Below are 72,089 nucleotides of genomic sequence, written 5' to 3' on the forward strand. Positions count from 1 at the left end.
TGTTTTCAGCCTCTTTGTCGAGGATCAAGTGGCCATAGGTGTGTGGGTTCATTTCTGGATCTTCAATCCTGTTCCATTGATCCTCCTGCCTGTCACTGTATCAATACCATGCAGTTTTTAACAGTATTGCTCTATAGTATTGCTTGAGGTCAGGGATACTGATTCCTCCAGATTTTCTTTTGTTGCTGAGAATAGTTTTAGCTATCCTGGGTTTTTTGTTGTTCCAGATGAATTTGATAATTGCTCTTTCTAACTCTGTGAAGAATTGAGTTGGGATTTTGATGGGTATTGCATTGAATCTGTATATTGCTTTTGTCAAAATGGCCATTTTAACTATATTGATTGTATTGATCCATGAGCATGGGAGGTTTTCCCATTTTTTGAGGTCTTCTTCCATTTCCTTCTTCAGAGTCTTGAAGTTCTTGTGATACAGATCTTTCACATGTTTGGTAAGAGTCACCCCAAGATACTTTATACTGTTTATGGCTATTGTGAAAGGGGTCATTTCCCTAATTTTTTTCTCAGCCTGCTTATCCTTTGAGTATAGGAAGGCCACTGATTTGCTTGTGTTGATTTTATAACCTGCCACTTTGCTGCAGTTGTTTATCAGCTGTAGGAGCTCTCTAGTGGAGTTTTTTGGGTCACTTAGGTAGACTATCATGTCGTCTTCAAATAATGATAGTTTGACTTCTTCCTTTCCAATTTGTATTCCTTTGACCTCCTTATGTTGTCGGATTGCTCGAGCTAGTACCTCAAGTACAATATTGAAAAGATAAGGAGAAAGGAGGCAGCCTTGTCTGGTCCCTGATTTCAGTGGGATTGCTTCAAGTTTCTCTCCATTTAGTTTGATGCTGGCTACCGGTTTGCTGTATATTGCTTTTACTATGTTTAGGTATGGGCCTTGAATTCCTGTTCTTTCCAAGACTTTAAGCATGAAAGGATGCTGAATTTTGTCAAATGCTTTTTCAGCATCCAATGAAATGACCATGTGGTTTTCTTCTTTGAGTTTGTTTATGTAGTGGATTGCATTGATGGATTTCCGTATATTGAACCAAGCCTGCATTCCCGGGATAAAGCCTACTTGATCATGGTGGATGATCGTTTTGATGTGTTCTTGGATTGTGTTGGCAAGAATTTTATTGAGTATTTTTGCATCGATGTTCATAAGGGAAATTGGTCTGAAGTTCTCTTTCTTTGTTGGATCTTTGTGTGGCTTTGGTATCAGCGTAATTGTGGCTTCGTAGAAGGAATTGGGTAGTGTTCCTTCTGTTTCTATTTTGTGGAATAGTTTGAAGAGTATTGGTGTTAACTCTTCTTTGAAGGTCTGATAGAATTCTCCACTGAAACCATCTGGTCCTGTGCTTTTTTTGGTTGGAAGACTTTCTATGACTCCTTCTATTTCTTTAGGCATTATGGGACTGTTTAGATGGTCTAGTTGGTCCTGATTTAATTTTGGTATTTGGTATCTGTCAAGGAAATTGTCCATTTCCTCCAGATTCTCCAGTTATGTTGAGTACAGTCTCTTGTAGTAGGATCTGATGATTTTTTGGAGTTCCTCAGTTTCCGTTGTTATATCTCCCTTTTCATTTCTAAGTTTGTTAATTTGGATACTTTCTCTGTGCCCTTAGATCAGTCTGGCTAAGGGTTCATCTATCTTGTTGATTTTCTCAAAGAACCAGCTCCTGGTTTTGTTGATTTTTTTGTATGGTTCTCTTTGTTTCTACTTGATTGATTTCGGCCCTGAGTTTGATGATTTCCTGCCTTCTACTCCTCCTGGGTGAAATAGCTTCTTTTTGTTCCAGGGCTTTCAGGTGTGTCATTAGGCTGCTAATGTATGCTCTCTCCATTTTCTTTTGAGAGGCATTCAGGGCTATGAGTTTTCCTCTTAGCACTGCTTTCATTGTGTCCCATAGATTTGGGTATGTTGTGTTTTCATTTTCATTGTGTTCTAAAAAGTCTTCAATTTCTTTCTTTATTTCTTCCTTGACCAAGGTATCATTTAGTAGAATATTGTTCAATTTCCACATGTATGTGGGTTTTCTGTCGTTTTTGTTGCTATTGAAGACCACTTTTACTCCATAGTGATCTGATAGGAGGCATGGGATTAGTTCAATCTTCTTATATTTGTTGAGGTCTGTCTTGTGACCAATTATATGGTCGATTTTGGAGAAGGTGCCATGAGGTGCTGAGAAAAAGGTATATTCTTTTGTTTTAGGATAGAATGTTCTATATATATATCAGTTAAATCTAATTGGTCCAAAGCTTCAATTAGTTTCGTTGTGTCCCTGTTTAGTTTCTGTTTTCCTGATCGGTCCATTGAGGAAAGTGCAGTGTTGAAGTCACCCACAATTATTGTGTTAGGTGCAATGTGTGCTTTGAATTTTAATAGTGTCTTTTACGAAAGAGGGTGCCCTTGCATTTGGAGCATAGATGTTCAGGATTGAGAGTTTTTCCTGTTGTATTTTTCCATTGACCAGCAAGAAGAGTCCCTCAGAGTCTCTTTTGATGACTTTGGGTTGAAAGTCAATTTTATCTGATATTAAAATGGCTACTCCAGCTTGTTTCCTGAGACCATTTGCTTGTAAAATTGTCTTCCAGCCTTTTACTCTAAGGTAGTGTTTGTCTTTCACCCTGAGGTGTGTTTCCTGTAAGCAGCAAAATGTAGGGTCTTGTTTACGTATCCAGTCACTTAGTCTGTGTCTTTTTATTGGGGCATTAAGTCCATTGATGTTAAGAGATATTAAGGAATAGTGATTGTTACTTCCTATCATTTTTGATGTTATTTTTTAAATTTGATTGCTTAACTTCTTTTGGGTTTGATGAAAAGTTACTATCTTGCTTTTTCCAGGGTGAAGTTTCCCTCCTTGTATTGGTGTTTTCCTCCTATTATCCTTTGTAGGGCTGGGTTTGTGGATAGATATTGGGTAAACTTGGTTTTGTCATGAAATATCTTAGTTTCTCCATCTATGGTGATTGAGAGTTTTGCTGGATATAGTAGTTTTGGTTGGCATTTGTGTTCTCTTAGAGTCTGCATGAGATCTGCCCAGGACCTTCTAGCCTTCATAGTCTCAGGTGAAAAGTCTGCTGTGATTCTGATAGGTCTTCCTTTATATGTTACTTGGCCTTTTTCTCTTACTGCCTTTAATATTCTTTCTTTGTTTAGAACATTTGGTGTTTTGATTATTATGTGACGGGAAGTATTTCTGTTCTGGTCCAGTCTGTTTGGAGTTCTGTAGGCTTCTTGTATATTCATGGGCATCTCTCTCTTTAGGTTAGGGAAGTTTTCGTCCATAATTTTATTGAAGATATTTGCTGGCCCTTTAAGTAGTAAATCTTCACTCTCATCTATGCCTATAATCCTTAGGTTTGGTCTTCTCATTGTGTCCTGGATTTCCTGGATATTTTGGGTTACAAGCTTTTTGCATTTTGCATTTTCTTTAACTGTTGAATCCATGGTTTCTATGGAATCTTCAGCATCTGAGATTCTTTCTTCTATCTCTTGTATTCTGTTGTTGATATTTGCATCTCTGTCCCCTGATTTCTTCCCAAGGCTTTCTATCTCCAAAGTTGTCTCCCTTTGAGTTTTCTTAGCTGTTTCTACTTCTGATTTTAGATCCTGCATGGTTTTGCTTAGCTCCTTCACTTGCTTGTTTGTGCTTTCCTGTAATTAAGAGATTTTTGTGCTTCCTCTTTCATGACCTCAGCCTGTTGACCAAAGTTCTCCTGTATTTCTTTAAGTGTTTCTTGTGTTTCCTCATTGTTGGTTTTTGTATTCTCCTGGATTTCTTTCAATGATTTTTGTGTTTCCCTTGCAAGGGCTTCTAACTTTTGATCCATTTTCTCCTGAATTTCTTTAAGTATGTCCTTCATGTGTTCCTGTACCAGCATCATGACCAGTGATTTTAGATCCAAATCTTGTTTTACTGGTGTCATGGGGTATCTAGGACATGTTGGTAGAGGAGAGTTGGGTTCAGATGTTGCCATATTGCCTTGATTTCTGTTAGTGACGTTCCTGCGTTCGCCTTTTGCCATCTAGTTCTCACTTGTGTTAGTTTGTCTTGTCAATGCTGGACTCACCAGTGCAAGCTGTCCCTTCCCAGTTGGCCTCTGGTGCACAGCTTACCTCCTGCACTGCTTGTAGACAGGGTGCTGCTGCCCAGGCTGTTCAGATCCTGAAGCAGGCACCCGAAGGCTCCCGCTGGGGTCTGCTGGATTCACCGTAGCACACCGACTTCTCCCAGCTGGCAGTCTGGAAGCCCCTCTAGCCTCTTGCAGGACCTGGAGATGTGGTGCCGCCGCCCAGGCTGATCTGGATCTGGAAGCGGAGAGTGTTGAGCTGAGGTCTCCCGCCTGAGGTCTTGCCCCAGATTGTGTCTGTGGACCAGATGGAGCCCGTGTGCACCCCCAGGGAGCGCCGACGGTGTATGCTGCTGGGACCTCCCCTGTGTTCTGATCACTCTGCTGTTCAGCCGATCCCCCAACCGGGCTGGCGCACACAAGGTTAGCGTGGCCGCCCAGGCCCTGACTCCAGGCAAAAGCCTGGGAGGCCAAGGTCTGAGCAAAGTTCCCCTAGGGCTATGACTGTTAATTGGGTCTGCCAGGTGACCAGGATGGCGGGCGTGCGTGCTCGCGCTCCCCGAAAGCGCCGGGAGAGTCTGCTGTGCTAACAACCTCCTGGGTGGGTTGACACACAGATGGCCCACCAAGCCGCCCAGTTCTTGGGGTCAGTCCTGGGCCTTTTGGGGCCTAGACACCCGCTTTGTTAGCCTCAGGCTATGCCTGTTATGGCTCTGCCCGCCAGAGCTCTCTGTTGTCCTGCAGGCAAAATTGCGGCGCGCGCGCAGTCCAGGACAAAAAACCTCCTGGCTGGGTTGGCACCCCAATGGCCCCCCGTACAGCCCAGGGCCTGGGTGCAGGCCAACGCTCGTCAGGCTCGGACCCCCGCGGTGTTGGCCCCGGATTATGTTTGTGTACCTCAGTCTGTCTGATCTCTCTGGAGCCGAAACCAAGATGGAGGTGAGCCTCTCCTGACTGGCGGGAGGCCGAGTTCTGAAGTGGCTTCCGTGCAGCGAAAAGTGAAGCAAAACCGCAGGTGCTTGTAGCCTGGCTGGTTAGCGAAGGTCAGTGGTCGTGGGCGCAGGGCCTACCTGGACCCTGTGTCGCCTTGGTTCCACTGCTGATGGCCCTTCAGCTGGACCAGCCACTGCTGCACTGCCGCCGCCGCCGCCGCCTGGAATACACCAATCTTTGTTATAAGGGGAAAAATCAGGAAAATGGAGATTGTTACAAGATCTGAGAGCAGTTAATGCAACAATGATAGATATGGGTGCTCTGCAGCCAGAACTTCCCTCTCCTGTGGCATTGCCTAAAGGTTGAAATATAATTGTAATAGATTTACAAGATTGCTTTTTTACCATAAAATTACATCCGGAGGACTGTAAAAGGTTTGCATTTAGTGTACCATCAGTTAATTTAAAAAGGCCATATAGAAGATATCATTGGAAAGTTCTCCCTCAGGGTATGAAAAATAGTCCTACATTGTGTCAAAAGTTTATAGATCAAGCTTTAGTTAAAGTTAGAGAACAATATTCAGATGTGTGCTTAATTCATTACATGGATGATATATTGATAGCTCATCCTTCCAAGGGAATGACTGATCAGATTCTAGAATATACAATTGAAAAATTGGCAATATTTGGCCTGGTTATTGCTCCAGATAAAGTTCAAAAGAATAGACCTTTAAATCACTTAGGACAATTAATATATAATGAATTTTTCAGTCCACAACAATGGGTGTCTATAAGAGTGGATAAATTACAAACATTAAATGATTTTCAAAAATTATTGGGGAATATTAATTGGATAAGACCTTATTTAAAAATCACAACTGGAGAATTAAGTCCTCTGTTTCAGCTATTACAAGGGGAAGCTGATACAAAATCTCTTTGTGTTATGACACCAGAAGGTATTAAAGCTTTAGCTCTGGTGGAAGAGCAATTAAATAAAGCAAGAATGAAACAAATTTCATATAATAAAGAGTGGGATTTAATTATATTTAGAACACCCTATACTCCCACTGGATGTCTATGGCAAGCAGGGATTTTGGAATGGATTCATTTACCTCATATGCAACAAAAAATGCTGGCCTCCTACCCTTTTATGTGCTCACTCTTGATCTCTAAATGGAAGGAAGAGGTCTAGAGAATTATTTGGGAAGGAAATGCATAATATTATTATTCCCTATAATAAAAAACAGTTTGAAATGTTGCTTATGGAGGATGAGAAGTGGGGAATATCTTTGAAAGGGTACAGTGGTCAAATTAAATATCATTATCCCAGACATCCTTTGATAGAACTTTTTAAAGAAACTGAGGTAATATTTCCTATTAAATGTTCTCTACAGCCTTTGGAGTCTGCTTTATGCATTTTTATGGCTCCTCTAATGGAAAGTCTGTGGTTTCCATACCTGGACATTCACCTCTGATAGAGGAAGGAATCCAGAGTTCTGCACAGCAAGCAGAAATTAGAGAGGTTATACTAGCTTTTGAAAATGTTACAGATAAATTTAATCTTTATACAGACTCTAAATATGTAGTAAACTTATTTCCAGCTCTGGAGACTGCTCTTCTGTCAGGGCACTCCCATATCCTGGGCTTGCTCCAACAATTGCAGGGCCTGATTAGGGATCGAACAAAAAAAAAGTTTTATGTGGGACATATTAGAGGACATTCTAACTTACCGGGTCCTCTTAGTAAAGGAAATTATATGGCCGATGCCCTTGCAAGAGGTATGGTTATGAATATAGTAGAAGCAAAAAAGAGCCATAAACTACATCATCAAAATGCTCTCGCATTAAGGAGGATGGTTCACATCACAAGAGAACAGGCTAGACAAATAGTGAAGAACTGTGGCAATTGTCTTCAAATTTACCATCCCCCAAAGATGGGAGTGAATCCTCGATGCCTTAAAGTCTTAACAATATGGCAGATGGGTGTTCCGGAGTTTGGAAAACTAGCTTATGTTCATATAACTGTAGATACTTACTCTCATATGATCTTTGCCTCAGCAAGAAGTGGTGAGGTGGTAAAAGATGTGATTCAACCCTTGATTCGGAGTTTCGTAACAATGGAGAAACCAATGAAAATTAAAACTGATACTGCTCCGGCTTATACGTCAAACACCTTTGCTTTATTCTTACAGGCGTGGAAAATCATGCATGTCACTGGAATTCCCTATAACCCTCAGGGGCAGGCTATTGAAAAATCACATCAAACTTTAAAAAATCAAATAACACGCCTTAGGGCTGCTAATAGTTATTTCTCCCCACATCGTTTATTGGGTCACTCTCTCTTTGTCTTAAATCACTTGAACACTGATGAACAGGGGAATTCCCCTGCTATGAAGCACTGGAGAGATTTATATATAGAACAACTCCCCCGAGTCATGTGGAAGGACCCAATGACCTGCACCTGGAAAGGGCCAGACACTTTACTTTCCTCTGGAAGGGGGTATGCACGTGTGTTTCCACAGGATGCTGACTCCCCAGTCTGGATCCCAGATCGGCTTGTGAGACCAGCAGCTGTCGAGGTAGCAACAAAGGAAACGAAAGCAGGAGAGACAGAGGATGGAAGCTAAACTACAAAAGCTTTCTCTGGCTCCCAGGAAACTGCCGACATGGATGCAGCTAAGGAATTTGACAAGAGAAGCTGTAACATTGGTGACTGCTCAACAGCAGCCACAGACTCTTGAATTTATTTTTCTGGCAATGCTTTCTCTTCTGGCTGCTTGACCTACAGTTGTGAGTAGAGAAAGTTATCGGGCTTATGTACCAAAGCCTCGTCTTATACATCCTGTAGATTGGATGAGTCTGGATTCCATAAAAGTTCTGATTAATGATACAGATCTGTTAGGTGGTTTCCAGGACTACGAACAAGGGTTGAATAGCTCTACTTCCATAACTTTTGAGGGAAGATCGGATTCTCTTCCGATCTGCCTAGCGTTTAAAGGCTCTCCTCCTTTTGGGTGCCTATCATTCAACTATAGAACGCTTCTTACTGACGCTCCTTATCCTACCACTAAAGATAAAAATGAAAAAAGGTTAATATGGGAAATACAGATTTCTACATTGGGGTCTGCTTCTTATAATGATACTTTTCAAAATGCTCCTTTCATGCTTTTGCCTGTCTGTACTGAAAAATTTAGAGATAAGAATCAATTTTGGGAAAATACCCTTACTGATTATCCAAAATGGTTAGAATGTGGATTTCCTCACTCAGTGGTAAAACATCATCCTTTGGGAACTCCTCTAGAAATTTGGCATTTCTCTGTGTCTCCTGGAACTTTTGATTATATTCAATACTTAAAGAATAATTCTAATAGATTTAATGGATATACTCCATCTAAGCTAGGAGAAAGAGTTCATCGATGGTTCAGTCCTGGATATGTAGAATCTATCTGGGTGGCTAGAGACCCAGATGATAACAGAATTACTACACATCATGATATATTCAGATTGGATGCTAGTGCTAACGTGATATTGCAAAAGAAACCTAAAGAGATTAGGTCCACTCCTTATGCTATAAGGGCTTGTCTGGCCTATCCTTTTGCATTATTATTAGGACATGCTTCACAAATTAATATTACAAAAAGAGGTCAATCCTATATGATTAATTGTTATGCATGCAGACTTACTAATTGTGTGGATTCTGGCATAAATAGACAGACGACAGTTATGATTCTGGTGAAGTGTCCTGCATATGTCATGTTGCCAGTAGATTTAAAGGATGAATTATGGTATGAAAATACAGCTATACAGACTTTAAAGAAATTGCAAGAATTAATAAGACCGAAGAGATTTGTGGCTGCCCTTATCCTAGGGATCTCAGCATTAATAGCCATACTCACTACATTTGCCACATCTACTGCTGCCTTGGTTCAGGAAATGCATACTGCACAATTTGTCAATGATATGAATAAGAATATCTCATTAGCATTGTCAGAACAAGCAGTGATAGACAGAAGGTTGGAGTCAAAGATAAGTGCTTTAGAAGAGGTGGTCTTAGCTTTAGGACAAGATATAGTAAATATTAAGACCAAGATGGAGACTCGATGCCATGCTGCCTTTCTGTATATTTGTGTTACACCTTTACCTTATAATGCTACTGAGCAATGGGAAAAGGTAAAGAATCATTTACAAGGAGTTTGGGCAGATTCTGAGATTATTCATGACATGGAGATATTGCAAAGGGATATTGCAACAATTAGCAAAGCACATCTAGATAATACCCAGCTTGACTCATTGGCTAAAGAACTGGAAGCAGGAATTAAGTCTTTGAATCCTCTAGATTGGGTACAATATTTTGTCTTAATTGGAATATTGATGTTCATGATTATTATGGTCCTGATGTTATTTCCTTGCCTTTTCAGACTTGTGTTGAAGTCCATTTACTCAGTGAAGTGAGATCTAACAGAGTTGCATCTTAAAAATAAAAAACCGGGAACTGCCACACCAACTCCATTGTCGTCTGGGTGACATGACAGTACATCATTAAGGCAGATGGAAGAAAAATGCCCCTCGGGGCTAGGCTCCCTAGAGGTCCCTGGCAGTGTGCGCACCTCTGGCCTTAAGAAAGGGCTTTGATGTTCTCTAAGGATATTGCACTTCCTGGGTTATGGGTTCTGCACTGTGTCTTTCTTCATCCCATTCTTACACACATACAGCACGATCCCAGCCTACAAGCTGGTTAATTGATAAAGGAGAACTTGGTATTTCAGTGGAAATAAAAAGAGGATGTGGTGATTATGCCTACTGCTTCCAGTCCTAAACCCAGTGAACTCATGTTGAACCTTAGTGAAAGAAAGTCTTGGAATGCTTTTCAACAGGGTCCATCTTTATCACTAGCCTTAGCAAAGGTAATGATGAATAGTTTATAGCAGGAAGAATACAATATGAAAAAGTATAGGACTCCTGATGAGCTATTGCTTTATACAGGTACTTATGATAAGAAGGTAATAGATGCATAAAAAACATTGAAGGTTAGAAGGTCCTATGATTTTCTTGAGATTATGGGCATAGATTAGCTTGAGCCAGGCCACCGTGGTGTTTCCTGTCCAAGACAGTAGACAAGGCTCTTGTAATGTATATGTGTTCATTTTTAAAGCATTTTGACTTTTGATGACAGAAGAAGGCTTTAAGCATACAAATTGGTCTGAAGGCCCAAGCTCTCCTGTTGATTATTAACACAACTTTAATAAGTAACCACAAGTTAGAATCGATCACTATATGTCTGAGGTTCATGATCATAGTTTGCTTTTGATCATGTTTCACAGAGTAAGAGTTCCTGTGGGCATCATCTTATGTCTACTTGCTGTTCTAATTAAGATGGAAATGTACCTTGTTTAACAATTATTTGAGTGTTTCTGGGGGTGTGCCAACCTCGATCTGTTCCTCAATGTATTACAAATATGCCTGACTAAAAAGTAAAGTTGCAGCAGATTCAAACTGCTCTCTGGTGTGTCTGTCTGTCATCTCACTGCACCTGTGCCTTCCTGAATATCAAAGCCCTGATGTTCCCTCGGTCATGACTCCCCCGGCTGGGTCAGTCTGTGGCATTGTATCTTGGATATTCCGAGCTTTTGAGCTAATAACCATTTATCAGCTAGTGCATAGCATGTGTGTTGTTTTGTGATTGGGTTACCACAATCAGGATGATAGTTTCTAGCTCCATCCATTTGCCTAAGAATTTCATGAATTCATGATTTTTAATAGCTAGGTAGTACTCCATTGTGCAAATGTACCACATTTTCTGTATCCATTCCAATGCTGAGGGACATCTGGGTTCTTTCCAGATTCTGGCTAGTATAAAGAGGCCTGCTATAAACATAGAGGAACATGTGTCCTTATTACATGTTGGAACATCTTCTGGGTATATGCTCAGGAGTAGTATAGCTGGGTCCTCAGGTAGTACTATGTCAATTTTCTGAGGAAATGACAAAATGATTTCCAGAGTGGGTTTACCAGTTTCCAATCCCAGCAGCAATGGAGTATTCCTCTTTCTCTGTGTCCTCTCCAGCATTTGCTGCCCCCTGGGTTTTTGATCTTGGTGAATCTGACTATTATGAGGTGGAATCTCAGCATTATTTTGATTTGCATTTCCCAGGTGATTAAGGATGGTGAACATTTCTTTGGGTGTTTCTCAGCCATCCAGTATTCCTCAGTTGAGAATTCTATTTTTGGCTCTGTACCACACTTTTTTTTTTGAAAGACAGAACATTTAAAGATTTATTGAGAGAGTCACAACAGGTCATTATAAGAAATCAAAAGCAAATGACCAAAATAATTTTGGCAATCATATATCAAATTAATGGGGGGTGGGTGCTGCCTGCACCAAAGAACTGAGCACATAGCACAAGGTCTAATGCTCAAGTAGAAACTTCAAAGACAACAAGACAGGAGAGAGTATCCAGAGAGAGAAAAGAGAGGAAATGATATAAATTTAGGGAGAGAGATTATCCAAAACAAAATGCCTTGTCTTAAAAGCACAAGAAAAATATGGTATCTTTTATGCATTTTCTGAGTATTAAAAGATTTTAATGAATGTCTTTATCATCAGAAACTTCAATTACAAGTTGATGTGGAGATTACTTTTTTAAAAAGGAAAAACATTTTATGATAAACTTGAAATTTTACCTGGAAAATATTTGTTAAAATAGAAGAGAACTATATTTAAAAAACACATGGATATTCCATGCCTGCAGGGACAGAAAAGGGTCACTAGGTACTGTATCACCCTGAGCTTTAGATCTCTGGTGGTGCAATCTTCCAGGGGTCTGCCTGCGCCAAAAACTGAGCACATAGGCAGTTTGTCTGCCAGACCGCCGGGTGTGGGGCCTGTGTCCTGCCCAGAGAGCAGCAGAAGGAGAGAAGGCCCACAGCCATAGTCCGCTCCCTGCTGGGACAGAAAAGGGTCACAAGGTACTGTATCACCCCGAGCTTTAGATCTCTGGTGGTGCAAACCGCCAGGGGTCTGCCTGCACCAAAGAACTGAGCACATAGGCAGTTTGTTTGCCAGACCACCAGGTGTGGGGCCTGTGTTCTGCCCAGAGAGCAGCAGAAAGAGAAAAGCACCATGGCCATAATTGCTCCCTGCCAGGACAGAAAAGGGTCACGAGGTACTGTATCACCCTGAGCTTTAGACTGCTGGTGGTGCAAACCACCAGGGGTCTGCCTGCACCAAAAAACTGAGCACATAGGTGGTTTGTCCACCAGCCAGCCAGGCATGGGACCTGTGTCCTGCCCAGAGAGCAGCAGAAGGAGAGAAGCCCCGCAGCCATAGTCGCTCCCTGCTGGGACAGAAAAGGATCACGAGGTACTGTATCACCCTGAGCTTTAGATCTCTGGTTGTGCAAACCACCAGGGGTCTGCCTGCGCCAAAGAATTGAGCACATAGGTGGTTTGTCCACCAGCCCACTGGACGTGGGACCTGTGTCCTGCCCAGAAAGCAGCAGAGCAAGAGATTCCCCGCAGCCATAGTCACACCCTGCCAGGACAGAAAAGTGTCACTAGGTACAGATCACCCTGAGCTTTAGATCTCTGGGGGTGCAAATCTCCAGGGGTCTGCCTGTACTTAGGAACTGAGCACATAGGTGGTTCATCTGCAAGCCGGTCGGTCACAAGACCTGTGTCCTATGTGAGAATCAACAGAGGGAGTGACCCCCACCACACCATCTTTGCTCCATAACAGAGCAGTCAGAGAACACCTGGTTTGTCGGGAGCCGCCCGAACGCTCCTATGACCTCCATTACAAGATGGCGCCTACATCCTGTTCTTGCTGAGCCGTAAACAGGCCGAGTGCGCATGCCCGAGCGGAATTTCCCGCCACTGAGTCTCTGCCTACCTTGTGGCGTCATATGGGATGATGAGCCGCAGCCTACCAGGGTACGCCACGTCCAAGGCGAGAGGACTTGCCTATATAAGACTTGGGTTCGCACTCCCTCGGGGTCTCCGCCCTGTAAGCTTATGCTCTCCCTCTCAAGATGTGTTAAAGCTTTCTGCAGAAGGATCCTGAGTGTGCCTCGTCTTCTTGCTGGCGAGACGGAAGCACGGGACACTGGTTGACCTTGACAACCTAAGTATAACATTGCTTGAAGCAAGACTGAGCAGGGCTCGAAAGGCACAAAAGAGGAAGGCAGCATAGCAGTAATCTGTACCAGAGGAAACCCAGTCATCCAGTGTTGCAGAAATAACCTTAAAGAGCCACAGTAGGTTGAAACACAAGCCAGTGACAATAAGACCATCTAACACCAGGGAGAACTAGATGGATAAAGGCAAACATAGGAACATTACTAACAGAAACCGAGGTATTATGGCAGCATCTGAACCCAACTCTCCAACAATAGCAAGTCCTGGATACCCCCACACACCAGAAAAACAAGAGTTGGATTTAAAAGCACTGGTAAGGATGCTGATAGAGGAACACATGAAGGACATAAATATATCTTTTAAAGAAATTCAGGAGAAAAATGATCAAAAGCTAAAAGCCCTTACAAGGGAAACACAAAAATCACTTAAAGAAATTCTGGACTATATGTGTCAGAAGTTAGTAGCCAATAAGGAGGAAACACAAAACTCACTTAAAAATACAGGAGAAGTTTGATCAACAGGCAGAAGTCATGAAAGAGGAAACACAAAAGTCTCTTAAAGAATTAGAGGAAAACACAAACAAGCAAATGACAGAAGAGAAAAAAATCCAGGATCTAAAAACAGAAGTAGAAACAACTAAGAAAGCATAAAGGGAGACAACTTTGGAGATAGGAAACCTTGGGAAGAAATTAGGTACCATAGACGCAAATATCAACAACAGAATACAAGAGATAGAAGAAAGAATCTCAGATACCGAAGATACCATAGAAACCATGGACTCAACAGTTAAAGAAAATGCAAAATGCAAAAAGCTTATAACCCAAAACATCCAGGAAATCCAGGACACAATGAGAAAGCTAAATCTAAGGATTATAAGCATTGATGAGAATGAAGATTTACAACTTAAAGGGCCAGCAAATATCTTCAACAAAATTATGGAAGAAAATTTCCCTAACCCAAAGAGAGAGAGATGCCCATGAATATACAAGAAGCCTACAGAACTCCAAATAGACTGGACGAGAACAGAAAGAGCTCCCATCACATAATAATCAAAACCCCAGATGTACGAAACAAAGAAAGAATACTTAGGGCAGTAAGAGAATAAGGGCAAGTAACATATAAAGGAAGATCTATCAGAATTATACCAGACTTCTCACCAGAGACCATGAAAGTTAGAAGATCATGGGCGGAGCTCATGCAGACTCTAAGAGAACACAAATGCCAGCCGAGACTACTATACCCAGCAGATCTCTCAATTACTATAAATGGAAAAACCAAGATATCCCATGACAAAACCAAATTTATACAATATCTTTCCACAAACCCAGCCCTACAAAGGATAATAGGGGGAAAACACCATTACAACAAGGGAAACTATACCCTGTAAAAAGCAGGATATTAAGCTTCTTTCATCAAACCCAAAAGAAGTTAACCACACATGTGTAAATTAAAATCAAAAATGATAGGAAGCAATAACCACTAATCCTTAATATCTCTTAACACCAATGGATTCAATTCCCCAATAAAAAGACATAGACTAACAGACTGGTTACATAAACAGGACCCTACATTTTGCAGCATACAGGAAACATACCTCAGTGTCAAAAACAAAAACTACCTCAGATTAAAAGGCTGGAAGACAATTCTACAAGCAAATGGTCCCAGGAAACAAGCCAGAGTTGCCATTCTAATAATAGATAAAATTGAATTTCAACCTAATGTCATCAAAAGAGACATGGAAGGTCACTTCTTCCTGGTCAAAGGAAAAATACAACAAGAAGAACTCTCAATCCTGAACATCTATGCTCTAAATTCAAGGGCACACCCATTCATAAAAGAAACTTTCCTAAAGCTCAAAGCACACATTGCACCTAACACAGTAATTGTGGGTCACTTCAACACTCCACTCTCCCCAATGAACTGACCAGGAAAACAGAAACTAAACAGTCAGACAGTGAAATTAATTGAAGCTTAGGACCAATTGGATTTATCAGATATATATAGAACTTTTCATCCCAAAGCAAAAGAATATACCTTTTTCTCAGCACCTCTTGGTACCTTCTCCAAAATAGATCACAAGACACACCTCAACAAATAAAAGAAGATTGAAATAATCCCATGCCTCCTATCAGATCACTATGGAGTAAAAGTGGTCTTTAATAACAACAAAATCATCAGAAAGTCCACATAGACATGGAAACTGAACAATACTCAATGATAGCTTGGTCAAGGAAGAAATAAAGAAAGAAATCAAAGATTTCTTAGAATTTAAAGAAAATGAAGGCACAACATACACAAATCTATGGGACACAATGAAAGCAGTGCTAAGAGGAAAACTCATAGCTTTGAGTGCCTCCAAAAAGAAATTTGAGAGAGCATACTCTAGAAGATTAACGGAACAACTGAAAGCCCTGGAACAAAAAGAAGCTAATTCACCCAGGAGGAGAAGAAGACCAGAAATCATCAAAATCAGGACAGAAATCAATCAAGAAGAAACCAAGAGAATCATACAAAGAATCAACAAAACCAAAAGCTGGTTCTTTGAAAAAAATCAACAAGATAGATAAACCCTTAGCCAGACTAACCAAAGGGCACAGAGAAAGTATCCAAATTATCAAAATTAGAAATGAAAACAGAGATATTACAACAAAAACTGGGGAAATTCAAAAAATCATCAGATCCTACTACAAAAACCTGTACTCAACACAAGTGGAGAATCTGGAGGAAATGAATAATTTCTTAGACAGATACCAAATACCAAAAATAAACCAGGATCAAATAGACCATCTAAACAGACTCATAACCCCTAAAGAAATAGAAGGGGTCATAGATAGCCTTCTGACCAAAAAAGCAAAGGACCAGATGGTTGCAGTGCAGAATTCTATCACACCTTCAAAGAAGACTTAACACCAATACTCTTCAAACTATTCCACCAAATGGAAACAGAAGGGACATTACCCAACTCCTTCTATGAAGCCACTATTACGCTGATACCAGAACCACACAAAAACCCAACTAAGAGAATTTCAGGCCAATTTCCCTTATGAATATCAATGCAAAAATATTCAATAAAATTCTTTCCCACCTAATCCAAGAATACATCAAAACGATCATCCACCATGATCAAGTAGGCTTCATCCCAGGGATTCAGGGATGGTTCAATATAAGGAAATCCATAAATGCTATCCACTACATAAACAAACTCAAAGAAAAAACTACATGATCATTTCATTAGATGCAGAAAAAGCATTTGACAAAATTCAGCACCCTTTCATGCTAAAAGTCGTGGAAAGGACAGGAATCCAAGGCCCATATCTAAACATAGTAAAAGCAATATACAGCAAAGCGGTAGCCAACATCAAACTAAATTGAGAGAAATTTGAAGCAATCCCACTAAAATCAGGGACTAGATAGGGCTGCCCCCCTCTCTCCATATCTTTTCAATATAGTTCTTGAAGTCCTAGCTAGAGCAATTAGACAACATAAGGAGGTCAAAGGGATACAAATTGGAAAGGAAGAAATCAAAATATCACTATTTGCAGATGATATGATAGTATACTTAAGTGACCTCAAAAACTCTACTAGAGAACACCTACAGCTGATAAACAACTTCAGCAAAGTGGCTGGCTACAAAATCATTGCAAGCAAATCAGTAGCCTTTATATACTCAAAGGATAAGCAGACTGAGAAATAAATTAGTGAAATGACACCCTTCACAATAGCCACAAACAACATAAAGTATCTTGGGGTAACTCTAACCAAACAAGTGAAAGACCTATATGACAAGAACTTCAGATCTCTGAAGAAGGAAATCAAAGAAAACCTAAGAAAATGGAAATAACTTCCATGCTCATAGATTGGCAGGATTAATATAGTTAAAATGGCCATCTTGCCAAAGGCATTCTACAGATTCAATGCTATCCCCATAAAATTCCCAACCCAGTTCTTCATAGATCTAGAAAGAGCAATTCTAAAATTCATCTGGAATAACAAAAAGCCCAGGATAGCTAAAACTATTCTCAACAGTAAAAGAACTTCAGAGGGATTCAGTATCCCAGACTTCAAACTTTACTACAGAGCAATAGTGATAAAAACTTCATGGTATTGGTACAATGTCAGGCAAGTGGATCAATGGAATAGGATTGAAGACCCAGAAATGAACCAAAACACCTATGGTCACTTGATCTTCGAAGAAGGAGCTGAAAGCATCCAGTGGAAAAAAGATAGTCTTTTCAACAAATGGTGCGTGTTCAATTGGAGGTCAGCATGCAGAAGAATGCGAATCAATCCATTCTTATCTCCTTTTACTAAGCTCAACTCCAAATGGATCAAGGACCTCAGCATAAAACCTGACACACTGAAACTAATAGAAAAGAAACTGGGGAAAACCCTTGAGGACATGGGCACAGGGGACAAGTTCCTGAATAGAACACCAATAGCTTACACTCTAAGACCAAGAACTGACAAATGGGACCTCATAAAACTACAAAGCTTCTGTAAGGCAAAGGACACTGTCAAAAGAACAAAACGTCAACCAACAGATTGGGAAAGTATCTTCACCAATGCTAAATCCGACAGAGGGCTAATATCCAATATACACAAAGAACTCAAGAAGGTAGAACCCAGAGAAACAAATAACCCCATTAAAAAGTGGGGTACGGAGCTAAACAAAGAATTTTCATATGAAGAACTTCGGAGGGCTGAGAAACACCTTAAGAAATGTTCAATATCATTAATCATTAGGGAAATGCAAATCAAAACAACCCCGAGATTTCACCTCACACCAGTCAGAATGGCTAAGGTCAAAAACTCAGGAGACAGCAGGTGTTGGCGAGGATGTGGAGAAAGAGGAACACTCCTCCACTGCCGGTGGGATTGCAAGATGGTGCAACCACTTTGGAAATCAGTCTGGCGGTTCCTCAGAAAACTAGGCATGACACTTCCTGAGGACCCTGCTATACCACTCCTGGGCATATACCCAGAGGATTCTTCAGTATGCAATAAGAACACATGCTCCACTATGATCATTGCAGCCCTATTTGTAGTAGCCAGTAGCTGGAAAGAACCCAGGTGTCCTTCAACAGAGGAATGGATACAAAAAATGTGGTATATATACACAATGGAGTACTATTCAGCCATTAGAAACAATGAATTCATGAAATTCTTAGACAAATGGATGGAACTGGAGAACATCACACTAAGTGAGGTAACACAGTCTCAAAAGATCAATCAAGGTATGCACGCACTGATAAGTGGATATTAGCCTAGAAACTTTGAATACCCAAGATACAATCCACATATTAAATGATGTCCAAAAAGAATGGAGGAGTGGCCCCCAGTTCTGGAAAGACTCAGTGCAACACTATAGGGGAATTCCAGAACAGGGAAGTGGGAAGGGGTTGATGGAGGAACGGGGGAGGGAAGAGGGCTTATGGGACTTGTGAATGGGGACCCGGAAAAGGGGAAATCATTTGAAATGTAAATAAAAATATATCAATAAAGAAAAAATGTTTTAAAAAACTGAAAAAAAATAAATAAAAAATTAAAAAATAATAAAATTTAGAATGTAGTAAATGATTATGCTGGTCTAACAAAGTGATAGTAATAGACTCTTTTCAAAAGATTCTCTCCCCAGGTAGCTGCCTAGATATCTAGTACTAGACATGATTTCCCTCCTGTTAACTGAGCTTTAAATCCAATTAGAGAGATGTTGTTTGCCACTGACATGTCACTCTGTTTATATCTTTATGGATATCTTGTCATTCAGGTAATTGTTATGGTTCATGGGTATTGAAGCTTGGTAAGATGGTTTTACTGTTCCTCCCCTTGTCAGCTTGCATAGTGTTTTCTGGAACCATAAAAGTCAGACTGCAAAAAAGAGGTCATACCAAGCCTGAATCATCTATGTCTTTTATCCTTAATGTAAATTGTCTTCAACAATGGCATCCACCTTCAACAAAGGATTACATCTATTACATATATTGCTTTGGTAATCACAAGGAATGCTCTGACTAATCATTCAAAGGGAGATTTCTCATGGCTTGAACAGGTTCTTTTGAAGATTATTGTCAATCCAAGTGACTTAACTTCCTTTCAGACATATGTATATGAACATATGTGTGTTTGGATGTGTAATATATGTTATTCGATTTCCCACTTCATATTATGTATATCCTGCTATTCCTTTCCAGACCCACAACATGTGGTTCCTTTATATTTCTCTGGTTTATTACATGTTGCTTTTGTATATCTGAGCATTTAGAACTGGGAAATACAGATAAGAGAGAGACCATGTAGCATTTGTCTTTCTGGACAGGACTCCATCTACAAAGAAATTGAGGCAAACAATTGGTAAGAGGGTCTTAATAAAAGCAAATACTTCTTCACAGCTAAGAAATAACCAGCCAATAAAAGAAGAAACAAACAGAATGGGAGATAATCTTTGCCAGTTATACATCTGAGAGAGGATTAGTACTCAGAATACATAAAGAATTCCAAAAACAGAGAGGCCAAGAAGCAAAATGTCATTTGAAAAATGGGCCTGGGAAACAAACAGGGAATTATCAGGAGAATAAATAAAAAATGCGAATACAATCTTGACAAGTCTTTTATCATCCTTAGCAATTGGAAAAATGTAAACTAAAGCAACTTTGACATTTCATGTCATCCTGGACAGCATGCATGAAATCAACAAAACAACTGTCAATGAATTCTGTCAAGGTTGTAACTAAAGCAGATCCCTATTTCATTCTTGGTAGGTGGCCACTCTGGAGAACAGGATGGAGAATCTTCAGAGGACTAAAACTGTATCTGTGATATGACTCAGCTATACTACTCAGTGGCATATAACCAAAGAACTGTGCCAGGAGCCATTCTTACTTAGATCTCAAAAACCCCTCCTTTCAACCATTTCTAACCTGCTTTCTCTAGCCTGCTTTTAGAAGGAAATGTACTATCTTAAACATTAGCCAAGTAAGCTAGATGGTCAGTACATGCAGAGCTCACCTGAGTGGGCTAGAACAAACAAAGCTCACCTGTGGTTAGGTTACCATAGCAACTCCTTTCCACTTCACCTCCTCATGATCAAATTATCATGCCAAGTTCCTACAGCAATCGCCAGCTTTTCTCTGAGATTCTCAGAGACAATTCTGAGAAACTGTTCCTGAGAAACGATTCTAGCCCCCTAAGATTGTTCCCTGAATACAATGACTTTCCCCCTTTACCCCTCCCTACACCTTGCTTCCCTTTAAATTACCTTGTGTAAAAAAAAATTGACACCTTGATCAGAATACTGTCTTGCTGTCTGTCTCTTGTGTCTCTTGTCTCTTGCCTTCTCATAGGTGGTCCAGGGACCCTGTTGACTCTCCTGTGCGTCAGGACAGAATGGAACATTCTATTCCACAGATACTTGTTCACCAGTGTTCACTGCCACCTTTTTTCACAATAGCAGGAGAGTGGGAACAATTCAAATGTCTTCAACTGCTGACTGGAAAATGAACATGTGGTACATATACAATCAAATACCATTCATCTGTAAAGAAAAATGAAATCAGGAGATTTGGAGATAAGCCTAGAAAATATCTTGAGTGAGGTAATGCTTCCTATAAAATAATATTTGAAACTTAAATACTGCTGTATTTGAGAATTTAGATTATAATTAAGAAAATTATATTTTTTAAACAACTTTTTAAAATTTATTGATATATTTATTTACATTTCAAATGATTTCCCCCTTTCTGGACCCCCACTTCCCGAAAGTCTCATCAGTCCCCTTCCCTCCCCCTGTTTTCCCACCCAACCCTTCCCACTTCCCTGTTCTGATTTTGCTCTATACTGCTTCACTGAGTCTAAGAAAATGATATTTACAGCTTAAACAAATTCGTAGTTCAGGAAATTTGAGGCATACAATTGGTAAGAGTGTCTTCATAAAACCAAAACACTTCTTCACAGCTAAGAAATAATCAATCAAGTAAAAAAGAAACAAACAGAATGGGAGAATTGACTCCCATTACTCCTGAATGTAATGTACTATTACTACATAGAGATCTTGTGTAGTAAATTATTTTTATCTCATCTTACATATACTTCACATTTTTAACATTTTCCCATTTTCTCTTAACATAAAGATTTAGTAACCACCAACGTATCATGTAGTCTCTCTGCACATATTGACACTTTAAAATATATTTCATATGTAATGAAATTTCATGTAGTCTGTCTATGCATAATGATGTTTTCAAATACATTCCAGGCTTAAATGAGGTTATGTAATATTTTCTCCCTACATTGTTCTTCTTTCAAGTTGAGTTAAATGGTAAATCCCTTTAAATTATATATATATATATATATATATATATATATATATATATATATATATGCATATGGAAGTAATATAACATAATGTAATATGATGCAATACAATATAATAGGAAGCAGTAGATTTTAATATACCTTTTCCAAAGGCCTATATCCTATTATCTTTGTCCTTCCCAAAATTCCATCCTCCACCTTGCCCACTCATTGAACTTGGACTTTGAGACAACACTGAAAATGTATTTTCAGACTTTTGAAGAAGGACTAAAGTGTTTTGCATTATGAAATGTGCAAAAGCATTTTAGGATAAAGGGCAAAATGTTAAGGTTTAAATATCAAATTATTCCTAGGCTCATGTTTTAAATGCTTATTGTCTAGCTAGTTATTCTATTTTGATATATTATACAAATATGAGGACCTAAGTCCACCCATATTGCAATCAAAGACAAAAACTCCTCTTTTTACAGTTGGGGGAATAACATGCTGTGTGATTATCACAATTTCAAAATCGATTTCTCCATTGTGGCATGCCTAAGTCTTCTATGTACATAATGCTGCAACTAATGCTCCAATAAATATAAAATACTGTATTTTTATTTCAGGTAAAGGTTTTTTTATTTTATTTTAGCCTGTCTATTTTTCTTTTGTTTGTTTTTCTTTCTTTTCTTTTATTTTCTTTTTTTCTTTTTGTATATATTTTTTTATTTTCTATATTCTTTGTTTACATTCCAAATGCAAACTCTTTCCCAGTTGCCCCCTCCCCATATGTCCCACAAATCCTCTTCTCTCCATCCATTCTCCTATCATTTCCCCTCCCTTTTATCTGTCCTGGTGCTCTCCTACAATGCTGGATCAAGCCTTTCCAGGATTAGGGCCCTCTTCTTCCTTCTTCATGGGAATCATTTAGTATGCTAATTGTGTCTTCAGTATTCAGAACTTCTGTGCTAATTAATATACACTTATCAATGGTTGAATTCCATGTATATACTTTTGTGATTGGGTTACCTACCAGAGGATGATATTTTCCAGTTCTAACCATTTGCCTAAAAAATTCATGAATTCATTGTTTTTAATTGCTGAGTAGTATTTCATTGTGTAAATATACCACATGTTCTGTATCCATTCCTCCACTGAGGGACATCTGGGTTCTTTCTAGCTTCTGGCTATTATAAATAAGGCTGCTATGAACATAGTGGAGCATATGTCCTTATTGCATGCTGGGGAATCCTCTAGGTATATGCCCAGGAGAGGTATAGCAGGGTCCTCCAGAAGTGTCATGTCCAGTTTTCTGAGGAACTGCCAGACTGATTCCCATAGTGGTTGAACCATCTTACAATCCCACCAGCAGTGGAGGAGTAATATTATTTTATATAGGGTATTTTATTTCTTTATATTTTAAATGTTATACCCCTCCCCATTTTCCACTCCACAATCCCCCATCCACTCCTGATTACTTCTATGAGGGTGCTGCCCCACCCATCCAACCACTCCCATGTCTGCACCCTAAAATGTCCCTGCTTGGATCATCCAGCCTCCACAGGACCAAGGGCCCCAATCCCAATGATGCCAGATAAGGCCATCTTCTGCTACACATACAGCTGGAGCTTTGGGTCCCTCCATGTGTACTCGTTGGTTGGTGGTTTAGTCCCTGGGAACTTTGGGGAATCTGGTTGATATTGTGTTCTTCCTATGGGGTTCCAAACCATTCAGCTCCTTCAGTCCTTCCCCTAATGCCTCCATGGGAGTCTCCATGCTCAGTCCAATGGTTGGCTATGTGTATCCACATCTGTATTGATCAGGCTCTGGAGTTTTATTTTAATCTAATATGTTTATAATGGGCACATGGAATCGATATAAATTTTGAGTTTGGTTTGGGTTTTAGATTTGGTTTTGATTTTTGAGTTTAGGGTTTTGAGTTTTTGTTATTGTTGTTGGTTTCTCTTTTTTTCAGAAATGCTTTACAAGAAACTATATTTTAATTATCATATTAAGAAAAGAATGATTATTGTGGTTTATGGATCAAGGGCACTCTCTATGATTGAAGGGCTCTCTCTATGCCTCTATAAGGAAATTAATGAGATATGAGTGTATGGAAGGAGAGGAACACTAGCATTGTGAAAAACAAAGCAAAATGTGACAAAAAAAGGCAAGGCATATCCATCAAAAACACTTTTGATCTGTGCCCAAGAGCAGATATAGTGCTCCAGCATCACTAACCACACCAACACCCAGAGATAGATTGATCCCCAGGAGTTCTGACATACCCAAGCTCACAGATTAGTCCCCTAACATGGCACCAATAGCTGGACTAACTGGGACTTCACAGGCCCAAAGGGCAGAGAATTTCCTGCCCTGCAAGAGATACACATTCATCCATTCAATTCTGAGCCAGGGAGCAAATACTATGCTCCAGAACACCCCAAGGAGGGATGACACAGCTAGACTTAGAGATCGGGCACAGGGAACACACTCCCATACCCAAAGAAAGTCTGACCCAAGGAAGCCCAACAAAACCATGCTCACAGAAGGGACAGACTTCAGTCAGAGACAGCAAGGCCACTTAACAGCAAAGATAGCCACATGATGAAAGGCAAGCAAAAGAACATAAGCAACAGAAACCAAGACTACTTGGCATCATCAGAACCCAGTTTTCCCACCACAGTAAGCTCTGGATACCCCAATACACCAGAAAAGTAAAACTGATTTAAAATCACACCTCATGATGATGATACAGAACATTAAGAAGGACAAAATTAAATCCCTTAAGGAAATTCAGGAGAACACAGGTAAACAGGTAGAAGCCATTAAAGAGAAAACATATAAATTGAAAACTAAAATAGAAACATTTTAGGGTAGAATTGAAGATTTTCATGGAAAATATTTCTAATAAAATTATAGGAAAAATTTAGAAAAACATGTTAAAATTGAAGATTATCATGGAAAATTTTATATAGATATAATAATGATAGGCATAAAAGTATTCCTAAATTGATTGAAAGTGGAATTATAAACATTTTCTGATAAACTTTAAGATTTCTGTGGAAAATATTTCTGATAAAATTGAAGAAATATATAGAAAAACATGGTAAAATTAAAGATTTTCATGGAGATTATACAGATAATATGATAGGCATAAAAATGATACTAAGTTGATTGAAAGAGGAATTATAGCTTGCACAGGTGAGACCTGCCTATCAGATTGAAAATCCTGTCCAGTGGCCTCTCGCAGAAGCCTTCTGGTTGCTGCCTCCAGATCAAAAACATCTCCTGCCACAGGGCACCATCTCTAAGTGGCTCAAAATTCCAGCTATACAACCAGTGGCATGGAGAAGACAGCTAACACAGCCTGCATCCAGAGTTGATCAATGCCACAGAGCTACATAACCAAATACAACTATAAGAGAGTGGGTCTCGGCTTCCATCTTTGCTCCTGTGCCTGTGTAACACATTGGTAGGCAGGGATCACCAGAGTAGAGGACTCCTTGGGTCACAAATCACCAGGACTCCACCTGCATCCAGGAACTCTGTAGCACTACAGCAATTTGTGCCAGGTGAAAGCAGGTCACCCAGGGTGGCTGAGATAGGCCTACAGGCACATAGGAGGGGCAAGCACTAGCCAGTGACAGCAGGACCAACTACCATCAAAGATAACCAGATGGCAAAAGGCATACATAGGAACATTGCTAACAGAAATCAAGAAAATATGGCATAATCTGAATCCAATTCTCCCACAATAGCAAGTCCTGGATACCCCAACACACCAGGAAAGCAAGAATTGGATTTAAAATCACAGGTCATGATGCTGATGGAGGGAATCATGGAGGGCTTCAAGAAGAAGATAAATAACTCCCTTAAAGACATGCAGGAGAACACAAATAAACAGGGAGAAGAGCTTGAAGAACTAAGAAAAAACACACACAAACACACACACACACACACACACACACACACACACGCAAAAAAAAAAAAAAAAAAAAAAAAAAAAACAGGTGAAGGAGTTCAACAAAGCCATCCAGGATCTATATAATGAGGTACAAACAATACTAAATACACAAATACACAAAGGGAAACAACTCAAGACATAGAAAACCTAGAAAAGAAGTCAGGAGTCATAGATCCATGCATCAACAACAGAATACAAGAGATAGAAGAGAGAATCTCAGATGCAGAAGATACATTGATACAACAGTCAAAGGGAAAAAATTCAAAAAGCTCCTGACCCCAAATATCCAGAAAATCCAGGACAAAATGAGAAGACAAAACCTAAGGATTATAGGTATAGAAGAGAGTTAAGATTTCCAACTTAAAGGGTCAGTAGATGTCTTCAAAAAAATTTGAAAAAAAGTTCTCTAACCTAAAGGAAGAGATAACCATGAACATGCAAGAAGTCTCCAGAACACCAAATAGATTTGACCAGAAAATAAATTCCTCCATCACATAATAATTAAAACACCAAAGGTACTAAACAAAGAAAGAATATTAAAAGCAGTAAGGGAAAAAGTTCAAGTAACATAAAAGGATAGACCTATCAGAATTACACCAGACTTCTCACCAGAATCTATGAAATCCAAAAGAGCCTAGGTAGATGTCATATAGACCCTAAGGGAAAACAAATACTAACCCAGTGTGCTATACCCAGCAAATTTCTCAATTACCATAGATGGAGAAATCAAGGTATTCCATGACTAAAACAAATTTATACAGTATCTTTCCACAAATCCAGCACTTCAAAGAATAATGAATGGAAAACACCAACAAAAGGATGGAAACTGCACACTACAAAAAGCAGGAAATTAATCTTCTTTCAAGAAATCCAAAAACAAACCACACAAACATAAACATTACATCAAAAATAGCAAGAAGAAACAATCATTATTCAGTTATGTCTCTTAACATCAATGGCCTCAATTCCCCAATAAAAAGACATAGACTAACAGACTGGATTCTTAAAAAAGTCCCAGCATTTTGCTGCATACAGGAAATGCATCTCAGTGTCAAAGACAAACACTCCCTTACAGTAAAAGGCTGGAAAACAGTTTTCCAAGCAAATTGTCCCAGGAAACAAGTTGGAGTAGCCATTATAATATCCAATAAAATAGACTTTCAACCAAAAGTCAACAAAAAAGACAGAGGACACTTTATACTCATCAAAGGAAAAATCTACTGGAATAACTCTCAATTCTGAACATCTATGTTCCAAATAAAAGGGCACCCTCATTCGTAAAGGAAGCTATACTAAAGCTTAAAGCACACATAGCAACCCACACAATAAATGTTGGTGACTTCAATACCTCACTCTCCTAAATGGGCAGATCAAGGAAACACAAACTAAACAGAGACACAATGAAACTAACAGAAGTTTTGGACCAAATGGATTTAATAGATATCTATATAGCCATTATATATATATATATATATATATACCTTCTTCTCAGCACCTCATGGTACCTTCTCCAAAAGTGACCATATAATTGGCCACAAAACAGACCTCAAAAGATATAAGACCGAACTAATTCCATGCCTCCTATCAGATCACTATGTAATAAGAGTGATCTTCAATAGCAACAAAAACCCACTTACACATGGATGCTGAACAATGCTCTACTCAATGATACCTGGGTTAACGAAGAAATAAGGAAAGAAATTAAAGACCATTTAGAATGTAATGAAAATGAAGGCACAACATACCCAAATTCATGGGACACAATGAAAGCAGTGCTAAGAGGAAAATTCATAGCTTTGAGTGCCTCCAAAAATAAGGTGGAGAAAGCATGCACTAGCAGCTTAACAGAATACAAGAAAGCTTTAGAACAGAAAGAAACTAATACACCCAAGAGGAGTAGAAGGCAGGAAATCATCAAACTCAGGGCTGAAATCAACCAAGTTGAAACAAAAAGAACTATACAGAGAATCAACAAAACTAGGAGCTGGTTATTTGAGAAAATCAACAAGATAGATAAACCTTTAGTCAAACTAACCAGAGAGCACAGAGACAATATCCAAATTAACAAAATCAGAAATAAAAAGGGGAAACTAACAACAGAAACTGAAGAACAAATTACCATATCCTACTACAAAAGCCTATACTCAACAAAAGTGGAAAATCCTGATGAAATGAAAAATTTCCTAGACAGATACCAACTACCAAAATTTAATCATGATCAAATAAACCATCTAAATGGCCCCTTAGCCCCTAAAGAAATAGAAGTGGTCATTGACAGTCTCCCAAGCGAACAAAAGCACAGGACCAGATGGTTTTAGTGCAGATTCTATCAAACCCTCAAAGGAGACCTAACACCAATATTCTTCAAACTATTCCACAAAAGAGAAATAGAAGGAACATTAACCAACTCATTCTATGAAGCCACAATTTCGCTATGACCCACACAAAGATCCAACAAAAAATAAGAGAACCTTTGAACAATTTCCCTTATGAATATCAATGCAAAAATACTAAATAAAATTCTTGCCAACCGAATCCAAGAACACATCAAAATGATCATCCACCATGATCAAGTAGGCTTCAACCCCAGGGATGAGGGATGGTTCAATATATGGAAATACATCAATATAATCCACTACATAAACAAACTAAAAAAAAAAACCCACATGGTCATGTCAATAGATGCTGAAAAAGCATTTGATAAAATTCAGCATCCTTTCATGTTAAAGGACTTGGAAAGAAAATGAATTCAGGTCCCATAATTAAACATAATAAAATTAATATATAGCAAACTGGCACCCAACATCAAATTAAATGGGGAGAAACTTGAAGCAATCCAACTAAAATCAGGGACTAGACAATGCTCCCCCCCCTCTCTCTCCATATTTATACAGTATAGTACTTGAAGTTCTAGCTAGAGCAATTAGACAACATATAGAGGTCAAAGGGATACAAATTAGAAAGGAAAAAGTCAAATTATCACTATTTGCATATGATATGATAGTATACTTAAGCAACCCAAAAACGCTCCACTAGAGAACTACTCTAGCTGAAAAACAATTTCAGCAAATTGGCTGGATATAAAATTAACTCAAGCAAATCAATAGCCTTCCTATACTCAAAGGATAAACAGGTTGAGAAAGAAATTAGACAAAGGACACCCTTCACATTTAGCCACAAACAATATAAAGTATCTTGGTGTGACTCTAACCAAACAGGTGAAAGATCTGTATGACAGGAACTTCAAGTCTCTGAAGAAAGAAATTTAAGACCTCAGAAGTTGGAAAAATCTTCCATACTCTTAGATGGGCAGGATTAATATAGCAAAAATGGCCATCTTGCCAAAAGCAATATACAGATTCAATGCAATCCCCATCAAAATCTCAACTCAATTCTTCACAGAATTGGAAAGCAATTCTCAAATTCATCTGGAATAACAACAACAACAAAAAAAAACAGGATAGCTTCAACTATCATCGACATTAGAACTTCTGGGGGAATCAGTATCTCCAACCTCAAGCAGTACTACAGAGCAATAGTTTTTAAAACTGCATGTTATTGGTACAGTGACATGCAGGTATATCAATAGAATAGAATTGAAGACCCAGAAATGAACCCACTCACCTATCGTCACTTGATCTTTTACAAAGGACCTACAACCATCCATTAGAAAAAAAGATAGCCTTTTCAAGAAATTGTGCTGAGGCAACTGGTGGTCAGCATGCAGAAGAATAAAAATTGATTCATTCTTATAAGCTCAAGTAAAGCGGTTCAAGGACATCCACGTAAAACCAGATACACTGAAACTAATAGAAAATGAACTGAGGAAGACCTTTGAGGACTTGGGCACAGGGGAAATTTTCCTGAACAGAACACCAATAGCTTATGCTCTAAGATCAAGAATTGACAAATGGGATCTCATAAAATTATTGAGTTTCTATAAGACAAAGGACATTGTCAAAAGGACAATGGCAACCAAGAAATTAGAAAAAGATCTTTACCAACCTACATCTGACAGAGGTTTTATATCCAAGATATACAAAGAACTCAAAAAGGTAGACTCCAGAGAGCCAAATAATCCCATTAAAAAATGGGGTACAGATCTATACAAAGACTTTTCACCTGAGGAATATTTAATGGTTGAGAAGCACCTAAAGAAATGTGCAACATCCTTAGTCATCAGGGAAATGCAAATCAAAACAACACTGAGATTTCACCTCACACCAGTTAGAATAGATAAGATCAAAACCTCAGGAGAAAACAGGTGCTGGAAAGTATGTGGAGAAAGAGGAACACTCCTTCACTGCTGGTGGGGTTGCAAGCTGGTACAACTACTCTGGAAATCAGTTTGGCAGTTCCTCAGAAAACTGGGCATGATACTACCAGAGGACCCTGCAATACCACTCCTGGGCATATACCCAGAGGATTACCCAGCATGTAATAAGGATACATGCTCCACCATGTTCATAGCAGCCCTATCTATAATAGCCAGAAGCTGGAAAGAAGCCAGATGTCCCTCAACCAAGGAATGGATACAGAAAATGTGGTATATATTTATTAAACAATTTTCTGTTGTCCCTCTTCAGAGAGCTTTTGTCTCTTTGTGATGTTACTTTTACCATGTTAGACTATCCTATCTCTTTTCCAAGTTTCCTCACAGATTATCATCCTGGGTGCCATTCAATCTTGTGACATCATTTGCTACATCTTTTGAAATGATCTGTGTTTCCTTGATATTTGTGTTCTTTATTACATTTATTTATTCCTTTTTTCCATGATAATCTATCCTTGCATCTTGGAATAACATTGACTAGAACACTGTGAGTACAACTCATCTGTGTTATGGTCAGTTTTTTTCAGCTCCATGCATGTACACAATTCATTGTGATCATATTCACCCAATGTTACCCTCTCTCAAGCCCTGGCTAAATCTTGTTGACCATCTTCCTCCTCCCAACCAGTCTATTTTCTACTTTCATGTCATCTTTTCATTATCCACTGATTGTTCCATCTTCTTATCATGGTAGTTTTCATACTTATTGATTTGTCTGTCCCTTCTAATATTATCCTATTGTGAACTGATATTATACAAAACATTTCTCTTATGCTTTTGAACATAAAATTGTTCAGTTGCTAAGCATTTAAGGTAATGTTACAAAGAGACAGAACTCTGAAACCAACGTTGTTTCTGTTCTAGGGCAGAGATTTCATTTCAGGTGTAGGAAAACGAAAGCTGTTGACACAATCCATATCTTCCCTCAGTCACTGAAAAGGGTATATCAAATGGGCAAAATGGAATGTCATCATTATGACATAAAGAAATATGCAGAAATTTTTCTGTAGGTTGCAGAAAAGGATATATGTTCTACAGTTCTTGTATGAACTATTATGTACTAGAATGATAAAACCTGTGAAGGATCCTATGAAAGAAATGTCTCTATACTATACAGGATACTGTTCAGGCTAAGTTACTGCAAGTACAGGAACTGCCCTCATTCTACCCAGATGGTCAGTGTAGAAATGAAAGGGAAATACCAGGGTAGTTCATATTTTCTCCAAATGTCTCTATGGCTTTATGGATGAGAAAGAGAAGCCTATCAAGGATGTTTGTATGGGGAAGTGGAGTGGAGAGAAAGTGCTAAACGATGCTACCTGCCCAGCTACACTGCTTTCTTTTCCAGACTGTTTGCATCCATTTAGAGATCTCACAGCTCTTCTCAGGGATTGGGATACTATTCCCAAGTGGTGGTACTCTGATTTTCTCTGCAGTACAGCCTACAATTCTCTTGCCAGAGACATGTGCATTTGCATGTAGGTACAAGTCACAACCAGAACATTTACTCCAGTTTTTAGCAACCCTTGAATTTCTGGTTACATAATAACAACAGAAAAGTGCTTAATGCCTCTCAAGGCTTCTTGGCTTTCTAGTTTTCAAAATTTGAAATGAGGACCAAACCTTTCTAGCATAAGAAACAGGGCTGATCACCTATAAGTCTTCATAACAAGTATGATTCCTTTCATGACTCTCATTCACAATTCCATTTTGTCCATTTGATATATCCTTTTCAGTGACTGAGGGAAGATATGGCTTGTGCCAACAGTTTTCATTTTACTACACCTGAAATAAAATCTCAGCCCTAGAACAGAAACAACATTGGTTTCAGAGGTCTGTCTCTTTGTAACATTAACTTAAATTCTTAGCAACTGGACTGGGATGACCAACTGCCCCATATAATACCACTCTGAAGAATAAAGAAGTTTCTAGAACTTTTGGAAGGTTGGTAAATTATTTAATCGTTGTCATCCTATTTTCCTTCCTTATGGACCTGAGCCAGACATTCCTACATAGTCACAAGGTCCTGACAGAGACTATCATGGATTCATATCTCTATTTCTTTGTAGGAACATCAGTGTAAAATTCCTAAGCATTGATTCATCCGCCCCAACCTGGAACATTAACAACCCAGTAGATAATGAAAATTACAACACTGAAAGCTTACCCTGTGTCATCAAGCTCAGTACCCTGGATATTCTTACTATCATCATTTCTGTGGTTGGGCTGGCAGGAAATGCCATAGTGCTATGGCCTTCTGTATGAATAGGAATGCTTTCTCTGTCTATGTTCTCAACCTGGCTGGTGCTGATTTCTTGCAACTTTGAACTCAGATTGTGTATTTCCTGGAGTATGTCCTTCAGTTAAGTATCAGAAACTTTTACTTTCTTCTCACTGTATTAATGTTTGCTTACCTGGCAGGTTTGTGTATAATTTCAGTTATTAATATTGAGTGCTGCCTATCTGTTGTGTGGCCCATCTGGTATCACTGCCAAGAAACACATCAGTCATCATGTGTGCTATGCTCTGGACTTTCTCTCTACTGTTAAGCCTCCTGGTAGGGCAGGGCTGTGGCCTTCTGTTCAGTAATTATGATTATTATTTCTGTATTACTTGTTGCATTTATAATAATATTATCTGTGGTTCTTTCTTTGTCCAGCCTGGCCCTGTTAGTCAAGATCATCCATGGATCACACAGGATTCCTGTGACCAGGTTCTATGTGACCATTGTTCTCACACTAGTGGTCTCCTAATTCTTTGGTCTGCCTTTTGGGATCTATTGGTTCCTCTTGTTATGAATTATAGATTTTCGAAACATTTTCTCTAACAATGTTCATGAAATTGTAGCACTCCTTCCCTGTCTTAACAGCTTTGCCAATCCCATCATTTACTTCCTTGTTGTCTCCATTAGGCACTGAAGATTCAATGACAGACTCTGAAATTACTTCTACAGAGAGCCTTGCATGACACTCCCGAAGAGGAGAGTGGAGAGAGGGGTTATTCACAAATCCTGGAAACTGGAAATAGTCTGGTGCAGGAGTTGAGAGAGTCCTTGATCAGACATAGTTTCTCTGAGAGTCAATTTTGCCTTTATCTATATAGGCAAGTTTCACAATCTTTATTAATTGGTACAGAAAATAAGCATTTTATAGAAATTGGGATAAATGGGGCTTATTACATATAAACTGACTGGAGTATCCTATAGTTACCATATATGGGCCTCACTGTATCCCTCTAACTTTAAGAAAGATAACATTCTGTGGTCATGTTTTCCCTCTTCTTCCCTTGTCTTTGTCCTGATTCTCTATCTATGACTGTCTAATCCCTCATGAAAAAAATTCAGTGAGTATCATTGAACTTATTTTCTCTTGGAATTGAACTTCCCTCAAATAAATGTACATTACTCCAAGGAGTGTGTAGCATCCATACCTTGAATTATGCATGTTTATATATTTTCTTTTCAAAACATTTTGTTTGAAATAAAATGACAGCACTGCCTCCTTTCCCTTTCCTCCCTCTAGCCCTTCCAGCTACCATCCCTTAAGCCCTTTCTTTGTCTCCCCTCCTAAATAAATATCTTCTTCATTTTTCATTAATAGTGTTATACATACACATACTATATAGCATATACATATGCAAATATACATGCTGAGTGTGTTTTTGTTGTTTTTTGTATATTTCAAGGTTCACCATTCTGCATTTGAAAATCAATAAGGGAACTCAACCCTGGGAGAAGTTAAATCTCCTTTTCACAGTAGTCATTGGTTGCCTGTATTTCTTTTCTAGGGCTGGGACTCTGTAAAAATTTCCTCTTTTCACGGTGACATGTCTATTGCTATTGCCATTGTCCCCATCTTGTTTACACAGCCATTCCTAGGAGAGACAGCTGCACGGTCAACTTCCTGATATTTTGACTCTTACAATCTTTCTGTAACCTCTTCCATGATGTTCCTTGAGTCCTAGATGCAGAAGCTGTGATGGAAATATGTTCATTGGGCTGGGATAACTACAATCTGTTGATCTCTGTATTGTATCCAGCTGTGTTTTTGCATGATGGTCTCCATTAAGTATAAAGAGTAGCTTTTTTAATTAGCAGTGGTAGCTACATTTAGCTATGGTATAAGAAGAAGATTTAGAGTGTAGTAAGGAAGTCTGATGGTCTAACAAAGTGACAGTAGTAGATTATTTTTGAAAGTCCATAGCATCACTATCCCCAGGAAGCTAGTACTAGACATGATTTTCCTCTTGTTGACTGAGCTTTGAATCCAATTAGAGAGATGTTGGTTGCCCCTGAAATGTGACACTGTTTATATCTTCATAGATATATTGCCATTATAGTAGTTGTCATAATTCAAGGGCATTGAAGCTTGGTAGGATGATTTTCTTACTTCCTTCCCTTGACAGGTCGCATAGTATTTTCTAGAACTATAGAAGCCAGACTGAAGGAAAGAGATCAGATCAAGCTTGAATAATCTAAGTCCTTTGTCCTAAATGTGAAGTGTCTTCATCAGTGGGATCGACCTTCAGCTGAGGGTTACATCTACAATCTATATTGCTTTGATAATCACAGGAAGTGCCCTGGCTAATCATTCAAAGAGAGACTTCTCATACCTGGAACTCATTCTTGGGAGGATTTTTGTCAACCCAAGTGGCTTAACTTCATTTAAGATAAGTGTATATGAAGATATGTGTGTGCGTATACATGTATAATATATATTATTCTATTTCCCACTTCATATTATCTATATCCTGCTATTCCTTCCCAAGTCCACAGCATATGGTTCCTTTATATTTTTCTGGTTTGTTACATGTTGCATATGTACATCTGATGATTTAAAACTGGTAACTACAGATAAAAGAGATTATGTGGCATTTGTCTTTCTGGACACGACTCCATAAAACCAAAATACTTCTTCATGGATAAGAAACAATCGGCCAAGTAAAGAAGAATCAAACAGAATGGGAAATGAACTCTGGTACTTATATATCTGACAAAGAATAAAACTCAGAATATATAAAGAATTCCAAAAGCAAAGAATTCAAGAACCAAATTACCATTTCAAAAATGGGCCTTGGATATAAACAGGAAGTTAGTTCTCAGGAGAATAAATTAAAAATACTACTACAATCTTGAAAAGTCTTTTATCAGACTTACCAATTGAAAAAATGCAAATTAAAAAAACTTTGATATTTCACGTTATCCTAGACAGCATGCCTGAAATCAAGAAAACAACTGACAACAAACTCCATCAAGGTTGTTGAGAAAGCAGATACCCATTACTCTTATTAGGTAGCCACTCTGGAAAACAGGATGGAGAATCTTCAAAGGACTAAAACCTTATCTGTCACATGACTCAATTATACTACTCACTAGCATATGACTAGAGAACTGAACATTCTATTCCACAGATATTTGTTCAACAGTGCTCATTGTCACATTTTTCACAATAGCAGGGAAGTGAAAACAATGCAAGGGTCTTCAACAGATGACTGGAAAATGAACATGTGGTACATATACAATCAAATGCCATTCATCTATAAAGAAAAATGAAATCAGGAGATTTGCAGTAAAGCTTAGATAATACACTGAGTAAGGTGATGCTATCTATAAGGTAATGTCAATTTTAAATGTTGCTGTATTTAATAATTTAAAGTATAATTAAGAAAAATGATATGTACAGATTAAACAAACTCATAGTTCAGCAAATATGCTTGAATAAATATAAGTAGTTGACTCCAAAACAATTAAGATGTAAAATACTTCCTTGCTTCTGTGAATGCTCACTGTTCCTGTAGTCATAACTGCCTTGAAGTCAGTACTCTTCATATTTGTGCTTCAATGTAAAATTGATGGTGAAAATTAAAAGAGTATGTCATCTACCATTTTTTCTACACTTAGCAAAAGCTACTACTTTAGGAAAATTACAGAATATAATATACTATTACCAAATAAAGAGCTTGTGTTGTAATTTATTATCTCATCTTGCCTATACTTCTCATTTTTGATATTTTCCCATTTTCATTTACCACAAATATTTAGTAACCAATAATATGTAATGTAGGCTTTCTACATGTATTGACACTTTTACATATATTCCATATGAAAATGAGATTTCATACAGTCTGTCTACACATAATGCTGCATTAAAATACATTCCAATGGAAGAAGACCTCAAAAACTGTAAAAAACCTCCCATGCTCGTGGATTGGCAGGATTAATATAGTTAAAATGGCCATTTTGCCAAAAGCAATATGCAAATCAACGCAATACCCATCAAAATCCCAACGCAATTCTTCATAGAGTTAGAAAGAGCAATTCTCAAATTCATCTGGAATAACAAAACATCCAGGATAGCTAAAACCATTCTCAACAACAAAAGAAATTCTGGGGAAATCAGTATCCCTGACCTCAAGCAATACTACCTACCGATCAATAGTGTTAAAAACTGCATGGTATTGGTACAGTGACAGGCAGGAGGATCAATGGAACAGGATTGAAGATCCAGAAATGAACCCACACACCTATGGCCACTTGATCCTCAACAAAGGGGCTGAAAACATCCAATGGAAAAAAGATAACCTTTTCAAAAAATGGTGCTGGTTCAACTGGAGGTCAGCATGCAGAAGAATGCAAATTAATCCATCCTTGTCTCCTTGTACTAAGCTCAAATCCAAATGGATCAAGGACCTCCACATAAAGCCAGACACTCTGAAGCTAATAGAAAAGAAACTGGGGAAGGCCCTTGAGGACATCGGTACAGGGGAAAAGTTCCTAAACAGAACACCAATAGCTTATGCTCTAAGATCAAGAATTGACAAATGAGACCTCATAAAATTACAAAGTTTCTGTAAAGCAAAGGACACCATCAAAAGGACAAATCGGCAACCAGCAAATTGGGAGAAGATCTTCACCAAACCTACATCAGATAGAGGGCTAACATCCAATATATACAAAGAACTCAAGAAGTTAGACCCCAGAAAACCAGATAACCCTATTAAAAAATGAGGTAGAGTTAAACAAAGAATTCTCACCTGAAGAACTTCGGATGGCAGAGAAGCATCTTAAAAAATGCTCAACTTCTTTAGTCATCAGGGAAATGCAAATCAAAACAACCCTAAGATTTCACCTTACACCAGTCAGAATGGCTAAGATTAAAAATTCAGGAGACAGCAGGTGTTGGAAAGGATGTGGAGAAAGAGGAACACTTCTCCACTGCTGGTGGGGTTGCAAATTGTTAAAGCCACTCTGGAAATCAGTCTGGCGGTTCCTCCGAAAACTGGGCACCTCACTTCCAGAAGATCCTGCTATACCACTCCTGGGCATATACCCAGAGAATTCCCCACCATGTAATAAGGATACATGCTCTACTATGTTCATAGCAGCCCTATTTATAATTGCCAGATGCTGGAAAGAACCCAGGTATCCCTCAACAGAAGAGTGGTTGCAAAAAATGTGGTATATCTACACAATGGAGTACTATTCAGCCATTAGAAACAATGAATTCATGAAAATCTTAGGCAAATGGATGGACCTAGAGAACATCATACTAAGTGAGGTAACCCAGACTCAAAAGATGAATCATGGTATGCACTCACTAATAAGTGGTTATTAACCTAGAAACCTGGATTACCCAAAACATAATCTACACATCAAATGAGGTACAAGAAGAAAGGAAGAGTGGCCCCTTGTTCTGGAAAGTCTCAATGAAGCAGTATTCAGCAAAACCAGAACGGGGAAGGGGGAAGGGGTGGGTGGGAGGACAGGGGGAGAGAAGGGGGCTTATGGGACTTTTTGGGAGTGGGGGGACTAGGAAAGGGGAAATCATTTGAAATGTAAATAAAAAAATATATCGAATAAAAAAAAATAAAAAATAAAATAGAATAAAAAGAAAGAAATACAAGAGAACATGAGTCAACAGGTAGAAGTCCTTAAAGAGGAAACACACACACACACACACACACACACACACACAAAATCCTTAAAGAATTACAGGAAAACACAAGCAAACAAGTGAAGGAACTGAACAAAACCATCCAGGATCTAAAAATGAAAGTAGAAACAATAAAGAAATCACAAAGGGAGACAACTCTGGAGATAGAAAACCTTGGAAAGAAATTGGAGTTATCAACAACAAATTACAAGAGAAAGAAGAGAGAATCTCAGGTACTGAAGATACAATAGAAAACATTGATTCAACAGTGAAAGAAAATGCAAAATGCAAAAGATTTGTAACCCAAAACATCCAGAAAATCCAGGACACAATGAGAAGACCAAACCTAAGGATTATGGGTATTAAAGAAAGCGAGGATTTACAACTTAAAAGATCAATAAATATCTTCAAAAAATTATAGAAGGAAATTTCCCTAAGCTAAAGAGATGTCCATGAATATACAAGAAGCCTGCAGAACTCCAAACAGAAAGAACAAGAAGAGAAACCCCTCCCATCACATAACAATCAAAACACCAAATGCACTAAACAAAGAAAGAATATTAAAAGTAGTAAAGGGGAAAGGTCAAGTAACATATAAAGGCAGACCTATCAGAATTACACCAGACTTCTCACCAGAAACTAAGAAAGCTAGAAGATCCTGAGCAGATGTCATACAGACCCTAAAAGAGCATAAATGTCAGCCCAGGCTACTATACCCAGCAAATCTCTCAGTTACCATTGACAGACAAAACAAGATATTCCATGACAAAACCAAATGTATACAATATCTTACTATAAATCCAGCCCTAAAAAGGATAATAGAAGGAAAACTCCAACTCAAGAATGGAAACTACACCCTAGAGAAAACAAGAAATAATCTCCTTTCAACAAACCCAAAAGAATATAGCCACACAAAGAGAATTCCTACTCTAACAACAAAAATAATAGGAAGTAACAATCACTTTTCTTTAATATCTCTTAATATCAATGGACTCAATTCCCCAGTAAAAAAGACAAAGACTAACAGACTGGAGACATAAACAGGACCCAATATTTTGCTGCATACAAAACACCCACCTCAGTGACAAAGACAGTCACTACCTCAGAGTCAAAGGTTGGAAAACAATTTTCCAAGAAAATGGTCCCAAGAAAAAAAGCAGGAGTGGCCATTATTATATCGAATAAAATGGACTTTCAACCAAAAGTTGTTAAAATATAAGGAGAGACACTTCATACTGGTCAAAGGAAAAATCTACCAAGATGAACTGTCAATTCTGAACATCTAAGCTCCAAATGGAAGGGTACCCACATTCATAAAAGAAACTTTTCTAAAGCTCAAATCACACATTGCACCCCACACAATAATAGTGGGAGACTTCAACACCCCATTCTCAGCAATGGAAAAATCATGGAAACAGAAACTAAAATGAGACACATTGAAACTAACAGAAGTTATGGACCAAAAGGATCTAACAGACAATTATAGAACATTGCATCCTAAATCAAAAGGATATACCTACTTTTCAGCACCTTATGGTACCCTCTGCAAAATTGACCATATAACTGGTCACCAAACAGCCCTCCACAGGCACAGGAATATTGAAATAATTCCATGCTCCTTACCAGATCACCCCAGTCTGAGGCTGGTCTTAAGTTCAAACAAAAACAACAGAAAAAACACATATACATGGACCTTTAACAATGTTCTACTTAATGATAACTTGGTCAAGGAAGAAATAAAGAAAGAAATTAAAGACGTTTTATAATTTAATGAAAATGAAGACACATCATACCAAAACGTATGGGACACAATGAAAGCAATGCTAAGAGGAGAACTCATAAAGGCTGGGTGGTGGTGGTGCACACCTGTAATCCCAGCTCTCTGGGAGGCAGAGGCAGGTGGATTTCTGAGTTCAAGGCCAGCCTCCTTTACAGAGTGAGTTCCAGGACAGCCAGGGCTATTCAGAGAAACCCTGTCTCTAAAAAACTAAATCCCAAAAAAAAAAAAAAAAAAAAAAAAAAAAAAAAAACGAGGAAAATTCATAGCGTTAAATGCCTCCAAAAAGAAAATGGAGAGAGCTTACACAAGTAGCTTGACAACACACCAGAAAGCCCTAGTACAAAAAAAAGCAAATACAGCCAAGAGGAGTTGATTGCGGGAAATAATCAAACTTAGGGCCAAAATCAGCTAAATAGAAACAAAAAGAACTATACAAAGAAACAACAAAATCAGGAGCTGGTTCTTTGAGAAAATCAGCAAGATAAATAAACCCTAAGCCAAACTAACCAGAGGGTACAGAGGTACTATCCAAATTAATAAAATCATAAATGAAAGGGGAGATATGACATAAGAAAATGAATATTCAAAAAAAATCATCAGATCCTACTACAAAAGCTCAACAAAATTGGAAAATCTGGACAAAAAGGACAATTTTCTAGATAGATACCAGGTGCCCATATTAATACAAGATCAGAAAAACCATCTAAATAGTCCCATAAGTCCTGAAGAAACAGAAGCAGTCAATAACAATCTCAAAACCAAACAAAACCCAGGACCAGATGGGTTTAGTGTGGAATTCTATCAGATCTTCAAAGAAGACCTAAAACTAATACTTTTCAAACTTTTTCACAAAATAGAAACACAAGGAATATTACCCAGTTCCTTCTAGGAAGCCACAATAACGCTTATACCTAAACCAAACAAGGAAAGAGAATGTCAGAACAATTTCCCTTATGCATGTTGATGCCAAAATACTCAATAAAATTCTTGCCAACTGAATCCAAAATATATCAAAACAGTCATTCACCATGATCAAGTAGGCTTCATCCCATGGATGCAGAGATGGTTCAATATATAGAAATCCATCAATGTAATCTAGTACATAAACAAATTCAAAGAAAAAAACCCAACATGATCATTTCATTAGATGCTAAAAAAAGCATTTTGTAAAATTCATCATCCCTTGAGAGAGATCAGGAAGTCGAGGCCCATACCTAAACATAGTGAAAGCAATATACAGTAAACAAGTAGCCAATATCAAACTGAATGGGAAAAAAACTTGAAGCAATCCCACTAAAATTGGGGACCAGCAAGGCTGCCCATTCTCTCCCTATCTATTCAATATAGTACTTGAAGTTCTAGCTAGAGGAGTTAGACAACAAAAGGAGGTCAAAGGTATACAAATTGGAAAGGAAGAAGTCAAAATTTCACTATTTGCAGATGATATGGTAGTATACTGAAGTGACAACAAAAATTCGACCAGAGAACTCCTAAAACTGATAAACAACTTCAGCATAGTGGCTGGATATAAAATTAACGCCAACAAATTAGTAGCTTTCCTCTACTCAAAGAATAAACAAGCTGAGAAAGAAATTAGGGGAACAACACTCTTCACAATGGTCACAAATAATATTACATACCTTGGTGTGACTCTAACCAAGCAAGTGAAAGATCTGTATTACAAGAGCTTCAAGCCTCTGAAGAAAGAAATCAAAGATCTCAGAAGATAGAAAGACCCCATGCTCATGGATTGGCAGGATCAATATAATAAAAATGGTCATCTTGCCAAAAGTAATCTACAAATTCAATGCAATCCCCATCAAAATTCCAAATCAATTATTCACACAGTTAGAAAGAGCAATCTGCAAATTCATTTGGAATAACCAAGAAACCCAGGAAAACTAAGACTATTTTCCACAACAAAAGAACTTCTGGGGCAATCACCATCCCTGACATCAAGCTCTACTACAGAGCAATAGTGATAAAACTGCATGGTATTGGTACAGAGATTGGCAGAATAATCATTGGAAAAGAATTGAAGACTCAGAAATAAACCCACACACCTAAGGTCACTTAATATTTGACTAAGGACCTAAAATCATCCAGTGGAAAAAAGTCAGCATTTTTAACAAATGGTGCTGGACCAACTGGAGGACAATGTGTAGAAAAATGCAAATCTACCCATTCTTATATCCTTGTAAAACCTCAAGTTCAAGTGGATCAAGGACCTTCACATAAAACCACTGAAGCTTATAGAGGAGAAAGTGGACAAGAACCTTGAACATATGAGCACAGAGGAAAATTTTCCTGAACACAATAACAATGGCTTATGCCCTAAGAACAAGAATCAGCAAATGGGAATCAACTGCAAAGCTTCTATAAGGGAAAGGATACTGTCGATAGGACAAAACGGCAACCAACAGATTGGGAATAGATCTTTACCAAGCCTACACTCTATAGATGGCTAATATCAAGCATATAGAAAGAACTTAAATAGTTAAACTCCAGAGAGTCAAATAACCCTATTAAAAATGGGGTACAAGCTAAACAAAGAATTCTCCACTGAGGAAACTCAAAATGGCTCTGAAGCACCTAAAGAAATGTTCATCATGCTTAGTTATCAAGGAAATGCAAATCAAGCAACCCTGAGATTCCACCTCATACCAGTATGAATCGCTAAGATGAAAAACTCAGGTGACAGCAGATGCTGGGGAGAATGTGGAGAAAGAGGAACACTTCTCCATTACTGGTAGGATTGCAGGCTGGTACAACCACTATGGGAATAAGTTTGGTGGTTCCTCAGAAAATTAGAAAAAAATATTACTACCTGAAGACCCTGCTATACCACTCCTAGGCATATACCCAGAAAATGCTCCACCATCTAATAAGGACATATGCAACATTATGATAATAGCAACCTTATTTATAATTGCCAGCAGCTGGAAAAAATCCAAACTTCCTTCAACAGAGGAATGGATAAAGAAAATGTGGTATAATTACAGAATGAACTCTAGTCACCTATTAAAAACAATGAATTCATGAAATTCTTAGGCAAATGGATGGAACTAGAAAGTGTCATCCAGAGTGAGGTAACCCAATCACAAAAGGACAATGTATACACTCACTGATAAGTAGATAGTAGTCCAAAAGCTCAGAATAAACAAGATACAACACACAGCACAGGAAACTCAAGAAGAAGGAAGACCAAAGTGTGGGTGCTTCAGTTTTTCTGAGAAAGGGAACAAAATACTCACAGGAGCAATTGTGGAGACAAAGTGTAGGGCAGAGACTGAAGTAAAAGCCACCCAAGGACTGTCCTACCTGGGAATTCATCCTATAAACAGTCACCAAACCCTGACACTACTATGGATGAGAAGAAGTGCTTGCAGAAAGGAGCCTGTTATGGCTGTCTCCTGAGGGGCCCTGCCAGAGCCTTAAAGATACAGATGCAGATGCTAGCAGCCAACCACTGGACAGAGCACGAGGTCTCCAATAAAGGAGTTGGAGGGAGGACTGGAGGACCTGAAGGGGTTTTCAGACCCATGGGAAGAACTATGATTTCATACAACAAGACCACCCAGGGCTCCCAGGGATTAAGTCATCAACTAATGGATACACATGGCTCCAGCTGCAATTGTGGAGAAGGAATGCCTTGCTGGGCATTGGTGAGAGGAGAGGTCCTTGGTCCTATGAAGGCTGGATAGATGCCCCAGCATGGGAAAATGGAGGGGGTGGTAAGAGTGGTTTTGGCAGAGGGGCATCTTCTCAGAGGCAGGGGATGAGGATGGGTTGGGGGTTTTCTGGAAGGGGTTGAACCAGGAAAGGTTTTAGCATTTGAAATGTAAATGAAGAATATAATCAATGAAAAAATATTTTTAAAAAGAACATAAAGATTAGATTTCATAAGAGAAATAAATAACCCTACACCTATTCCTATCCCTATCCATACCTATACCCCAAACCCTACCTTTATACTTTTTACGCTTATCCTAACCTTATTCCTACCCCTACCCCAACTCCAAACCCTACCCATGTCCTAAACATAAACTTAACCATTACCCTTGCCCTAACCCTAATCCTTACCCTTATACTTATCCTTATACTTACCCTTACTTATAATTTCACCCTTAACATTAGCTTAAGCTTACCACTTACACTTACACCTACCTCTACCCCATGTGGTCTGTCTGTGGAATTTTGCCTTTCCTCAGCAAAGTCTGAAGATCAATTTCATGAAGACACATTAAAAACAAAGGTTAGTTTGTATTTAGAGATACTAAAGATAAAAATAGAGAGTGAGATTAGGATGTGGTGACATGTACAGAATATTTTTAATGCTTAAATGAAGGGTCATTTATTTATTGCAGTTATGATTTCAGTCTTGTCAGAGTAACAAAAAATTGAATGGAAAATATTTTTCAACACAGATGTAAGAAAATAGCCCAATCTCAAAATCTTCTCTGGTACTAGAAATAGCTACTGTGATAATTGTAGTGATCAGTTTTCTAGCTATTTGGTTTGAAGATAATTAAGAAATCTGAAAATATTCATATCTAGCTTCAGAAACTATCAGATAAACACAAAAAAGTTAAAAGTTTGACTCTTTGCTCTTCTCCATTCCAGAGAGAGCTGCATCTTCCCCTGCAGTGCCAGTCTTGTCTTTGAGACCCAATTTAACTGAGTTGGGTCGCTAGTTACCAGGGCTTCCTTAATGTCTAGGAAAGGATATATAACTGCCATCAATGACCCCTTCATTGACCTCGACTATATAGTCTACATATTCCGGTATGATTCTACCTATGGCAAGTTCAATGGAACCATCAAGGATGAGAAAGGGAAGCTGGTTATCAATGTGAAGGACATCACTATCTCCAGAAGCAAGATCCCACCAACATCAAATGGGGTGAGGCTGGTGCCAAGTATGTTGTGGAGTAACATTGTTTTCACCACCATGGAGAAGGCCAGGGCCTACTTGAAAGGTAAATTCCAAAGGGTCATCATCTCTGCCCCTTCTGCTGATGCCCTCATGTTTGTGATGGGTGTGAACCATGAGAAACATAATAATTCAATGAAGAATGTCAGCAATGCCTTCTGCAACACCAACTGCTTGGTTACACTGGCCACTTTGGCATTGTGGAAACACTCCATGCCATAACTGTCAACAGTTTTCATCTATGAATGATCCCTCTGGGGAGTTGTGAAATGATAGCCATGGGGATACCAAGAACATCATCCCTACAGCCACAGGTGCCACCAGGGATTTCTGGAATGGTCATCTGAGAACTGAATGGGAAGCTCACTGTCATGGGTATCCATGTGCCTACCCCCAGTGTGTCTGAGGTGGGTCTCACATACTGCCTGGAGAAAGCTTCCAAGAATGGTGACATCAAGATAATGGTGAACCATGCACCAGGGCCCTTAATAAAGGACATAATGGCTACAATGAGGATCAATTTGTGTCCTGCAACTTTAGCCATGATACTCACCTTCTATCTTTGATGTTGGGGCTAGCATTGTTCTCAGTGATGAGTTTGTAATGGTCATTGTCCGTTATGACAATTAATATGGATATAGCAACAAGGTGTTGGAGCTCATGGCCTACATGGTCTCCAGAGTGAAAGAAGCCATGAGTCACCATCCCTAACATGTACTTGAAAGAAAAGAGAGGCTCTGGGCTCCTAAGAAGTCCATGCCCCAACTCAGGCTTCAACACTGAGCATCTCTCTCACAGTTTCCATCCCAGAACCCTATAAGAAGAGGAAGACATAGGGACCCCTAATTTCTTGAATACCATGAATAGAGTTTACTGTACTAACAAAAAGTGTAATGTTTGTTGATATTGTAAATAATTATGAAAAGCTGAAGAAGGCTAGAAGCTAAAACTAGAAAATGGATGCATAAATTAGAAGATATTCATTCAATAAAACACATAGAATGTTTAAAATAATGTACTAAACTTAAATATATCATTAAAAGTAAAAATATGCTATTGAGCTTGAAATTTTATGACAAAACATTGCATATGATACTGTATAAACTTGTCAAACTTTCTTTCAATTATTTTTATTTAAAACAATTTTAAATTTAAATACATTTGATCATATCCTTCCCCTCCCCCAAAACCATTCGGATATTCTTTTGCTTCCTACCCACACAACTTAAGTTCTTTCTCAAAAAACAAAAACCCAAAACAACAAAATCCTCTGAAACAAAGTAAACAAAAATAAAATGCAACCCAAAACTTTAAAAAAGAACACGAAAATAGCCTTGTGCTCTTGAAGAGTTAATCAAAAAATAATGGATTCTACATTTGTTTTGTGTGTGTGTTCTTTTATTTGGTTACTGGGAGTCTATTTCATTGTAGGTATATTTATGTAATAGCAAACAAAGTACAGATGAATGTACTGTGCCATGATAAAGTGCCAAATTGGGTAACTTCTGTGTGCCCATAAAGGGTGTTGAGTAGATCAGTGATACATTAGTTTACATAAAATGATGCATTTACATTAGTCATAAAATTCTAGTGAGCCACCAAGCTGCTGGGAATTGAACTCACAACCATCTATAACGGGATCTGAAGCCCTCTTCTGATATGTCTGAAGACAGTTACAGTGCACTCACAAAGATAAAATAAATAAATAAATCTTTAAATCCACACTATAAAATCCAGGTTTGCTACAATTAAATTAATTCTATTCCATTAATCTACCTGCCTGTCACTGTAACAATGCCATGCAGTTTTTTATCACAATTGCTCTAAAGTACAGCTTGAGGTCAGGAATGGTGTTCCTGCAAGACGTTCTTTTATAATTGAGAATACTTTTCACTATCCTGGGACATTCCAGATGAATTTGAAAACTGCTATTTCTAACTCTGTACAGAATTGATTTGGAATTTTGATATGGATAAAATTGAATCTGTAGATTACTTTAGGCAAGATGGTCATTTTTACTATATTAATCCTGCCAATCCGTGAGCATGGTAGATCTTCCCATCTTCTATGATAGTCTTTGATTTCTCACTTCAAAGACTTATCCTTTAAAAATTACCAAAAAATTACCAAAAATACAGATATTTCACTTGCTAAGAGTCAGACCAAGGTATTTTACATAATTTGTGACTATTGTGAATGGTGTTGTATCCCTAATTTCTTTCTGTTTGTTTATCATTTGAGTACAAGAAGGCTACTGATTTGGTTGAGTTCATTTTATATCCAGCCACTTTTCTGAAGTTGTTTATCAGATGTAGGAATTCTTTGGTTGAATTTTTGTGGTTACTTCAGTATACTACCATAACATTTGCAAATAGTCATATCTTAATTTCTTCCTTTCCAATTTGTATCCCTTTGACCTCCTTGTGTTGTCTAATTGCTCTAGCTAGAACTTCAAGTACTATATTGAATAAATATGGAGAGAGAGGGCAGCCTTGTTTAGTCCCTGGTTTTAGTGGGATTGCTTCAAGTTTCTCTCCATTTTGCTTGAAGTTGGCTACTTGTTTGCTGTATATTGCTTTTATTATGTTGAGATATGGGGCTTGAATTCCAGATCTTCCCAAGACTTTTATCATGAAGGGATGTTGCATTTTGTCAAATGCTTTCTCAGCATCTAATGAAATGATCATGTGTTTTTTTTCATTGAGGTTATTTATATACTGGATTATGTTTATGGTTTTCCATATATTGAAAAATCCCTACATCCCTGGGATGAAGCCTACTTGATAATGATGGATGATCGTTTTGATGTGTTCTTGGATTTGCCTGACTTTCTATATGTAAGTCCACATTAAAAGCCATGTGTGCTCCAATTAAATCATCAAAAATGGCAACTTGCACACTCACACTCATGCATTCGCACACACACACACACACACAGTCACATGCACACAGTTTTGCATAACAGGTTCATGGGAGGATTTAAAAGAGACAGTACAGGTAAGCTTTTAAAAAGCAAACATATGCTCAGCCACAGTGTGCAATCTCCAAGCAGTGCAGGAGGCCAGCAATACACCCAGCAGCCAGCTAGGAAGAGGCAGCCTGCATAGGTGAGTCCGGTCCTGCAGAGTGGAGGATCCAGTCTGGAGGCCTCTGGCAAAAGACTTCCTGTCTCTGCCTCTGGATTGGGAACAACCTCAGCCACAGCATACCATCCCCAAGCAGTGCAGGAAGCCAGCAATACACCCAGCAGCCAGTGAGAAGGAAACAGCCAACACAGTCTGCATCCAGAGCTGATCGGGGCCACAGTGGTACATATCGAAATACAACTACAAGAGAGTGAGTCTTGGCTGTCATCTTTGATTATTGTGACTGTGCAACAGATTGGTAGGTAGGTTTCACCAAAATAGAGGATCACTTGGGACACACTGCACCAGGACTCCATCTCCACTCAGGAACTCTGCAGCACCACAGCAATTTGCACCAGGAGAAGGCAGCTCACCCAAGGTTGCTGAAATAGGCCTACAGGCACACACATATGAGAATCAAGCTCCAGCATGTGGAGCCCAACTAACACCAGAGATAACCAGATGGCAAAAGGCAAATGTGGGAATGTTGCTAACAGAAGTCAAGGCAATATGGCACCAGCCGAACCCAATTCTCCCACAACAGCAAGTCCTGGATACCCCAACACACCAGGAAAGCAATATTTGGATTTAAAATCACAGGTCATGATGCTGATGGAGGGCATCGTGGAGGGCTTCAAGACGGACATAAATAACTCCTTTAAAGAAATACAAGAGAACACAAGTAAACAGCAGGAAGCCCTTGAAGAACTAAGGGAAAACACAACAAAACAGGTGAAGGAATTAAACAAAGTCATCCAGGATCTAAAGAAGAAGGTAAAAACAATAACGAAATTACAAAGGGAGACAACTCGGGACATAGAAAACCAATAAAGAACTCAGGAGTCATTGATCCAAGCATCAACAACAGAATATGAGAGATGGAAGAGAGAATCTCAGATGCAGAAGATACCATAGAAGCATTGATACAATAGTCAAAGAAAATGAAAAATGCAAAAAGTTCCTGACTCAAAATATCCAGAAAAACCAGGACAAAATGAGAGGCCAAACCTAAGGATTATAAGCATAGAAGAGAGTGAAGATCTCCAACTGAAAGGGCCAATAAATGTCTTCAACAAAATTATAGAAGAGAACTTCCCTAACCTAAAGAAATACCCATGAACATACCAGAAGCCTACAGAACTCCAAATAGATTTGTCCAGAAAAGAAATTCCTCCCATCACATAATAATTAAAACATCAAATGTACTAAACAAATAAAGAATATTAAAAGCAGTAAGGGAAAAGGTCAACTAACATATAAAGGTAGACCTATCAGAATTACACCGGATTTCTCATCAGAGACTATGAAAGCCAGAAGAGCCTTGGCAGATGTCATTCACATCCTAAGGGAACACAAATGCCAAACCAAACTGCTGTATTCAGCAAATCTCTCAATTACCATAAATGGAGAAATCAAGGTTTTTCATGACAAAAACCAATTTACACAGTATCTTACAACAAATCCAGCCCTTCAAAGGATAATGAATGGAAAACACCAAAAAGGAAGGAAACTACACACAAGAAAAAGCAAGAAAGAAATCTCCTTTCAACAAACCCAAAAGAAGATAACCACACAAACTTAAAAATACATCAAAAAGAGCAGGAAGAAAGAATCAATATTCTTTAGTATCTCTTAACATCAAAGGACTCAATTACCCAATGAAAAGATATAGACTAACAGACTGGATTTGTAAAAAGACCCAACATTTTGCTGCATACAGGAAACACATCTCAGTGTCAAAGACAAACACTACCTAAGAGTAAAAGGCTGGAAAACAGTCCTCCAAGCAAATGGTCCCAGGAAACAAGCCAGAGTAGCCATTCTAATATCAGATAAAATACATTTTCAACCAAAAGTTATCCAAAAACATATAGAAGGCCACTTTATACTCATAAAAGAAAAAATATACCAGGAAGAACTCTCAATTTTGAACATCTATACCCCAAGTACAAGAGCACTTGCATTCGTAAAGGAAACCTTATTAAAGCTTAAAACATACATCGCACTCCACACAATAATTGTGGGGGACTTAAACACCCAACTACCTTCAATGGACAGATCAGAGAAACACAAACTAAATGGAGTCACAGTGAAACTAACAGAAGTTTTGGACCAAATGGACATAATAGATATCTATAGAATATTTCATCCTAAATCAAAAGAATATACTTTCTCAGCACTTCATGGTACCTTCTCCAAAACTGACCATACAATTGGTCACAAAACAGACCTCAACAGATATCAGAAGATCAAACTAATTCCATGCCTCCTATCAGATCACTATGGAATAAGGGTTATCTTCAATAGCAACAAAAACAACAAAAAGCCCACATACAAATGAAAGATGAACTCAATGATGCCTTGGTCAACGAAGAAATAAGGAAAGAAATCAAAGAGTTTTTATAATTTAATGAAAATGAAGACACAACATACCCAAATTTATGGGACACAATGAAAGCAGTGCTAAGAGGAAAACTCACACCTCTGAGTGCCTCCAAAAGGAGAAATCATACACTAGCAGTTTAACAGAACACCTGAAAACTTTAGAACAAAAAGAAGCTAATACACCAAAGAGGAGTAGAAGGCAGAAAATGATGAAACACAGAAACTCAGTGCTGAAATCAACCCAGTTGAAACAAAAAGAACTATACAAAGAATCAACAAAAGTAGGAGCTGGTTCTTTGAGAAAATCAACAAGATAGATAAAGCTTTAGCCAGACTAACCAGAAGGTGCAGAGACAGCACACAAATTAACAAAATCAGAAATAGAAAGGGTGATATAACACCAGAAACTGAGGAAATCCAAAAAATTATCATATCCTACTACAAAAGCCTATACTCAACAAAACTGGAAAATCTGGAGAAAATGGACAATTTCCTAGACAGATACAAATTACCAAAATTTAATCAGGATCAGATAGACCATCTAAACATACCTACAACCCCTAAAGAAATAGAAATGGCCATTGACAGTCTCCCAACCAAAAAAAAGCACAGAACCAGATGGCTTTAGTGCAGAATTCTATCGGACATTAAAAGGAGACCTAATGCCAATACTCTTCAAACTATTCCACAAAATAGAAACAGAAGGAACATTACCCAGCTTGTACTATGAAGCCACAATTTCACTGATACCAAAACCACACAAAGATACAACAAAAAAAGAGAAGATTAAACCAATTTCCCTTATGGCTATCGATGCAAAAATACTCAATAAAATTCTTTCCAACCAAAACCAAGAATACATCAAAACAATCATTCACCACGATTAAGTAGGCTTCATCCCAGGGATGAAGGGATGGTTCAATATATGGAAATCCATCAATGTAATCCACTACATAAACAAACTCAAAGAAAAAAAAGCATATGGTCATTTCATTAGATGCTGAAAAAGCATTTGACAAAATTCAGCATCCTTTAATGTCAAAGGTCTAGGAAAGAAGAGGAATTCAAGGCTCATACCTATACATAATAAAAGCAATATACAGCAAACCAGTAGCCAACATTAAACTAAATGGAGAGAAACTTGAAGCAATCCCACTAAAATCAGGAACTAAACAAGGCTGCCCTCCCTCTCCATATTTATTCAATATAGTATTTGAAGTTCTAGCTAGAGCAACTAGACAACACAAGGAGGTCAAAGGGATGCAAACTGGAAATGTAGAAGTCCAACTATCACTATTTGCAGATTATATGATAGTATACTTAACAGCCCCCAAAATCTCCACCAGAGAACTCCTACATCTGATAAACAACTTCAGCAAGGTGACTGGTTATAAAATTAACTCAAGCAAATCAGTACCCTCCTATACTCAAAGGATAAACAGGCTGAGAAAGAAATTAGGAAAATGACACCCTTCACAATAGCCACAAACAATATAAAATATCTTGGTGTGACTCTAACCAAACAAGTGAAAGATCTGTATGACAGGAACTTCAATTCTTTGAAGAAAGAAATCGAAGAAGACCTCAGAAGATGGAAAAATCTTCCTTCCTCTTGGATTGGCAGGATTAATATAGTAAAAATGGCCATCTTGCCAAACGCAATCTACAGATTCAATGGATTCCCCATCAAAATCCCAACTCAATTCTTCATATATTTTTAAAGACCAATTCTCAAATTCATCTGGAATAACAAAAAACCCAGGATAGCTAAAACTCTTCTCAACAGTAAAAGAACATCTGGGGGAATCAGTATTCCAGCCCTCAAACAGCACTACAGAGCAATTGTGTTAAAAAACAGTGTGGTGTTGGTACAGTGACAGGCAAGTAGATCAATGGAATAAAATTGAAGATCTGGAAATGAATCCACAAAATTATGGTCACTTGATCTTTGCAAAAGGAGCTACAACCATCCAGTGGAAAACAGATAGCCTCTTCAACAAATGATGCTGGTTCAACTGGAGGTCAGCATGCAAAAGAATACAAATTGATCCATTCTTATCTCCTTATACTAAGCTAAAGTCCAAGTGGATCAAGAACCCCCACATAACACCAGACACACTGAAACTAATAGAAAAGAAATGGGAGAAGTCCCTTGAGGACATGGGCACAAGGGAAAATTTTCTCAACATAACACCAATAGCTTATGCTCTAAGATCAAGATTTGACAAAGGGGACCTCATTAAACTAAAAAGTTTCTGTAAGACAAATGACATACAGCAACCAACAAATTGGGAAAAGATCTTTACCAACATTTCATCTGAGAGAGGGCTTATATACAAGATATACAAAGAACTCAAAAGGTAGACTCCAGAGAGCCAAATATCCCCCTTAAAAAATGGAATATAGAGCTAAACAAAGAATTCTCACCTGAGGAATGTCAAATGACTGAGAAGCACGTAAAGAAATGTTCAACATTCTTAGTCATCAGGGAAATGCAAATCAAAACAACCCTGAGATTTCACCTCACACCAGTCAGAATGGCTAAGATAAAAAACTCAGGAGAAAACAGGTGCTGGTGAGGATGTGGAGAAAGAGGAAACCTCCTCCACTGCTGGCGGGCTTGCAAGCTTGTACTACCACTCTGGAAGTCTGTCTGTCAATTCCTCAGAAAACTGGGAATGATACTTCCAGAGAACCCTGCTATACCACTCCTGGGCATATACCCAGAGGATTCTTCAGCATGTAATAAAGATACATGCTCCACTATATTCATAGAAGCCCTATTTATAATAGCCAGAAGCTGGAAAGAACCCAGATGTCCCTCGACGGAGGAATGGATACAGAAAATGTGGTATATATACACAATGGAGTACTATTCAGCCATTAGAAACAATGAATTCATGAAATTCTTAGACAAATGGATGCAGCTGGAGAGCATCAGACTAAATGAGGTAACCCAATCGCAAAAGATTAATCATGATATGCACTCACTGATAAGTGGGTATTAGCCTAGAAACTTTGAATACCCAAGACATAATCCACATATTAAATGATGTCCAAGAAGAACGGAGGAGTGGCCCCTGGTTCTGGAAAGACTCAGTGCAGCAGTATAGGGGAATACCAGAACAGGGAAGTGAGAAGGAGTACATAGGGGAACAGGGGGAGGAAAGAGGGCTTATGGGATTTTGGGGGGAGCCAGAAAAGGAGAAATCATTTGAAATGTAAACAAAGAATATATCAAATAAAAAATGGGGTACAGAGCTAAACAAAGAATTTTCACCTAAAGAAATTCAGATGGCTGAGAAGCACCTTAAATGCTCAACATCATTAGTCATTAGGGAAATGCAAATCAAAACAACCCTGAGACTTCAACTCACACCAGTCAGAATGGCTAAGGTTAAAAACTCAGGAGACAGCAGGTGTTGGAGAGGATGTGGAGAAAGAAGAACACTCCTCCACTGCCAGTAAGATTGCAAGATGGTACAACCACTATGGAAATTAGTCTGGCAGTTCCTCAGAAAACTGGACATGAGACTTCCAGAGGACCCTGCTATACCTCTCCTGGGCATATACCCAAAGGATTCCCCAGCATGCAATAAGGACACATCCTCCATTATGTTCATAGCATCCTTATTTATAATAGCCAGAAGCTAGAAAGAACCCAGATGTCCCTCAATGGAGGAGCGGATACAGAAAATGTGATATATTTACACAATGGAATACTACTCAGTAATTAAAAACAAAGAATTCATGAAATTTTTAGGCAAATGTATGGAACTGGAAAATATCATCCTAAGTGAGGTAACCCAATCACAAAAGAATACACATGGAATGAAATCACTGATAAGTGGATATTAATTAGCCCAGAAGGTCTGAATACCCAAGACACAATTAGCATAACAAATGACTGCCAAGAAGAAATATGCAGAGGGCCCTGATCCAGGAAAGGCTTGATCCAGCATTGTAGGGGAGTACCAGGACAGAGAAAAAGGAGGGCGGTGATTGGAGAATGGGTGGAGAGAAGAAGGTTTATGGGACATATGGGGAGGGGGGAACCGGCAAAGGGGAAATCATTTGGAATGTAAACAAAGGATACAGAAAAAAAGAAAAAAGAAAAGAAAAAAAACAAAGCAGTCTTTAAGTAGATAGTGGGTGCTAGTCCACAGATTGGACCTGTTGGCACATAGATATAAGGAGTCAGTGATCAGCCGTCACATGATCAAGACAGCCCTGGCCCTGGAAATGTTGCCATATGCTCATTTTACTCTATTATGGGAAAAATAATAATTAAATCATAAATGACAAAAAAGAAAAGAAAAGAAATGTAAATAAAGAATATATTAAATAAAAAAGAATAGAATGCTTATATATTGCCATTGTTTACCAGAATGATGTCATCTTCTTTTTATTTGACAAGGGCTCACCCCTAAGGGAAAATACAGAATTTGGACACAGCAACAGTGTTGAGACACACTAGCCCCATGGAGGTTTTTGAAGTTGCATTAAATTTATTGCATTGTGAGATAACCACATGCTTTCCAGGCTAGGAGTAGAGTACTTTGTTTTGAACATGACATCTTTTCCACTCCACACTCATTTCTTCATTGTGTATCCTCATGTGGTCGTGCTGTTTTGAGGGCTGAGGAGACTTTAAGTGGCAGGGCATGCGTGGTGACACTGGGACACTAGAGCTGGCCTCTGAAGGTTCCACCTGTCCCTGGTTGTTTCTCTGCACCTACTTGTCATGCTGTATCCAGATGCTCACTTATGTTTCTGCTACCATGGGTCGAATATGCTGGCATATTCTGCCATCTGTCCCACTACAAGGGTCTGAAACTTTCAGTCAAAAATAAGTATTTCCTGACATAGTCTGACAGGCATTTATCAGTGGAAAAATTAAACAGTACAACATCTAAGCAGGTGCCAGAAGTCCATGTGGGCATTTTGTTTTCTATGGTTTAGTAAACACCAGAATTTACTCCAGGCCTGGATAGGCAGGAGTGGACTCTTTCCAAATCTTCCTTACAAGAAATTTACACATTCCAGAACAAGACAAAAGCATAGGCCAGTGCTGAGATTTCTCCATAATCCTTGAGAGGAGACATGCCGCCAGTCACACAGCTCTCTAGAGTTAGAGGCAGATGGGGATAGGTCTTTGAGGTCTGTTCCCTTCTCACCTTTTACTCCACAAATACTGAAAACTGGTCATGGATCTAGGAATACAGCTCTGTGGTAAAACTCTTGCCCAGGATCTGTGAGACCTGGCTCTGTCTTCAGTACTGACAAAACAAGAACAACAGAAAAAGTTTATCATTGTTTGCTTTTTTATTTTTCATTATTTTGGAGATCATGTAGCCCTTTTTGGTCTCTAATTTGCTAGGTGACCAGAGGAAGACCCTGAGTTTCTGATCCTCCTGCCTCTACTTCCCTAATGCTGGAATTATAGTACTGTGCAACTACATCTAGTTTTGTGTGTTAACTGGGGATCTAATATCAGATCTTCATCTTCTTGTACACAAGACAAGTCCCAGGCCAGTGAAGCTTGGCTCACGTCCCTAGACTTGAAGCAATTGGGGTTTTCTTGTTTCTTTTGGTTTTGTTTGTTTTGTTTTTCTTTTCTTCTTTTTTTTTTTATTTCCATTGCTTGTGACAGGACATGGGCTTCTTTTCCCTTCATATTTATATTCTTACTTCCTTTCTCCCTGCCTGTGTGTCTGTGTCTCTCTGTGTCTGTCTGTGTGTCTCCGTCTCTCTCACTCTCTCTCATGTGTGTGTATGTGTGTGTGTGTGTGTGTGTGTGTGTGTGTGTGTATGTGTGTGTGTCCCTGTGATTGCCACCAAGGTTCAGGCATAAGAGAGTACCACACATAGTCCCTGGGTGCCCTCTTCCAACTCAGATTCATGTTCAGGCCCTGCCCATCTCATCTATTGTAACAGTCACAAGTCTCTAGGCCTTTCTGGAACAGAGTCTGTCTGTCCCAACACTGATGAAGCAGAAGAGCCTGGGTTAATACTCAAAAGCTTCAGAGGATGGCTCTACTCCCAGGTCCCCAGATTCCTGCCTACTTGACAATGATTGGAATATGGCATATCCCATAGACTTGGACTTGGACTTGAGGTGAAGGAATCCAAAGTATTCTGTCTCCAGATGCTACAGACACAGCTGTTGTATGGTAGTCTCTTCGGAGCCAGCATCAGGCCATATAATGTCTTCCCCGAGAAAGAGCAAGAGAGGAGCAGAACCCACAAGCCTGGAAAGAACCCACTAGGGGTCCCCAGGTATATTTGAGAATCAGAAGAAGCTTTGGGTAGGTAGTCCTAGCTTCAGTATTAGTAATCAGTGCTTACAATGAGCGTGGACACTACCCAAATCATAACCATTGATCCCCTTCCTGATGTTCACATTCATTCACAGGATGAAGAACCTGCTTCAGTAATACACAAGGAGGATGTGATGGAGAGCTTCACTTATGGCATCCCTGTCCCTGGCTTCAACCATCATATCTATGTCTGGCCTGTATGTTATCATCAACAGAGCCTTGCAAGAGGCTTTTCTTGGGATTTCAAAAATCTTTGAGGTATTAACCAAGCCACCCAGAGTCAACACCCTGTCTAAAAGTTGATGATGGAAGGAGAGAATGAGGGAAGAAATGAGTATGGTTATCAAGAAGCACTGCAGTGACAGCCCCTGGAAGTGCCCAAATTGCTGAGCAAAAGTACACCACCAGGAGCAAACTCTCTTACCCTGCAATGCCAGTGATACAAAGGTATCTTGCATTTCTCAAAAGAAGTGAAGGTCCTATGTGAGCTGGCAGAGCAAGGAGAAGGATATACCTTAGTGCCCAGTGGACTCAGGCAGGCACACCACCAGACACTGGGGATCAAAACCCAAGGGTACCTATGTTGCCAGTCCAACCTGTGCTGGTGCTGCTTATTACACTGCTTCAAGTCATCTGAAGGAAAAGTGGAAGGTCCAAACTGGGAGTGCTTGTGTGTGCCCAGCTCTCACAAGCTATTCTATGGGAACACAGACATGAGCAGGGAGGCAGAGTGGGTGGTGCAGAGCAGAGGTGAGCAGCACTCTGGAGTCAGGCCGCACTAACTCAGTGGACAGTCTTACGGCAACACACTTATTTGCACTGTATCTCAGTTTCCTGTCTGTAAAATAGGGTACAAAGTTACCAACATCCTGACTGAGCAATGCTTTTCAGTGAAGAGGGCATCCTCCAATTCCACAAAGCTATATTGGCACTAGTTCCAACTTCAACTGAGGAGATAGGCTTGTGAGTTATGCAGTAGGGTTGGGTGGTCCCCACAACAATTTGCCCTCACAGATGGGAGTGATAAGAGCATGAGGGACTTGGAAAAGGGTTCCGTTGTGGGATGAGAAGTATATATTGATGTTATTTCTTTATTTTGATGCTCTAGAAGTGGTCCCTGGGCTTGGCACGGGATGGGCAAGTGTTTTCTACCCATGAACAACAGCCCATCATGTTTTAGATGAGCACCGCAGATTGGAGCAGTCTGATCCTAGCTAGAGAAAAGAAACAAGCCTCCAGAGTCTCTCCAATCCATGGTTTTGACCATACTCTCCCCCACTCTCTGCATCAAAACCAATTTAATGAGCTCCAGCTTATCCTTAGGCTGGCTGCACGACTGTAGTATACAAGGAGATCTGTTCTTAAGGAAAGTAAATTATAGTTAAGGAAAGTAAATTAAAGTTAAGGGAAGGGAAGGGAAGGGAAGGGAAGGGAAGGGAAGGGAAGGGAAGGGAAGGGAAGGGAAGGGAGGGGGAGGGGGAGGGGGAGGGGGAGGGGAGGGGGAGGGGAAGGGGAAGGGGGAAGGGAAGGGAAGGGAAGGGAAGGGAAGGGAAGGGAGGGGAGGGGGAGGGGGAGGGGGAGGGGGAGGGGGGGAGGGGAAGGGGAAGGGGGAAGGGAAGGGAAGGGAAGGGAAGGGAAGGGAAGGGAAGGGAAGGGAAGGGAAGGGAAGGGAAGGAAAGGAAAGGAAAGGAAAGGAAAGGAAAGGAAAGGAAAGGAAAGGAAAGGAAAGGAAAGGAAAGGAAAGGAAAAGAAAGGAAAGGAAAAGAAACCAAGGAGCCTGAAGTAAGTCTCTGAGCCAGCAGCATGAGCCTGCTTCTGTGGATAGGAGCCTGTGTTTGCAGTTTCCAGACAGCCCTAGCCTTCTTCCCTCTCCTTTGGAGTGGGTCCAGGACAAGAAAGGCTCCTAGAGGTAGCATGGAGGCAGCCTCTTGGCTGTAGAATCTTGTTCAGATTCTGAGTGCTACACTTTTAGAAGCACAGCCCTGAGTACTTAATGGAAGAGATGGACTCAGAAATCACTGTATTTGAAGAGGGGTCTGAGAAAAGGGTAATGGGTTCAGGCAGGGCCTACAGGCAGGCTGTGGACCCTTACTTAGCATCTCAGCAGCTCAAATTGAGCACTTGACACAGGAGGAAAATGGTTTACTGATCATCAAGCTGCCCAGGACAAGCTCATGAACAGAAATCACAATGGCAGGACTGATAAGCTCATGTGCCACTCCAGTAGGTCACACATAACAGCTGCACTCCCTGGACAACAGGACACTCTACCTGTTCTCTGGCACATTCCAAACTCACAGGGGGCCCTTCCTCCATGGGAAAGCAGTAATATCTGAGACTGGCATCCACAGTAATAGGAGGAGCTAAATGACATTAACAGAGTATACTTCTTTCAGTCCTGTGTTCAAAATGAGACTCTGATTCTCCCACCCAAGGATCAAGAAATCCAATGTTGAGACATTTAATAGCAATATTTCTTTTCTGCAAATAATTAATTTTTGACAATTTTATACATGCATATATCTAGATCATAGCCACCACCAATTCTGCCCTGTGCTTCCAGCCCATTGTCATAGCTTTTTTGCTTGTTTCTTTTGGGCTCCAGAAATCCCATGGCATGATGCTGAAGAGTCAGGAGCACTCACTCATCCCACAGCACTGCTGGGCACCTTACAAAGATCAGTTTCTCTGCTGTGCTGAACTGAACTAGTCTGGGCTTCAGAGAGGCTTGATGTAGAAGCCCCACCTGTACCTGCTGCAGTCTCCCTCTCTCCATTCCCAGTCTGAGCAGGTATGCGGGAGGCCTTGCCTGAATAGCTGGTCCTGCCCTTTAGTGAACACCTTCCACCCTGGACCAGACTCAGGAAGGACAGCAGATCCTTATTTGGATTCAAAGTATTATAACCAGGTCTTGGGATTCCCAGAAGAACCTGAAGAAATGCTGACCAATGTAGTGAAACAGTAGAGTCTTTTATTCGAGTCAGACACAGATCTCAAACCTTCCTACTGCACATGATAGAAGTCCCCCTGTCTAGGGACTTGGAGTTTCTGTATGCATATAAGCAAAATCAGGAATCCTGGCCTTTGGATTACATGACAGGGGGAAATGGTAAGGCAGGCCATCCTTCGAACATGGAATCTTTTGTTCAGGTAGTGTGGCAGAATCCTGCAACTGGGAGGGGTAACGCTTCTAAAAGTAACTTTATGGTGCTGTAAGGAACTACTGCGTTTTTACACTGGACACAGCCATCTGAGAGAACTTAATTGCCCTTTTCTCACTGCCTAAAAAGTAGGGGAATTATCTCTTCAAGAATGCTTGGTCTTTGCTTTTCCCATCTGCCCTGGGAAGTGCTAGCCAAATATGAGGGAGAGTGCCAGACAAGTAGGTTGACAGATGTTGCTCTTTGTCTATTCCCACGCTGGTATCTGAGAGTCATGGGGGCAGTGCTCCTTAGGGAGAGCTACAAATAAAATGGGGATAGCAATAAGCAGGTGCAAGGACAGATCCTTTCTGAAAATTCAGGGAGGGAGAGGAGGGGCAACTCTGAGCAAGTGGTGAGGAGCTCCACTCCTGCTCTTTGAATGTGTAAATGCAGGCTTCCTGTGTCTCTTCTGGAGTTGAGAACATTACTGAAAGGAGAATTGGGCTGAGAAGAGAAGCTGTGGTCAGCCCTATGCTGAGACCTGGTGTGTTTAGGGAAAGAAGAGGAGGAAAACAGGAGTTTGATTTACTCTCAGTGGTAAGGGAAAGATTTTGCGGTCAGGGGAGGTCCGTGCTGCTCTTCACAGGGAGATGAGGATGGAGAAGTGACCACTTATAATAGAGGCCCCTGTTTCCTTTTTAAATAACAGGACTTGACCTCTTTGTTTCGATAGACTCATGGGCACTCAGAATAAAACCACATTTCCCAGATTCCACTTCGGTCCAGTGTGGTTATATTTGGCCAGTGGGGGTAAGCAGAAGTAAGATTTCAAGGAGAGACCAAAAGGGGAGGGGCATACTTTTTATTATAGGGAACTGTAAGGAGTATGATGCAATGTCTGCATATAGTGTAACTTTGTAGCACTGTAGCTATGTTGGAATCTGAGAGGACCTTAGACTGGCTACTATTCAGGACATAGTAGAAAGACCATAATGTTAAACCACTGTCATGGATTCCATGTGAAACACACATTTTCATCTTTAAGTCATTGCGTTATGGAATGACACAATAGTTTTTGGAATTAGCAGTCAAACTTAATTCTAACCCATGACAGTATTCAATCTGGTGACAAATTTGGAGGCAACACAGTTAAGGCAATAGGTGATGATGGAGATGATGATGATGATGATGATGATGATGAAGACATGATGAAAATGACGATAACAATGACGACAATACCTACCTAAGCTTTTTGAGACAAAACTTGGCATCCTGTCTTAGCCTTGCAAAGTCTTCCATTGCAGGCATTCACCATCAGACTCTGCTCCTTCTTGCACTTTACAGTTTACAAAGACCTTTTAAAACATTCTGTAGCTGGATGTACACAGCTTAATTGTCTGTCCTCTTGCAGACATTCTTTTCATGGATGAAGAGGCTGGGAGATCAGTGACTAACCCAGATGGCATTTTGGCTTCAGTGTGTAATGTCCCTATAGGCCCACATGTTTGAATACTTGGTGTCCAGCTGCTGGCGCTGTTCTGGAAGGTTACAGAGACTTGCTGGCATTAGTATCCTAAAGTCATGGCTTGAAAGTTACAGGCAAGCTCAGACCCGTGTCCTGATCTACCTAGAGGTGACTGAGCTATGCCACCAGCTCCACTGTCCCTGGAATGAGCAGGTCTTGTTACCATATCTCTCACAACATCCTGTCTTCTCTCACATCATACCTTGCTTCTCTTTGGTGTTTTATCACAGTGGCCAGAAAAGCACATACCTGGAAAATGCCCTGCAGACTTTCTGTCTCACTTGGCACCTAAGTCAGCTCTCCCAAAAGCAGATGGGCTGATCCTGTGTGGTCATGCATTTGCTGAAGCTTGGTGAGAGAGTGGAAATCCCTGAAGGGATGCAATGTAGAGATGGGAGTAGTTTACATGTAGAGCACTTGCCTAGCACATGAGGCTCTGACTTGCATCCAGAAAAACTAAACAGAAAATGAAGTCATGATTCTCTCTCTCTCTCTCTCTCTCTCTCTCTCTCTCTCTCTCTCTCTCTCTCTCTCTTCTCTCTTCTTTCTTTCTTTTTCTTTTTTCCTTCCATCCCTCCCTCCCCCTCTCTCTCTTTTTGGCACAGCCATCATCTTGTGTCTAAAGTAATTCTACTGTTGTAAAGAAAGATGATGTGATGACCAGGGGTCTGTGGAGTTATCAGAGGAGACAAGAGCAGATGGACAGATCCATTGGAGGGAAATGTGTTTGCCATCTGATAGGCTCATGATCCTATTCTAGAAGGAAGCAGGAGTCCTCAGATGATTAGCCCATCTGCTGAGTGTGCTGAGACCTTTTATTTATGTATTTTTCAGACTGAGATGTGAGTTAGAACTTTTCCATACCATTCCTATTCTGCCTTTTCCCTTTAGTTGCATTGTTTTGAGACAGTATTCCAGAGAGCTCAGGTTGGCTTCAAACTCACAATTTAGCCATGGATGACCTTGATCACTAACCCTTTAAAAGATGGGGATTATAAACATATGGAATCACCTTTGCCTTCAGTGACAACTTATTGGATTTCTTTCCAGTCTTGAAATCCAGCTCTGAGTCCTGATAGCAACCCATGGCTGGTGTATACCAGCTCTTTGGAGACAGTGCACAGAGACCCAGTCCTGGCTTCAGGCTGCTTACCCAGGATCTCATTCCCTTGAAGATAGCCATATGTCTTCTATCTCCACATACTGTTTATCTGGGTTCTGGTTTGGGAAGCAAGAAGTCCCAGAAATTCTGATTCTGCCAAGACCCCATGGCCCCTGTAACCTTGACTTGAGACCCCAGTGTGACTCTGGAGCCACATTAAAGCAAAACTCAGATGCTTGCCCAAATGGGGCCTAGGCCCTTCCCAGCTGTGATCTGCCCACTTGTTCTTTCTCTTCATTTCTCTGGTCTGGCATTTCTGGATGTACTCCTTAGCTTTGATGTTTGCTTCTGAGTTCTTTGACAACTCACCACATTCCCCTGTAGCATTAGGGTCCTCTGAATTTTGCTGATCAGCCCTCTGCTGTGTCCATGCTCTGATTTTATGTACCAACTTGGCCCTTCATGAGGAACATTCTCTCCACTTTGGGTTCTGCCAAATCCTCTCTCTAGCTAAGCTAGGATTGGAAGTGGCCTTGCAGTGGCCTATGGTACCCAAGTTCTGTACATGCCCATAGTTGTCCCTTCAGAGGGACACACACACATATACACAATGCAAATCTCATAGTTCTGTCTCTGTCTGTCTCTCTGTGTCTCTCTTTCTCCCCCTTATTGGAGCTATAAGGCCTTGCTTCCCAGTTTTGGTACTTTACACTGGCATGTGACTCCTGATCATATTGAAGTTTGACAATTCAATGGACTCAACTTTAGCACCAAATGCAGAAGCAACTCCACTCCCACTCTATGATGATAATCTTTGCTGATTTCTTTTTGTCAATGGAGCAGGCGTTTGGAATGGAACTCAAGAGGGGTCTGTCCCTGGGAAAGGTCTATATTACAAAGGCATAGTCATTGCTGTGAAATTACTTTTCCCTTTTACAAAGAGCTAAAAGGGGCTGGAGAGATGGCTCAGTGGCTAATGGCACCTGTTGCCCTTGCACAGAACCTAGTTCAGTTCCCAGAATCTCTCAGCCACCTTTAACTCCAGCTTCAGGGGATCAAGGCATCTTCTCTAACCATGGGCATTATATGTATGTGGTACACAGGCATTCACACAAGAAAACATACACAGAGAATAAATAAAGAAATATCTTTCATAAAATAATAAAAAAATTAATGTAAAACAATCCAAGGAGTTACCTTGGAATATAATACTTTTTGCTTGGTTTTTATAAAAGAATCTTGCCATGAAGTTTACCTGAACCAATTAATGATTCTAATTCTCCTGACTAAGTCTCCAGCATGCTAGGCTTTTAATACCATCCTTTGCTACACATACTCTTTTCAACTATCCACATATCAAAAAATAATATCATATACTTGAAGATCTTTGCCTATTTACTTATTTTGAACAATTGAAGGAGTAGTTTGGTTGGGTTCCCCTTGCATACCATGTGACTTTGTATATGAAGGTAGTGTTTTTACATTTTTTTCTTTCCCTGGCTCTTCAATTAAGGCTCATTTACCTCACAGGTCCACTTAGTATTTAATTTCACTTGAAAGCTTAATTATGTTAGCTTAGACTATGTGAAATAATTAAACAGCTGGGCACATTGGATCATGGCTGTTAAGTCCAGTACTGGGACACTGATGAATTCAGCCTTGACTACAGTGTCAAATCTTGTCTGAAAAATCAAAACAAACAAAATTTAAGAAGAGAAAGAAAATATAAAATTTAACATTTTAAACATTTGCTATCTGACCTGTTATCTTAGGATTTTATTGTTGTGAAGAGCAATAATGGTGAAGGCATCTCTTAATATAGGAAGGCCTTTAATTGGGGATGGCTGAAAGGTTCAGAGGGTCAGTCCATCATTATCATGGCAGGAAGCATGGCAGTGTACAAGTAGACATGATGTTGGAGGACCAATGAGTTCTCCATCTTGTTCCAAAGGCAGCCAGGAGGAGACTTGAATTTCACACTGGGTGGAGCTTAAGCATAGGAGAACTCAAAGCCCACTCCTACAGAGTCACACCTACTCCAATAAGCCCACACCTCCTAATAGTTCCATTCCCCTGGGCCAAGCATTCAAACACATGAGTTTATGGGTGCCAAACCTATTCAAACCATCACATCTGTATAAAGGTGACTTGAAAATCTAACAAAATCTTCTACATTCAACATTTTATACTAAGTTACCTTAACAGTAATCAAGTTTTGAAATTATTTTAGGAAAACTGTGTTATATCAATTAATTTAAAAATTCAGATAAAATAGACAAAATCTTAGAAAATATAACCTACCAAACACAAATAGAGGAGGAAAGGAATGTTTACATAAGCACTAGAGATTATATTAGGAGTGATAGTGTTTCCCCCAAAAGAAAGCTCCAGAAATAATGTCTTTTTCTAGAAAGTTCTGCTGTACATCCAAAATTCATGAATTCACTATGAAAATAGCTCACTGGTAAAGCCTGTTTGAAATTCTGAGTTCAGTGCTGTGACCACACACACACACATACAAATACACACAGAAACACACATTCAGACACACACATACAGTGAAGGAGGAAAGTGCAGTCAGATGCATGGATCCAAATTATTATAAACTTTTGAGTAAACAACCCCAAGAGACTTTACCAGGCTGGGAATCTTTGATGCTAAAAGAGAAAGTAAAAGCTAGGCATAGGGTTGCATGATCATGATCTCAGTGAAAGTTAAGGCAGGGGAATCTCAAGTTCCTGAGCACCACAACAAAGGCTACATAACAACATCCTTTCTCAAACAAAAAAAAAGTAGAAATAATAATAATGTAGTGGTAAAAAAAGACCAATACGTTGATGTGATTCAATAAAACATATAGTGTTTTAAAAATAAACATGACCATTTTCTAGCTCTTCATAGGACCCAAAGCTGGTCATGTTAGATTTAAAGGAGAAAATTACAGTTACAGTTGTTTCTAAGGACAAAAAAAGGACCCTAGACAAATGTAAACATCCATTAATAACTTAAACAACAAAAACAAAATCTCTCTAAGTAGGATTACAAGGAATATTTAATGAACTAATAAAAACCTACAGTAGGTAGAGAAATAATCTTTGAATCATTTCTGCTCCTGTAAGTAACCCCTCATACATATTCCTATAAATAAACCCATTAAAACTTAATGGTTCACCAAGCAGGACTTTGGTGGTCGAGGCACTTTTTTTCTGTCCTGGGTTCCTTATCCAGAGGAAAACAAGTTTTGTCACACTACAGTACCAACTAGGTTTTGTAACTGTAAAATACTATTTTACTTCTTTGTAAGTAGCAAGCACGTTGTGTGACTACATATTTTGAAGGTCACTTATATTTTGTAGGAAACATATAGTTCTATATTTGACCATGATGGGACAGATACCTAAAAGGTAAATGTACTAGTCAGGACCAGCTGACCTATGCTGAGATGATCTATGTAACACTGTGGTCTGCTGAAGGGACTTATATTTGTATCAATTCATTCAAACTTCCCATTCAAGAAAGGGGACTCTGAAAGCCTGGACTCAGGTTGGGTTAGGGGAGGACTTCCACTGTCCAAAACTTTGATTTGGGTTCTTTCAAGTAACTTCTAAACCAGATATGGATACTTGAAGGCTGTGGCTAGAGGAAAGACCTTGAGTTAGACACAATTCATGAGGTTGTCTCTGATGTGTTTATGCCTGGTTTCTTACCAGTGATTAACTAGGACAATTAGTCAGACTTCCAAGGTTGGATATTTAGCTGGCTACAGTGCCCTAGAAGGATAGTTCTGAGAATGTATTCTTAGATCTCCTCAAAGTTTCCCAGAGTGGACCCCTTGTGAAGTTCCGGCATCTAACTAATCACCAATCATATTCCAATATCACCAGCTTAATTATCTCCATTTTTTGACTGACCATGGCATTCAAAGTCAACTCTGTTTATAAAGAGGAGCTATCTGAGCCTAATAGGTTTCCAAGGATGGACCAATAACCTATTGGAAGAAGTGATTCTTCTGACACCAGGGCAAACATCCCAAGAGTACCCACATACCAGGCACACACTTGTATTCACTTGGATATTAGAAGGGCAGTACTGTACTGGAGCCAACACCCTCAAAAAGCAGCCTAAGAAGTTCTCCATGTATAAAACTAAACAGCCTGGAGTGGAAATGAAGCCTGAAGCTTCTAGAAAAGGCTTAATACAGAAATACCAAGATAAAAGTGGGGCATAGACAAAGCCTGACACTTTGGGACAAGTCCAAAAAGAAAGTGCCAGGATGGAACAGAGATGGTCCTTAAAGAACCTGGCAAGGTTCAAAGGACCACTCAGGAGAATTAAGACCTAGAGCTTCAGAGACAACAGCTTGGCAAGAGTCAGGTATGGAAACCCCAGGAAGAAAGTTCAAGTCAACTAAAATCCCTACAAGAGAAGGAAAGATCCTTCAGAGGAGGCTGAAAGTGAGAGTAAGTGTGCTGATGGTTGCAAGGGCCATAAATGGCCTTATTTAGTCAAAGAGGAAAATGAACAAAGCCCACAAAAGGAAAAGTATGGAAGATACTTCTACACCTTCAATGTTACCATCATGTGAGGTCAGACCCATACAGGCCTCACCCAATTTTTAGGAACACATCGAAGATCAAGGCATGCCAGGACACAGTCATGGATTAAAAACAACACAGAGAGATTGAGAACCATATACTCATGTTGACAAAATAATGTCTGTAAGCAGACAAGAGAGAAAAGTATTATTCAGAGAAGAAATGTGTTACACTGAAGAAAGTTTGTGTAAACCTTGACAGAAGAAAGGGGAACAGCTTGGAGCCAGATCTTCTGGGAATACCAGTTCAAATCATTCTAGATAGTGGCAATGAGACAGCTTACTCCCCAACAAGATGGAAGTTAATTGAGGCAGAGAAGCCACTCATAGACCAAGAAAGGGCAGAGAAGTGAATCAAATCCTTGGTATTGCAGAGGACATGGAGAAGGAAATTAAGAATGCACTGAGTCCAGAACCCCTAGAGGAAATGCTAAGTAGCAGATTCAATCTGCAAATCACCCTAAGAGATATCCAGACTCTTGAGAACTGATAGTGGCTCAATAATGAGGTCATCAATTTCTACATGAACCTTCTGGTTGAGAGAAATGAAAACCAAAGCTACCTGGCTCTTTGTGTGTTTCGCACATAATTTTACCCCAAGCTAAAGCATGGTGATTACAGTTCTGTGTAAAGAATCTCTTTGCAGAAGAGCTTATCTTGATGCCTATTCACAGGCAAGTACATTGGAGCCTGGTGGCAATTAATTTAAGAAAATGAAGTATTGTATTCCTCCATTCAATGGGACAGGCAGGAAAGACTATCTGTGAGACCATCTTCCAATATTTACAAAGTGAGAGCAAGACATGAAGAAGTATTGAGCTGGACACTTTGCCCAATGTCATTTTCCAATTCTCTAGTTCTTGTTAGAACTGTCAATTTCCTGAAAAGAATGCCAATGCCAAGGACAAGAACAGGAGGGACATCAGCAGGAAGAAGCAGAAGGTTTGCACTAGCATCTCTAATGCTGGAGTTATACTCTGTTAAATTGGAGCTGGGTATAGTGGTGGTGGTTTCTTTCATATTTTATTTTTTGATGTGTCTGTTTCTTATTAATGCTTGAATATAGTATAAGAAATGATAATGAGTTGCACAGCCCAGTGCTATTCTGAAATACCACACTCTACTAGACCTGTACATTATGTAGAACTGAAGCCAAACTACTGACTGGAATCCAGGATAATTAAGAAAAGCACTATAGTAATTTAAACACTCTTTCTTCCCAGACCTGCCTTAATTTTGGAAGTTGATGTGAAGTGACTATAATGGCAAATGTCCATTTTTTATGTTAGGTCCCATCTAATGATGGATTGAATTGTTGCTGTTGTTGTTTATCATGTTCTATTCAATTTAAAAATTTTTTTTAAATTTTATTCGATATATTTTTTATTTACACTTCAAATGATTTCCCCTTTTCTGGTTCCCCACTCCCCAAAAGTCACATAAGACCCCTTCCCTCCCCCTGTTCTCCCACCCATCCCTTCCCACTTCCCTGTTCGGGTTTTGTCTTATACGGCTACACCGAGTCTTTCCAGAACAAGGGGCCACTCCTCCATTCTTCTTGTACCTCATTTGAAGTGTGGAATATGTTTTACATATTCCAGTTTTCCAAGCTAATATCCACTTATTAGTGAGTGCATACCATGATTGATCTTTTGAGACTGGGTTACCTCACTTAGTACGATGTTCTCCAGCTCCATCCATTTGCCTAAGAATTTCACGAATTCTTTGTTTCTAATGGCTGAATAGTACTCCATTGTGTATATATACCACATTTTTTGCATCCATTCTTCTGTTGAGGGATACCTGTGTTCTTTCCAGCTTCTGGCTATTATAAATAGGGCTGCTATGAACATAGTGGAACATATATCCTTATCACATGCTGGGGAATCCTCTGGGTATATGCCCAGGAGTGGTATAGCAGGATTTTTTGGAAGTGACATGCCCAGTTTTCTGAGGGACTGCCAGACTGTTTTACAGAGTGCTTGTACTAAGTTGCAACTCCACCAGCAGTGGAAGAGTGTTCCTCTTTCTCCACATCCTCGCCAACATCTGCTGTCTCCTGAGTTTTTAAACTTAGCCATTCTGACTGGTGTAAGGTGAAATCTCAGGGTTGTTTTGATTTGCATTTCCCTGATGACTAGTGAAATTGAGCATTTTTTTAAGATGTTTCTCCACCATCCGAAGTTCTTCAGGTGAGAATTCTTTGTTTAACTCTTTACCCCATTTTTTAATAGGGTTATTGGTTTTCTGGGGTCTAACTTCTTGAGTTCTTTGTATATATTCAATATTAGCCCTCTATCTGATGTAGGGTTGGTGAAGATCTTTTCCAAATTTGTTAGTTGCCGATTTGTCGTTTTGATGGTGTCCTTTGCCTTACAGAAACTTTGTAATTTTATGAGGTCCCATTTGTCAATTGTTGATCTTAGAGCATAAGCTATTGGTGTTCTGTTCAGGAACTTTCCCCCTGTACTGATGTCCTCAAGGGTCTTCCCCAGTTTCTTTTCTATTAGCTTCAGAGTGTCTGGCTTTATATGGAGGTCCTTGATCCATTTGGAGTTGAGCTTAGTATGAGGAGACAAGGATGGATCAATTCCCATTCTTCTGCATGCTGACCTCCAGTTGAACCAGCACCATTTGTTGAAAAGGCTATCTTTTTTCCATTGGATGTTTTCAGCCCCTTTGTGGAGGATCAAATGGTCATAGGTGTGTGGGTTCATTTCTGGATCTTCAATCCTCTTCCATTGATCCGCCTGCCTGTCACTGTACAAATACCATGCAGTTTTTAACACTATTGTTCAGTAATATTGCTTGAGGTCAGGGATACTGATTCCCCCAGAATTTCTTTTGTTGTTGAGAACAGTTTTAGCTATCCTGTGTTTTTTTTATTATTCCAGATGAATTTGAGAATTGCTCTTTCTAACTCTATAAAGAATTGAGTTGGGATTTTGATGCGTATTGCATTGAATCTGTATATTGCTTTTGGCAAAATGGCCATTTTAACTATATTAATCCTGCCGATCCATGAGCATGGGAGGTTTTTCCAGTTTTTGAGGTCTTCCTCTATTTCCTTCTTCAGAGTCTTGAAGTTCTTGTCATACAGATCTTTTACATGTTTGGTAAGAGTCACCCCAAGATAGTTTTTACTGTTTGTGGCTATTGTGAAGGGAGTCATTTCCCTAATTTCTTTCTCAACCTGCTTATCCTTTGAGTATAGGAAGGCTACTGATTTGCTTGAATTGATTTTATAACCTGCCACTTTGCTGAAGTTGGTTATCAGCTGTATCTCTAGTGGAGTTTTTTGGGTCACTTAGGTAGACTATCATATCATCTACAAATAATGATAGTTTGACTTCTTCCTTTCCAATTTGTATCCCTTTGACCTCCTTATGTTGTCTAATTGCCCGAGCTAGTACCTCAAGTACAATATTGAAAAGATAAGGAGAAAGGGGGCAGCCCTGTCTAGTCCCTGATTTTAGTGGGATTGCTTCAAGTTTCTCTCTATTTAGTTTGATGCTGGCTACCGGTTTACTGTATATTGCTTTTACTATGTTTAGGTATGGGCCTTGAATTCCTGTTCTTTCCAAGACTTTAAGTATGAAAGGATGCTGAATTTTGTCAAATGCTTTTTCAGCATCCAATGAAATGACCATGTGTTTTTTTCTTTGAGTTTGTTTATGTAGTGGATTACATTGATGGATTTCCATATATTGAACCAACCCTGCATCCCTGGGATAAAGCCTACTTGATCATGGTGGATGATCGTTTTTATGTGTTCTTGGATTCGGTTGGCAAGAATTTTATTGAGTATTTTTGCATCGGTGTTCATAAGGGAAATTGGTTTGAAGTTCTCTTTCTTTGTTGGATCTTTGTATGGTTTTGGTATCAGCGTAATTGTGGCTTCATAGAAGGAATTGGGTAGTGTTCCTTCTGTTTCTATTTTGTGGAATAGCTTGAAGAGTATTGGTGTTAGTGTTTGCTATAGATCTTTGCTCCTATGACTATATAGAGGGGCAGACAGGTCCCTCCTGGCAGGGACCACCACAGTAGAGGATCACTTGGGACATGCCTGCACCCAGGAACTTAGCAGCACATCACCCATCCATCTGGACTCCAACCCTGCCAGGAATCATCTGACCTGCAGGGAGGCGGTTAAAGAAGTCCCGAGCTTAGAGGTGAGGGGCTGCCAGCTGTTCTCCTGTGACTGTGCTGAGGGGCAGACAGGTATGCAGTGATCACCAGAGTAGATTGCTTGGGACACACCCTGCCAGGACTGCACCTGCACCCAGGTCCTCGGCAGCGCCACAGAAATCTGTGGCAGGGGAATGCAGGTCACCCAGAGTTGCTGAGATAGGCTTGCAGGCACATAGGTGGGGCATGCACCAGACAGTGACAACAGGACCAACTAACACCAGAGATAACAAGATGGAAAAGGCAAACACAGGAACATTGCTAACAGAAATCAAGGCAATATGGCACCTTCTGAACCAAATTTTCCCATAACAGCAAGTCCTGGAAGCCCAACACGCTAGAAAAGCAAGATTTGGATTTAAAATCACAGGTCATAATGCTGATGGAAGGCTTCATGGAGGGCTTCAAGAAGGATATAAATAACTCCCTTAAAGAAATGCAGGAGAACACAGGTAAACAGGGAGAAGCCCTTGAAGAACTAAGGGAAAGCACAGCAAAACAGGTGAAAGTATTAAACAAAGCCATCCAGGATCTAAAGATGGATGTAGAAACAATAATGAAATCACAAAGGGAGACACTTGGGACATAGAAAACCTAGGAAAGGAGTCAGGAGTTAAGGATCCAAGCATCAACAACAGAATACAAGAGATAGAAAAAAGAATCTCAGATGCAGAATATACCATAGAAAGCATTGATACAACAGTCAAAGAAAATAAAAAAAATGCAAAAAGCTCCTGATCCAAAACATCCAGGAAATCCAGGACAAAATGGCAAGACCAAACCTACGAATTAGAGGTATAGAAGGGAGTGAAGATTTCCAACTTAAAGGGCCAGTAAATGTCTTCAACAAAATTATAGAAGAAAACTTCCCTAAAGAAAGAGATGCCCATGAACATACAATAAGACTACAGAACTCCAAATAGATTTGACCAGAAAAGAAATTCCTCCTGTGACATAATAATTAAACACCAAATGTACTAAACAAAGAAAGAATATTAACAGCAGTAAGTGAAAAAGGTCAAGTAACATAAAGGTAGATCTATCAGAATTACACGGGACTTCTCATCAGAGACTATGAAAGTCAGATGTACCTGGGCAGATGTCATACAGACCCTAAGCGAACACAAATGCCAACCAAGATTACTATATCCAGAAAAACTCTGAATTAGCATAGATGGAGAAACCAAGATAATGACAAAAACAAATTTACACACTATCTTTCCAGAAATCCAGCCCTTCAAAGGGTGATGAATGAAAAACACCAACAAAAGGAGGGAAACTACACACTAGAAAAAGCAAGAAATTAATCTTACTTCAACAAACCCAAAAGAAG

General features: G+C 39.4%; 2 pseudogenes; both read left to right on the forward strand.

The window, feature by feature from the left end:
- The first annotated feature begins 30,689 nt into the window (after positions 1–30,689).
- LOC127691539 (mas-related G-protein coupled receptor member B4-like) lies at positions 30,690–33,636 on the forward strand (annotated as a pseudogene).
- Positions 33,637–42,122: 8,486 nt separating this feature from the next.
- Positions 42,123–45,085, forward strand: LOC127691609 (glyceraldehyde-3-phosphate dehydrogenase-like; annotated as a pseudogene).
- The last annotated feature ends 27,004 nt before the right edge of the window (positions 45,086–72,089 follow it).

The sequence above is a fragment of the Apodemus sylvaticus genome, chromosome 1 (genome assembly GCF_947179515.1).
Source record: "Apodemus sylvaticus chromosome 1, mApoSyl1.1, whole genome shotgun sequence".
Classification (NCBI taxonomy): Eukaryota; Metazoa; Chordata; class Mammalia; order Rodentia; family Muridae; genus Apodemus; species Apodemus sylvaticus.